The 72089-nt window shown below is 36.4% G+C and overlaps 1 protein-coding gene across 1 annotated transcript; it reads left to right on the top strand.

The window, feature by feature from the left end:
- The first annotated feature begins 48398 nt into the window (after positions 1 to 48398).
- Positions 48399 to 61793, top strand: LOC121591343 (hormone receptor 4). The gene is made up of 8 exons (XM_041911724.1): positions 48399 to 50355; positions 52611 to 55093; positions 55472 to 56560; positions 56624 to 56879; positions 57018 to 57838; positions 57978 to 58170; positions 58275 to 58390; positions 58472 to 61793. Exons 1-8 carry the CDS (start codon positions 50343 to 50345, stop codon positions 58550 to 58552), a joined length of 5052 nt encoding a protein of 1683 aa, XP_041767658.1. The 5' UTR covers positions 48399 to 50342; the 3' UTR covers positions 58553 to 61793.
- The last annotated feature ends 10296 nt before the right edge of the window (positions 61794 to 72089 follow it).

The following is a 72089-nucleotide window of genomic DNA, read 5'->3' as shown; positions in this document are numbered from 1 at the left end:
TTAGCTTCCCCTAGTACCAAGAGATATCGACAGCAAGATATAGCTAGAGCAGAGTGAACGAGTCAGATAGCTATCTGGAGGTCATTGAACTCGTTTTACAGATATTAAATCGGTTGTAGATGCGTTTGCGAGCGCGAATATGACAAAATAGGTATGCGTCGTGAGTATAAGTTGAGCTTCCGCGTTCACATCCATTCCATTATTTTTGTTCGAACTCACATTTTTTGCGTTTATTTTGATTGACAATCCGATCGTACTATAGCCCCTATCAAATAAGAAATCAATGACCATAGCAATGGAAATTTAATATAGTGGAATTCGGGACTCACTAAAAATTAATTATCTAAAGCCGATTTAAATCTCATAACCATTTTACATCTATTCCTCACTTATAAACGAGTTTCGCTTGCAATAAGTGCGAACAAAACTATAATTAACGTTTTACATAGGGCCGAGAAAGACGATAGTCTTTGGGCTATGGGGCAAGCGTAACACCCATATGCGGCAAGACGGCCACCTGGTTAAAATAAACGTATTTCCTATATAATTGGAGCTTTTTACGTGTGTGAAAATATTGTGTGCATTCCTACATGTCTTAAATCACCAATGAACCCTTGTTGATCACAAATTGTACCACTCAAAATAGAGATGGCTCTTTCGCCCCAAAAGGTGTAACTTTTTTGTAATTGAATTTGTCAGTGTCAAAAAGAAAGTTTTTTTCAACTAACCCCACAAAATATATCATATATATAAATATGTTCTAGGATGATTGTTCCTATGTTTTTTTCAGAGCTTATTTGGTATGGTAAAAAAACTATAATTTGATGCTCAATTTTGATACTCAACATAAAGAGGTTCATAACAATGGGTAAAATCGATTAATTTATATGAAATTTGGTAAAATATGGGTCCTAGATATGGACAAACCCGGTAAAATATTCTTTGTACGTTTTCTTTCTTTTTTTCAACGACAATGCAACTTGAATACACATGAACATACACCATCTACCGTAACTATATAGACAGTCATTTTTCGTGATTTGTATAAAATCTTGAAGAGATAGAAAAAAGGCAGTGAATGTATGAATTGAGCGAAATGCTATTTTAGATTTTATATATATATATATTTTTTATCAAATTATTAGGGCTATTAATACATGACTTTTTACGAAAAACGGAATTTAGGGTCTATTTTCTAGTATGAAAGTATGGCTAACTTCTATCGTATCGTTTCGTCGCTAAACGCGAGCGCTGCGAAAAAAATTTAGAACAAAGACCTCACAGATAATTTGTCGCGGTACAAAAGTTGGTCGTCTAGAAGCGTTGTAAAACACGATAAAACACGTTATTTATCTCGGCCTGTGCAAAGATTGCTTGCAATTATTTTTGATATCCATCCAGCGATGGATAGCTTGGATTTCTGAAAAATATTCGCCGAAGACTGCTACCCAATTGACATTTTCGTGCACAATGGGGGGAGGGGGGAGATCGGGATGGGTAATATCGTTTCTAATCCGTATTACTAGTCGAATAACCATTTTGACTATCCTGCAATGGGGTGGGGTGGGGGTTGGGGGATAATCCAAAAGTCACTGAAAGCCAATCTCACTAGTGGTACAGGCAGGCCTTGGCCGACAACGGTTGTTGAGCCAAAAGAAAAAAAAACATTTTGTAAAAACACCGATTTTTCATAAAATAACGCCGCACGAAATGTGATTTAGAACTTCTCAAGTGACATTTGCTCTAAATTTTTAACGATGATCTGCTCGAATTGCGCCTGGGATACCAAAAATTGTGGATTTGTGCGTGATAAAACGTGTTAAAAGTGTCAAATTTTCGTTTTCTTCTTTCATCTGTTTTTGTTTTCATATAACGACAGCATTATAGGCGGTGTCAACGGTTGGTATGGTACATATTACAAAAATATTTTTTTGTGATAAAAAAATCGTCACTATCCAATTGACATTTTCGAGGTCTAAAATCGAGGTTTCCCTTAAACTGGCTTCTTAAACATCCCTTAAACTGCCCCAGTTTTTCTACTACCAGTACTTCTAGAACAAGCCCTTTAAAATCGACTGTGAAATGTATTTTTTGATGCTTTCTTCTCTATCCTTTGGGAAATTACGTTTCCAATGTTATTACTGGTCGTATAGTCATTTTATACAAAAAAAAAAAACCATTGAATTTTCACCAATTCATCAATTTCACCTAACGCCGTACAAAAAGTACCTTCTTTTTTCACCAGATATTAAAGCAAATTAATCTAAAACGAATTGGACGCCACCATCATTCAATGAAATAAGGTCATTCGCACGCACAAACGAAATTTTGACACTTTTTACACGGTTTATCATACACAAATCCACATATTTTGGTATCTCGAGCAACATTCGAGCAGATTATGGTTAAAAATTTATAATAAATGTCACTTGGGTATGACATTGACCATGATTACCATATCGGTCTTATGTGGATAGGGATAAAGGAAACGGATAGAGGATAGAGACGAAAGCAATGAAAAAGCCCTCCCAAGTGACATTTGTTCTAAATTTTTAACCATGATCTGTTCGAATGGTGCTCGAAATATAAAAAAATGTGCATTTGTTTGTGATAAACCGTGTAGAAAGTGTCAAAATTTCGTTTGTGCGTTAGAATGACCTTATTCTATTGGATGAAGATGGCGTCCAATTCGTTTTAGATCAAGTTGCTTTAATATTTAACAAAAAAGAAGGCACATTTCGTGTTGCGTTATTATGTGAAAATTAGGTGTTTAAGGCGCCAGTTAAAGGAAAATAGCTCAAAGCCCCGATTTTCGTGCTCGAAAATGTCAATTGGAAAGTTTAAGGCGGTGCTTTAAGGGAAATAGCTCAAAACCTCGATTTTTACGTGTTTTTAGCTGAATAGGCTATTACAGAAAAAGCGCAATATAGATGATAATCAAATGTTAAAACCAGAGAAACAATAATATCATACTTGTTTATTTATAATTGGTTTATTATAATCTAAAAAAAATTGGGATCATGTTTTTAATCTAGACGTTTAAACGTTTGAACTGTAACATTCCTTTGCTTGTTTCAGACATAAAGCAGTATCCCGAGCGCGCGGGCGTTATCGTTTACATGTAGCCTGCATAACATGGGGAAAACGTGCAGCGGCAGTCCAAAGGCCATTGACATTTGTCCGCATTGTGGATGCTAGTGAATTGTGAGCTATAGGATGAGAAGGGGAATGAACTAAAATATTGCATGAATAGATAGCGACAGAACGGGATCCGCCTATTTGCACTATCACTTTCCTTTGCTTTCTTTACATCAGCATCTGTTATGAGTTCCTAGTTTGGATCCATCAGGAAATTTATTGCTGGTTTTCTGATAAATGCTTTTGTATCCGATTTAATATGTTATCGTGTTGAAAAAAACTGCGAATAAATACGACATGATCATCTAAAATCAGTCGAAATAACACGGGATGTGAATAAAATTATATGCTCGCCAAAATACAAACTCAAAATAGCAATGGGCGAGTTTGCGCAAACATTTCGTCATTACCTAAAGCAAATGTATATACGGTGTCATGTCATAGCAATATAGAGCAATGCAAGTGCTTATTGTGGAAAAGAGAATCAACCCTAGTGTTTGCAAGAATAAGACAAGGGGAGGACATTTGTTGACGTGCCCGTGAATGAAGGTCAATGACCGTCCCCTTGGAAAAGATAGTTGATTTTTTTTGTATTTTCTTTTAGTTATGCTCTTCCGTCTGCGGCATATAACTTCTTGAAACACTTATTTTTCGTTTGAACCCTAGTGTGCGCTCTTCGGAATTATGGTTGATTATGTAACTGCAGCTGCTCTTACAGGAGCAGGAATTCTCTCTTTTCAACAATGTATCCTGTTGCTCGTATAGCAGTATCCTTGTTATACAGCGAAGAGAGATCAGTAGTTTGTGAACATGGCTTCTGTGTGACTAGAAAGTGGTTTCGTGTTTTACCGTTTATCTCTCTTTATTGTCTTATCAGCCTTCGTTCTCATACATTTCAGATTTGCACCAACGTTGGTATTTCAGCCGATGTTACACATACGGCCGATATGTTAGTCATGGTCAATGTCATAGTGACGACATTTTTCTATCAGAAAAAATATTTTTGTATTATGTACTATACGAACCATTTACAGACCGCCTATAATGCCGTAGTTATCTGAGAAAAAAACACATGCAAAAGAAGATAAAGTCGAACATACAATATTGCTTTTTCATACACTTTATACCATTTAAAAAAGTAATTTTTTTTGCTTACAACACTATTGAACTAGAATTTTGTTGCATTCTTATTTCAATCGACGGGATTGAGTTGAATGAATTGTTATTAACACAAATTGCTGCGTATTTTTGGATAAGTATCGTGGCAATGTCAGGCTACGGCATGGTGTTTAAAACAATTTATGCGGATGATCCAATACAGAAGCAAACATTTACATGAAATATGTGCCATTGATTGCATAAACTGCGATGTTCAACATCGGTCATCGCTTCATCGCTCCAACAAAAGCTGAATAATACATGGTTTCTGGCATGTTTTGGAATAATTAATTCAGCTGTGCGTTTTGATGGCAATTTATTAGCCAGAGAAGAGTTGGTTCACTTTGTCGTTGTTGAACTTGAATGATATTAACAAATAATAATTCAACATATCAGCAAAAATACCATCAAGGGTTTATTTGATTTCTTACAACAAATATAGCACTGTATTGGGAAAACAGCTTATCATTATTTAAGCTCCATGTGATTTTATTAGACGTGCTGTCAAAATTATTTATGGTATTTTACAGATAAAATAAGATGTGCGATTTCGTCGTACGACGGAATCAAAGGTTTGTAATTTTGTCAGATGGTCGTATATGATTTTATTTGTTAAAACTATTTGTGTAGGCCTTGAAGCAACACTCCTAAATTATCGTTTAACTATAAAAATCCCCAAAGTAATCGCAATACGAATCGTAATAACGTTTGACAGCACGCCCGATAAAATCGCATGCGATGGAGTACATAAACCACCCTAACGGAGAAAGAAACCAGCGTGTACAATTGTAAATGTGGCGTCAAATTTTCCAGAATATGAGAGATAATGACATCGGAATAAGAGAGCGACAGCATAGACAACAAACTAATGCAGTGCTCCCCAACCTTTTTTGGCCCTATTACACTGGGTAGGTGGTAAGGAATTCGCCAAAACGTATTTTACAGCTTTTACCACAGCAGAAAAAGTGAAATTGTGCATGCACGTGGCTGTTTCCGTGCCGAGAGAAATTTAATTGCCCGAGCGCTCAATCAAAAGTAAACAAGAGCTTATTTTCGTTTAGATGTAAGGCAAAACAAACATAGAGAAGCTTTCAACGTGTTAGCAACTGAATTTATTGTTGAAGTATAATAATTACCCCAAAAACCAATTCTGATAGCTGTGTGTTATTAGACTAGCTAGTAGAATTTTCATATCAAATCGTTCGCTTGGATCGGTTTGGCAAAATAATTCCAATTCCATATAGCTAGTCAAATATAGCCATTTAGGTATCTATCTTATCTAGACATACCACTAGAAAATTTAATCTTGATCATTAGGATGACATATTTAAGTATATGTATTCAAATCATGATTTATTTACAAAATCAATTCATTCGCGAACCATATTTTATTTGTTAACCGTAGGAATTACATGTGGTCCGCCGACCATAGGTTGGAGACCACTGAACTAATGACGGCAGACATTTGTGTAATTTTGGCGCGTTGGCTAATGCTTTCGTTTTCTCTGACATCTTTTATTTTCCTCTCTCTACAATCTCTCATAAGAAAACGAAAATAAGTTACTCTTAGCGTACACTTTTTCTTCGAGAAAGACGCACAGAACAAGATTACAAAGTTGAGAGAGAAGACTTATACAGAGTAGGAGTATAAATAAGGAAATCGAGAGAGAAAACGAACGTAGGTAGGGCAACGACCTCCAAAAAAACCCATCATGACCGAACTCGGTTTGTCGCTCGCGCGTCGTGATGTCAATTTTATAACGGTAGATGTAACTCACACATTTTAGTTTGCTCTGATTGTATTGAAGCTATTGAACGATGATAATCAAAAATGTCGTGTTTAATGACTTTTACATAAAAAAAACAGATGGGTGATTTTGACAAATACTGTCTTATAGAGTTCTAGAGTTCTAGATTGTGTGATGGCGGTCACAGGTCAAAATGAGTTGCTGTGTGCTGTATCACGTAAGAACTCACACAACCATGAATCTAACTTCCCCTTAACTACAAGTGTATATGAAAAGATGGGGATATAAAGAAATAAAGAGTATGTATTGCGTATTAGTATCACTTTTTTTGGGATGTCAAATTTTCCTTTATTTTTGCTCCGCTACATTATTCGCTTAGGTCAATGAACTCTGAACGACCTAGCCAAAATCAGCTGTGTGTCATCAATGACAAACTGAAGAGCCTACTAGTATTGTGTCCAGTGTTGTAGTCTTGTTAGGTAAATACCTTTTTGCCAGGTATTATTTTGGTAAAAGTAAGGCTCAGCCCTCTACGTTACATTGGAGAAGCGTTACATTCCTTAAATATTCCCAAGCACCATTTTTATTACAGTTTTGTCAACCACGCGTCCGATCAGTGCACATAATTTATATAAAAAATATTTTAAAATGCGATGAAAAAAAGTTAATTGCTTTAAGATGAATTGATATCAACGAGATTAAATTCTTAAAAAAATAAAATTAAAAACAGGTTTAATATGTTTCATTGCTGCACTTTACTTTATGAAAAATAGTCTGAAAGTTGGAAGTTCTTAAACACCCTTAAAGCTTTTAATAGAAATAACATTTCACAGTACAAAATATCAAATATTGAAAATATCTGTAAATATAATAAATATATTAGATAAAATTATAACTTATTCAATCAATGTTTTAGAACATTTTGAACAAAAATTACCTTAGGTACGAGGGCTCTTTTTGAAAGCGATAAATGAAGATAATAAATATATTTAAAAATTTCTATATCTTTATATTATATATAAATATATATAAATTAAATATATAAATACATAAATCATATTTTTTATAATAAAATCCATTTTCTTGTTTAAAATTGTTATTATTGTAAAATTAAATTTTAAATTTAATTTTTTTATAATTCTGTTTGCTGTTTAAAATAATAATATTAACACTTTTTCATACTCATGAATTATCAATCAATTTTATCTTTAACAGCGATTGCTGTACTTTTTTATATTTGTTCATAAATTGTTGCTTTTCTCTTTATCATATAAAAATAATCAATATTAAGACATGATAATCTGTCAATTTGTTTATCCACGACGGTTAAAACAGGCGTTCAAAAAATGCTGCTTAGGTTTGAGATGAACAGGCGCTACGCGTAACGCTAGTGTAACGTAGAGGGCTGAGCCTTACTATTACCTTTTTTATTTTGTATTTCCTCAACTAGAGCACACCCGTTAAACATTGTGAGGGTTGCAAGCAGTATCATCAACTCAAAATCTTATGGTATTTTGATAATCTTTATGTTTTATTCATAAAATTTTACTTTTTTCTTTGTTATTTGTCGAAATGATTGTTTGTTTGGATTTTTTCAAATAAATTCGGTATGTTTAGTATTAGTATGCTACAAATCGCTCTGTTATAACTGCTCTCACGGTAATATACGGGGCGAGTACCGGCTTCGAACGACGAACACCGTTCGACGCTCATGAGAGAATGAGAATCATGAGATACAACTGTCAAGCATTTAAATGCGTTTATATCTATGATTCAAGGATAGCTAAATTTTGAATTTTGATTTTTTTTCCGTTGGTGTTGGATTTTTTTAAAAGAGTTTTAAACGTTATTTACAAGGTGTAAATGTTTTGTGATGTTTATACATGAAGTATAAAGCAGTGTAAAAAATGCAAATTTATATATATATATATATATATATATATATATATATATATATATATATATATATATATATATATATATATATATATATATATATATATATATATATATATATATATATATATATATATATATATATATATATATACATATTGTTGCGGCCGAGGGGCTCCGCCGGGCGAAGGTTCCGGCTCCTACGGCTACAACGGGGAATTCTCCAAGCCTTTCAGCTAGTGCTCCTCGCTGCCTCGGGAGTCTATGCAACAGAAAGGGGGATCGTTCCTTGAGATTCGGATTATTTCGGATGTTATGAAATGAAGCTCTTAACACTTTGGCTTATCGTTCGAATCTGATTTGGCTCCAGCTTGAGCCGCCTTTATATACCAAAATTTTCACAATTTTTCTGCACGATACTAACCCAAAATTCTACGCCTTTCCTCCCACTCCCATTCCCGTTTGTCCCCAACTCCCATCGCGCTCCCGGTTTCCATTGTCACTCCCGGCGACATCTGTTCGCACCGGCGATTCCAGAAATTCCGCATCGATCAATCCATCGAGCAATCCTTTGTGTAGACGGTACCGGTGCTGCGCGTGCTGGTAGCGACGTTCATCGTGGGGGGTACGGCTGGCGTTTCGTGGAAATTCACCGATCTTGTGTCTTTTCATTTTTTTATTTTTTATTCTGCATGCACTTCGCACGCAACATTCTCCCCCACGTAATTCACAGGTGGGGATTACGCTTCTTGCTTAGTTGGTCGAAGTGCTTGGTGGGTTATTTTCCAACAACTGTTTTGCCCAATGACATGGGGCGATCTTTGTCTTCTTGCGAGGAGGCTTCGTTTCATTGTTGTCATTGTTAGGCTGAAGCGGTCTGATTCGATGTGTGCCCTGGTGTTGCTGAGATGTTGTGTGGAGAAGCAAATGTTCTTTTTGCTCTATATTTAATACGGCAACTCGGACAGCTGGCCGTTTTAATATGTTTTCTCCCACTTTTACTTCCACTGATCGTACTTGCCCATCCGGGGCCATATTCGCTTTCATAATTCTTCCTTTGATCCACTTTCCCGGAGGTGCGTTGTCATCAAACAGCACGACTATGTCTCCCACCTTTATGGGTTCTACGTGGTTAGTCCACTTATTTCGGCGTATTAGTGTTGGAAGATATTCTTTTTTCCAACGGTCCCAGAATATCTTTGAGTAATGCTGTGTGAGTTTGTACTGTTGCCTGTTTGCTGCCGAGGTTTCGTTCACTACTGGTGGTATATGGCTGCCATTTCGTCCAATAAGAAAATGAAATGGTGTGAGTATTTCGTCTTCTTCATTTTCCAGGGGTATGTGTGTTAAGGGCGGGAATTAAGCATTGCCTCGATTTCAATTAAAGTGGCACGAAGTGTCTCTGGAGTCGGGTGTCGGTGACTCCATTCAGTAAACATGTGCCGCAATCCTTTCTTGATATTTTGTATTTGCCGCTCCCATGCTCCACCAAAATGGGGGGCGGAAGGGGGATTGAAGTGCCATTTTATTTCGTACTTGAGCGCCGATTCATGTCCCATGCGCTTGTCGATTTCTGTTACTAATTCTCTTAATTCGCGCTCCGCACCAACAAAATTTTTCCGTTATCGCTATACATGTTGCATATTTTTCCTCGGCGATTTTGGAAATTCTTCAGGCATACCATAAAACTGTCTGTGTCTAGCTTCTCGGCTAGTTCTATATGAACTGCTCTGGTATTCATGCACGAGAAGATAGCACCCCATCGTTTTTCCAACGATCTTTTTACTTGTACTTCGATAGGTCCAAAATAGTCGATCCCTGTATTATAAAACGGTGGTGTGTATGGGTGAGCTCTAAATTCTGGGAGAGGTGCCATAAAGGGGGCTACTGGTGCAGCGGTTTGTAGAATGCACTTTTGGCAACATTTCTTTATGTTCTTTAGGACTGCTCGCAAATTCACTATCCAATATTCTTGTCGAATTGCGCCGATAACTACGTTGTCGGCCTGATGCAAATAACGTTCATGGAAATTTCTCACTAACAATTTTACCAATCTTGGTTTCTGTGGCAGTATGATTGGCGTGCGTGTACCTTGGGGAAGCGCGCTGATGTTTTCCAATCTTCCACGGGAACGCATGATGCCATCGGAGTCTAAAAATGGTGATAGCTTGTTTAAAGGGCTTTGCTTTGGTACTGGTTGCCCTTTAGTGAGAGTCGCCATTTCTTCGGGAAATCCTTCCCATTGAGCACTGCGATACATTCCATTTCGGACTAATTGGACGTCATCAGGCTGAATGGAACGTGTAAATGCTGAGCGATTTCTAATAAAATCGGCAAACTTTTTCAGAATTGTTAGATGTTTTAACAATCTAGGCCACGAAGAATAATTCTCGACTGGTATAGCTGTTTCTGCGTGTTGGTGTACAGCTACTACGCGGCATTCTTCATTCGTTTCTACGATCTCTTTGTGTGGCCAATCTGATTCGTCGTTTCTTAAAAACGAAGGTCCATTTACCCAAATCCAATCATTTGGGTATGGTTTTGTTGCAATGTCTGCTGGATTTTCTCGAGATGGAACCCATCTCCATTGGTCGGCTCGAGATGATTCTAAAATTTCGCCCACACGATGAGCAACAAATTGTGCGTATTTACGTCGATTTTTGAGCCAACTCAATACTACTTCTGAATCACCCCAGTATGTTATGTGTTTTACGAATAGGCGAAGTTCTTTTCTTATACTTTCGGTTAGACGTACACCTAGAACCGCAGCCTGTAACTCCAGCCTAGGAATGGACAATGGATTAATTGGCGCCACGCGTGCCTTTCCGGCCACAAGATAAATAAATACTGTTCCTTCTCTTGATACAGTGCGGGCGTAAACGCAAGCAGCAAATGCGTTCTCAGAAGCGTCTACGAAAGTATGCAATTCTAGCGGATCATTCAAGGATTTCACCAATTGCCTCGGAATTCGTATGTTTTCGGCACTCTTTACTACGCGTAGACATTCTTCCCATTTCTCTTGTAATTCATCTGGAATGGTAGAGTCCCAATCCTTCGTTATAACATGAAGTTCTCTCATTAAAATTCTGCCAGCTATTGTTACGTGGCTTATTAAGCCCAGCGGATCGTAAACACTCATGACACAACTAAGAACTTCTCTCATTGTTGGCCTGTCTTTTGTTACTTTGTTCATTTTGACTTGAAACCCAAAATGATCGATCGTTGAGTTCCAATGAACACCAAGTATCTTCTCGTAGTCTTGGCCCTTTTCTTCGATTTGTACTGAAGTTGTTTTTTGTTGTACACGATCTTGAGGAATTGTTTTCAGTAACTCCCCCCGGTTTGAGGTAAAATTTCTTATGTGAAAATCAGCAGCTTTGTGTACCTCAATTACTTGTCTCACTGTTTCAATTGCATCTTCCATTGTGAAAAAACTATCGAGATAGTCGTCAACATAATGTTGCCGAACTATTGGGTCTACTGCCAGAGGGTGTGTTTCGGCGTGGGCAGCTGCGTTGGTATTCTTTACTACTTGTGCGCATGCAGGCGAACAAGTCGCGCCAAATGTCATGACTTGCATGACGTACACATCGGGACACCGGTTTTCACAATCTCGCCACAGAATACGCTGAGAGTCCTGATCTTCTTCCCGTATTCTTACTCGGTGGAACATCTCTTGGATGTCCCCTGTGACGCAGATGTTGCCTTCTCGAAAACGTAGCAAGACACCGAAAAGTGAAGCCATTTCGTCAGGGCCAGATAGTAATTGGGAGTTCAGCGAAATGTGATTGACTTCAGCAGCCGCGTCAAACACCAATCGTGGTTTCGGTATCGGTTTGTTTCGGTTGACTACAACGAAATGCGGTAGATAGAAAGTTTTTGGTGTTGCAATAGCAACCTGGCTTGGCGTCAACTTTCTCAGATAACCCTTCTGTATGTAATCTGCAAATGTGTTCTTTGCCCAAACTTGCAGCTCTCTATTCTTATTCAACTGCTTTTCCAAACTTACTAGGCGTTTCAGTGCGTTTGGATAGCTATTTGGGAAGTGTGCCACTTCTGGTTTCCACAACAGTCCCACTTGATAATATCCATCCTTTTTCTCTAGTGTCTTTTCTAGAATTTTATTCGCTTGCTCTATCTCTTTGGGCACAAGAGGTTTTGTCACTTTCACTCCAAAGTCTTCCGTACTGAAGTATTGTTGGATCATTCTATTCATTATTTCCTCGTTTTTGTGTACCATGAAATGATCCGATCTTGTTGCCGGTTGTGTGTACTCATTTCCGAATATTATCCATCCGAGTTTTGTTTTGATAGCCATCGGTTCTTCTGGACGGCCCATTCTGCGGTCTAATGGCATGATAAGGTGGCTGTGACTTAAGCCGATGAGGATGGTAGGGTAAGCGTTTGTAAACGATTCTATTTTAATGCCTTTCAGGTGTGGGTAAAGAGCAAGTAATCTATTGGTGTCTATTGTTTGTTGTGGTAGTTGTAGATTTTTAACGGTTCGCACCTCTTTCAATAGGAATTCTTTTCCTTGATCATTTACAATCGTAAGTTGCACTCGACGACTGGTGTCTTGTTCTACCGTTAGATTTTGGGTCCACGTCATTGTTAATGGATCTTGCCGGCCTTGTAAACCTAACTTGTTTGCCAAATCTTCCTCCATCAGTGTTAGTGACGATCCAGCGTCCAAGAAAGCAAACGTTTTCATAGCCACTGACCCATTGCGTACGGTTATCGGAACGATCTGGTAGTAAACACGTACGTCGTTATAGTGATAATATATTGGCTGGGGCACTTCATGTAACAGAGGATGATGCCGCCGAATACATCCCTGCACACTACATACTTTGGACAATGGGCAGTTTCTTTGGACATGCTCGCTGGAGAGGAGACATGTGAAACACAGATGGTGTTGTGTGGTGAATGCAATTCGGTCACTAATGTTTTTCTGTAAAAAGTTTTCACACTCTGGCAACGTATGTTGTCCTTTGCACAAGCGACAAACTGTGTGCAAGTTTTGAGCAATGTTCATTTGCTGGGAATTTCCTGGTGGTTTGCGATTGTGATATTTGTGAACATTTACCTTGTTCTGTGGTCGCTCTGTTCTTTTTGGCAGACTTCGCAATGCCTTCGATATTTGGTGCATCCAATCGTTGAACTGGTCAAGCGTTACTTCGGAATTAGCTGCCTCTAGACTGGCTTTGTGCTGTGCCCAATTCAGTTGTTTATCGATCGAAAGTTTTGCCAACAATTCATCGATGAGTCGAGGATCATTCAAATAAGATCTTTTTCCTAAAATCTTTATATTTGTAACTAGGTTATCAAGAGCGTCAGAAAGCTCCATTATTTTCATTTGTCCTTCGACCTTTATTTTCACCACATCTTTCAATAGCTCTTTGTATACTTGGTCCGCTCTTCCAAATTGTTCTTCTAAACGAGCCATGATGGCCGGAACGTTCTGCGGATCCAAGAGTAAGGCACGCACTGCTTTTTCGGCTTCTCCCTTAACAAATCGTTGCAAACGATTCAAGTTTTCTAGCTTGCTAAAACCTGCTTCAATTGTTGTGTCTTCAAATGTTTTTTTGAAATGTGGCCAGTCTTGTGGTTTCCCATCAAATTCTGGAAGGTTTACTAATGTGGTTTTCTTGATATGGCGGCTGGCTTCCAAACTATTGTTCTGTAATACCATGGCGAGTTCTAGTATGGCTTGATCTGGTGTGCTTTTCTTTTCTTCTTGTTGGTATTGGATTTTGATATCTTGGCATTTTATGCACAACCATTCTTCTTCTGCGGTTGGTACCGCCGATAATTTGGCGCAGGCCAGGTGAAAATATCGATCGCATTCTTCACACTTAACAAACGGACTATCACCGTTTGGTTCGGTACATAGGCGACATGCGCCGTTTTTGTTCTCAACAAAGTAATTGCTCTTCTTGTTAGCCATTTTTACGACAATTCTACGACTGACAGTCGTATGACAAAACAACATAAATTGATGCGGCTGGACACTCGGGACCACGGCGCACTTTAACGACGCGGATGGCTGGACACTCTGGCCAGAAGCACGGACTTAGCTCTTTTTTCCAATCCGGTCCAATGACAGAAGGACGTATGACAAATAACATAAATTGATGCGGCTGGACACTCGGGACCACGGCGCACTTCAATGACGCGGATGGCTGGACACTCTGGCCAGAAGCACGGACTTAGCTTTTTATTCCAATCCGGTCCAATGATGATGATGTGACGACGTCACAGATGGGCTGGACACTTCGGTTCCAGAAGCACACTCTGGGCTCGACCCTTCCGGTGCGGCTGGACACTCGGGACCACGGCGCACTTGGTAACACGGAGCACGGTAGCTACACGGCTCGTCCACTCCGGTCTAGCAACGACGCGACGACACTATCTTACGGTGAGGCTCTCCTCTCTGGAGCCACCAATGTTGCGGCCGAGGGGCTCCGCCGGGCGAAGGTTCCGGCTCCTACGGCTACAACGGGGAATTCTCCAAGCCTTTCAGCTAGTGCTCCTCGCTGCCTCGGGAGTCTATGCAACAGAAAGGGGGATCGTTCCTTGAGATTCGGATTATTTCGGATGTTATGAAATGAAGCTCTTAACACTTTGGCTTATCGTTCGAATCTGATTTGGCTCCAGCTTGAGCCGCCTTTATATACCAAAATTTTCACAATTTTTCTGCACGATACTAACCCAAAATTCTACGCCTTTCCTCCCACTCCCATTCCCGTTTGTCCCCAACTCCCATCGCGCTCCCGGTTTCCATTGTCACTCCCGGCGACATCTGTTCGCACCGGCGATTCCAGAAATTCCGCATCGATCAATCCATCGAGCAATCCTTTGTGTAGACGGTACCGGTGCTGCGCGTGCTGGTAGCGACGTTCATCGTGGGGGGTACGGCTGGCGTTTCGTGGAAATTCACCGATCTTGTGTCTTTTCATTTTTTTATTTTTTATTCTGCATGCACTTCGCACGCAACACATATATATATATATATATATATATATATATATATATTATATATATATATATATATATATATATATATATATATATATATATATATATATATATATATATATATATATATATATATATATATATATATATATATATATTGGCGAATATGAGCGCCAAGTGATCGCCTTCTGACAACCGCGGCGGACGGATTTCGTCGTTCGAAGCCCATACTCGCCCCGATAATTATAACGGCTAAAACTACAATTGACTTTGTTTAAAAATTTTAACCATAATCTGCTCGAATAGTTCGGGAAAAATGGTACCCAAAAATGGATCCCGTTCCCTTTTAGGTTAGTAGGCTGAAATTTCAGCCTGTCTGCTATTTTCAGCATTAAATAGCGGTTTTCGAGCTGCTATCTAAGTTGGTATAATATACAGGTGGGCTTATCACAAGGTGTATGTACGTGGAAGGCTGATTTTTATCGCTTTTGCTTCTTAATGAAGATTTTAAGAGTGTTTGGTGTATTCGTCAAGCTACCAGAAATCCTGTTTGAGCCAAACTTTTCACTCGTCCTGTGAAAAAATGACGTTGAAGTTAGGTTATATAAAACATGCTATGAGACCACCTGGTGTACATGTACGTTATATTATATTATATTATATTATATTATATTATATTATATTATATTATATTATATTATATTATATTATATTATATTATATATATTATATAATTATATTATATTATATTATATTATATTATATTATATTATATTATATTATATTATATTATATTATATTATATTATATTATATATATTTATATATATATTATATTATATTATATTATATTATATTATATTATATTATATTATATTATATTATATTATATTTATTTATATTATATTATATTATATTATATTATATTATATTATATTATATTATATTATATTATATATATTATATTATATTATATTATATTATATTATAGTATATTATATTATATTATGTTATATTTATATTGTATTGTATTGTATTGTATTGTTTTATATTATATTATATTATGTTATATTATATTATATTATATTATATTATGTTATATTATATTATATTATATTATATTATATTATATTATATTATATTATATTATAGTATATTATATTATATTATAATATATTATATTATTTTATATTATATTATATTATATTATATTATATTATATTACACAAAAAACAATAATCTGGATTTGTTGCAGTCAAAATTAAAATGCGCTGAAAAACCTGTGGAGAAGCAGTTACGAAATAGTGGTAGAATCTAAACTGGTTAATTTACTAAGTCTGTTAAAATGTCGTCTGCTAGTACGGACAATGAAGCCCATTCAGTTCCTGCATTGCCGTGAATCTCAGTATAGCCGGTCTCATATGCATCACACGAGTGGAAATGGCAAACAGACAAACACGTTCTTACAGGTCACAAATACGGAAGTATAAAGATCGTGGGTTAGACTACCAGACGAGACGTAGATGCATTTTGGTGCCGCGGTTACGTATATAATGTACAATGAAGTGGAGTATCTGCCGCTGATGCAATCAAGTGCATTGCTCCGTCGCTTTTGGTGGTATTGGTGGACGACACTACTGCCAAAGCTTAACAACGATTGCTAAGGGTTGAGCAATGAGGATTGGGAATAGTCTATGAACTCTGCTTGTATGCGCAATTTTGCTATATTAGTGGTGCGCTAAAAAATATGTGTGTCGGTGCGGTATGAAATTTGTTATGGTAGGTCGTTGACATGTATTAGAAAACTGTTCATGAACACGGATTTGAAACAGCACAGGAAAAAATAGCAGGGATAGAATTACGGATGCTTTTGATTCCGTTGCTACTAGCTTTGCGTTTCTTAGGCGTCAAAAGGGAAGTATAAACATAACAAATATGTATGTCGATTCACATGTATACTATCTTTTAGTGAAAATTGCGTAGAACACACTATTTTTCGTATTGTTGTATCCCGCATCGAATTATTCAAACGTTGCCTTACTTAGATGGTTTTGCGTAAACCCAAGATAAAATAACGAAGATAACTGCGCACCTTTTTTGAGTTTAAAATGTTTAACGAATAGAGGTTATAGTTATGTAGTCGTTGTAATGTCGTATGTAATGCTAGAATGACACAGACAGCAGTTATAAGCTGTTTAGATGCAAAGCAGCAGAACAACGAAAAATTATCGTCCTCATACTTGGAATTCACTACACCATAACCATGATAGTATACAAAATAATATGATAGTATGCTAGATTCTCGAAAACACACATATATATATATATACATATATATATATATATATATATATATATATATATATATATATATATATATATATATATATATATATATATATATGCGTATATATATATATATATATAATATATATATATATATATATATATATATATATATATATATATATATATATATATATATATATATATATATATATATATATATATATATATATATATATATATATATATATATATATATATATATATATATATGCGTATATATATATATATATATATATATATATATATATATATATATATATATATATATGTATATATTTATGTATATTTATATATATATATATATATATAAACAACAAAAGTCTAATGGTGTACCAAATGGGGTACCAAAGGAGTTTCCAAAAAATACTGATGTGCACAAAGGTTATACGTGTTAAACAAATTTCGGCCGCATGCCCTCGGCGCGGAACTGTGTGTTCGAGAAATGCGTCGCAAATTCAGCATTGCATCCGATGAACTCAGGTATCATCAACGTTTTCAAGCTTTCTTGTCATTGACTAAGTCAGATTCGGGAAGGGGTTCCGCGGTCTTGAGATAAAGTGTAAAACCCTGTATATAGATTGCAGCATTGCTTGTAGCTTTTTTTACTATATTTTTGTTATTCAGATGGAACGGATAGAACGGATAACAGATTTAATCTCATAAACCGATCACAAACTCATAAAACCCGATGTATCTATCAAATGTCTATATAAAATCTTTTTGTTTTAAGATTAGTGCAAGGCACATACGTATTGATAAAAAAACGGTTTAATTTTCTGTTCTGTATAATCCTTTCCTTAGAAATCACGTTTTATGATTCAATATCAAGAATAAAAATAAATTAAAACAATTGTTTAATACTTGTAACGATGGTGTTATTTACATTGTACTGTCGTTTGAGTGATCGTGACTTCCCCACCAATCGTGAGTTCCTTATGGGCACACATGAAAAGAATAGTGTTCTCTTTCTCACAATCTCCCCACCACAAATTGTATTCAGATCCAGCAAGCTTTTGAGTGCATAAACAAAAAAATAAGCTTTCTATCGTTTTGATCGTTTTTATGGGACAGGTAGAGAAAGTACAAAAGCTTCGATAGCACACAGTGCTACTCATTACGGTAGAGTGGTGGAAGTTTCCCTTTAAAAATTTGATGATAAAAAAAGGGAAAAGAAAATAGAAGGGAGTTGCAATTATGCGTTTGCGAATATAACTTCAGCTAGCCTTTCTTCTGACATAGGCCTGAGTGGCTATGAAATGATAACTGGCAAAGCGTAGGTTATATATTGACAATGTGGTAAATTTTCGGACCTGGGGTAATGTCGAGTATACTCACCATGTGGATGCGTGAAGTCTAAAAAACCATTTGCTTTTTAGCTTGTTGTCTTGAATACTTTTTTTAATGTTACTTCATATGTAATTTATTTATTTATCTATTTAAATATTTGTTGTAGCATAAAGCGTAAGATTTCAAAAGATTACAAAGATTTGATATTTTGCTTGTCGCGTACCAAATTTGTGGCATTTGATGAACAATGTTTAGTTGATTTGTATGATCATATTGACATTTTAATTGCTGGTTTATAGTAAATAAACTGCTAATTTATGTATAAATTCGTGTAGTTTATCTCGTATCGATATGTTTTTCTTTCGTAATCCTGACTTTACGCATGCGTGTATGAATTAAAAAGTGCACATTCTCTTTACTCAAGAATAACTTATATACGGTTCTAGATTTTTTTTACCAGTTATTTTTTCAAATTAAAAGGCATGAGCTATTTTATCGATAACAGAGTTATTTTTCCATGAAAACGCCGAAAATATTATAGTTCTTGGTTTTAATATACCATACCCATTGCAGGAACATAACAGTGCCTTCTTGAACAACAATCAGTTGCGTAAAACAAAATAAAATGACGTATAGTGAACGCAACAGCATTAAATGGCGCTCTTTAGTGCGTGTCGCACAGAAGTACAATCCACCAACCAAGAAATAGTAAACTAATTTGAAAATGATTTTAAAAAATATTACGGCCGCAAGTGAAAATACTATACAAACAACTTTCAATCTTATACCTCAACAGACATTTTGCTATTAACAAAAATTATTATCAATTTCATTATTTGTATTACAATTGAATTTTGCAATTTAAGAGCGTGTTTATGATATTCACTCAAGGTGTGAATTTGTGAATTCAAGACAATGAATTCGTACACACTCACCATGACCTACATACAGGTCAATATTACATATGGACGTATTTAAACATTAAAAAGTTAACCGTCTCTATGAAATCCATGGTATTGTTTGCAATAGATCGTGTTTATTTTCTTAATATTTATATGTCCGATATACTTTAGAATAATGTTGGTTAATCCGAAGAGGAACTGTAAACAAGTAACAAATGTAACTAACTGTAATTAAAGTAAAGTGATAACTACTTAACCTTTAAGTTGGCAACCGGATACCCGGGTATTTTTTTCAACTTTGAACTGCAATAACTTTTGATTCATTGCTTTTATTAACCGGAAATTTTCCATAGCCTCTCAACTTTTAATTTATGATTTTTTGGTGCATAAGTTGTAATTTTAAACAGCCTGTAAGTATTTTATTTTGAATTTTTTTAACTTTACCACGTAAGTTGGCAACCAGCATACCCGGGTATTCCATACATTTTGTATGGAGAATGACGTTTCGTTTCACCCTCTTTTCGTATTGTGCTTATTTTCGAGTCAAATTCAAGCGATTTCAAATTTTGATTTGACCGTTTTTTTTTATAATAAAATGAAAAAACTTAATGAATAAATGAAATGGAAGAGAATATATGGTCGGCATTACTTGCTTACAGCATTAAAATATAGAGAGCATTGTTTACCTATGAAAATCGTTAATTTTTTTGCAACAAAACGTGTGGAATACCCGGGTATGCCGGTTGCCAACTTACGTGTGTAAATCTGGTTGCCAACTCTACGGTTAAAGCTTATTGTAAGTTATTGTAAATTGAAATTTGAAAGATTATTAAAACATTATGTACTTTTACAGCTACATACTCTTACTCTCGATCAGTGCTTTGTAAAATGCAAAGATCCGAAGAGAGGATAGAAAAGAAACTATCATGTAGTTACGCAGCTTGTGTGTATTAAGGGTGCGTCACACGAGCAACGTGGCTTTGCAATCAACAACAGCAACTCGACTAAAAAAACGCGACGGCAATGACAGTGTCTTCTTAGTAGGTCAGCTTCGCAGCGGGCATTGCCCTTTTGCAACGTTCGTTCAACGAAACTTATACACATACATACACATTCTCTCCCTCCCTTATGTTTTGGACTCTCTCACTCTCGCTCTCTCGCTCTCTCTTTCACTATATTACTCTTTGTTTCTCTCTCTCTCTCTCTCTCTCTCGATCTCACAGTCGGTTTCCTTTTCTGCTCTATACGCCATCGTTTTTTCTTTTATAGTGAATAAGAGTGCGCTGTAAACCACTGAACAGAGTTTACGCCATGCAAGTGCTCGTGTTGTGTTTTCGTTTATGCATATGTATTAGGGCTGAATGTATGACAATTTTACACACTATATGCCTCACTATGCTACCAACGAAAAAAGTGTAAAATTGTTTTGCAGTTGTTTTAGCTCAGAGGTTCAGAGTCCAGAGGTTGAGAGGTATTCAAAATATATAAAAGGTGTTTAATTCCACATTAATTTTCGCAAATTTTCATTATTTTATTTGTGCTAAAAATGATTAAAAACATTAATATTATACCCAAATTACACAAGTTTTCTGAATGGCACACATGCACTGTTACTATTTTCATTGATTGAACAAAATCGTTTTGGTAAAAATCCTTTTTGTTCTGTATACATACAATATAAATATTGTGTTTCAAATGTATCTTTCATTTCATATTTGGATAAAATTCAACAGCTTGTGTAGAATGTGCTTGGGAAACACAAGCTAGTCAAATTTACTCCTGGTCTTTTCTTTTCCTAGAACAAGACTAGAATTCTACTAGAAGTCTTCAGATATATTACAAATTTATCGTTGTGATTTTTTAACTGTGATTCATATTGTTGGGCTATGTTTTTGTCAACGCATAAGCTCATTATGAGTATTTACTATCGCCATTTGTTAAGTATATGTGACATCTGCACTATAGTTCTTCTTGTCGATCTGTTTTTTTCAATCTGTTCTATCTGTTTTTTCACTCTTAAATCTGTACGTATATTTGGCGTATTAATTAGTTATATACTTAATCAAAAGAGACGGCATACATGTATGATCATTTATCGGTATAGTTCTGTACTGTCGATAACAATATACTTAAAATATTTTTTTATCTTTGGTCATACAACTTTAATAAAAGCCAAACACAAAAGCAGATAGTCGGCCAGAGCATGGACCCTGTTCGCCTTAATCCGTTCGCCGTGACACCCAATCTCCACTCATTTGCATTCATGAATGAGTGCGTCACTCACTTTTCAAAGAGAAATCCGTTCGTTCCCGTTTGTATGGGATGAAATCCGCGAGTTTTTGCGATCCGAATTCTTGTCCTGTACGACCATTTTGAAGTGAGCGGATTTCGGCGAACGAGAACTATGTTTTGGCCGAGTTTAATTTACTTTTAGGCACTGTGTATGAGTCTGTCGATCCAGACTTCATGCTTGCGCAACATAAGCGCCTTTCCTACCAGCTTTGATCCTTTGACAGTCCCACAATTTTTCGAAAATGCACAAACCATTAATGAAATAATGGCAAAAAGTTAAAAAAAAGGCTTTATCTGCAAACCTTGCTTTACACAAAAGATGATGTGCAACATGTGCCATTATCATTGTTATATCTCCCTCTGCCTCCCCCCACGCGACGATTGAATCGAAACTGCTTTCGGCCCTTCTTAATTAAACTAGTAATATTACTTATGTTGTAAAAAATACTATTGATAAATGTAATGAAAGACAGCCGGTCTGGTGGTACAGTCGTCAACTTGTACGACGTAACAACATGCCCGTCATGGGTTCAAGTCCCGAATAGACCGTGCTCCCATACGCAGAACTGACTATCCTGCTATGGTAACAATAAGTCACTGAAAGCCAAGCTCTCTTTACTAGTGGGTACTGGCAGGCCTTGACCGACAGCGGTTGTTGCGCCAAAGAAGAAGAATGAAAGACAACTAAGTCTAAGGGAAACCCAAACATGAACTACTTTAGATTTAAATAAAATAAGTTAGTATAAGTATTAGTTAGGGCATAGTTAACCTCAGAAACATAAAATAATAGCTTCTTCTTCTTTTGGCTCAACAACCGTTGCCGGTCAAGGCCTGCCTGTACCACACTACTTGTGGGTTTGGCTTTCAGTGACTTATTGATCCCCCCATAGCAGGATAGTCAGTCCTACGTATGGCGGCACGGTCCATTTGGGGCTTGAACCCATGACGGGCATGTTGTTAAGTCGTACGAGTTGACGACTGTACTACGAGACCGGCTATAATATAATATAATATAATAAAATAATAGCAACATAACATAAAAAATAAAATATAAAATAATAGCTCAAGTACAGCGGCTGAAGACGTGCAAGAACCTGAAGTCCGCCCAGAAAGCGCTCTGGCTCAATTGGCCCATCCTGTCGCTGCTCAGCCTCAGCACGTCCTTCAGCGGGCTGGCGATCTACTACTACTATCGCAGCTGTGACCTGCTGCGCCAGGGCCGGATAAAGGTGCGCGATCAACGTACGTAAGAAAGAAGATTAAAATTAATAGAAAAATAAAAAGGCATCAGGGTGTTTTTTTTTTCAATTTTTCTCAAAGTTAGGATTATCCTCCATAATCATCCCATATTAATTAGGGTAAGTGTGCCAATTGTGGTTATAGCACCAATTATAGCTATAACGAATACTATTTTCGCTCTAACGAATTTTTCATTTCAAATATGACTATTTTACAACATTCCGCTTGATTAGTTCCGTGCTGACAACTTCTGTTTGTTAAACATCACCCTTTTAAATTGTGTTGCCAAGATTTTTGGTATTTCTTACCATTTTGCTAATAGCGGCACTGTAGGATATTTGCGATGTTCAAGCACCTAACTTTATCTTAAAATCATCATTTTGGTGCAAACTATTAGTTGTTTAACGACTTGTTATCAAAATCTATCATTATTTCGTCGAAAATACAATCAAAATTCAATAGTTGAGCGCTTTTTAGTTGGCATGCTTTTTAGTTGAACGCTCGATAGTTGGCTGAAAGTTCAATTAAAAGCATGCGTTTGAATGGAAAAACCGGGTTTGGAAAATTTCACAAAAATCTCATGGCTTGCCGAGAAAATTTTCAGATTTTCAGGAAAAACGTGCCAACTTAAAAGCACATATTCAATAGTTGGCAGGGAATCGAAGTTCAACCAGTGAGTTCGAACTGTATGCCTTTTTTCCGTATGTCCATAATTGGTACCACTAATCTTCGGTGTACCTAATATCGCTGTATACTATGGATGCTTTGTTGACAACTGTCGTTTTGGTCGTATACAGTGAACAAATCGGGATTTTCGTTGTTATTTTCCCAATCTAAAGTGTTAATATGTGTTTTAAGCATCATTTTCTTGTAAAATTATGCAACATCGAATTAGTTTCATCGAAATAACACAGTCTTGAATGACTTTTATGCGAAAAAAGGTGTAATCTGAATGCCGCTCGTGTCGTACTATTGCCAAGTGCGCTCCTGTTCTTCTTTGATCGATAATTAGAGCATAATTGAATTGAAGTATCTTCAAGATAGCTGGGCAATGGCAACGATTCTTCATTTGAACCAATTCAAGCAGGCCACCATGATTTGCTCTCCTCTGTGTTTCGTGCTGAAACGGTAGCTAGCTTCGATATAGTTTCCAAATGAAGGAATATGAAGAATTGTCAGGAGATATAAAGTGTATTCAAATACGGTGTTATCAGTAGAATAAGTCTTTAACACTTTAGAAGAACTTGTTTCAGCCACAGATACAACAGTGGAGGAGGGTAAATTACTGTATCGCCCCAACAATTGTGCGATTAATTGAGTGTGAATATCAATACAAATAGTGATACCAAACGAAGATTTGAAATTTTTAATTTTACTTATTTATAGGATAGTCAGTCCTACGTATGGGGGCACGGTCTATTCGGGATTTGAACCCATGACGGGTATGTTGTATAGTCGTACGAGTTGACGACTGTACCACCAGACCTGTCCTTACTATGTTCTAGCTTTCAGAAATCCAATGGTAGCGTCACACGATTCGATCGTAGTGGTACACGATTCGACCGTAGTGGAACGTGATTAAACCGTACTGGCACGCGATTCTACCATGGATGCACGCATTCGATCGTAGTGGTATTTGAAGCAGGCGATTCGAACGTAGCTAGAAAGAGGTGTAAGTTCAAAATGGCATACACCAAGAAAGGAAATAGCAAGTATTGAGTAAATCGTCATGAAAACAATGCAATGGGTTTGTTTTATTACCGTTATATACGGTAATGTAAAATTAGAATAAAAATATACTAAAAATATAATGAAAATAACGGGGAGATAATGATGAAATCATTCATAGTACAAAGAGCATCAAAAATTGAAAGTGTCCGATTCTGAATACGCAGAACTGCAGTATTAAGTAGGGGAACACAGTAGGGGTAGTTTCAATACCTTAAGGTTTTCCCCTGATTGCAATACTTTTGCCAATGTAAACTTACTTGTAGATATCGAATAAGCTTTTTTGATTTATTATGTCCCATCTTACGAGTAACTATGGTTCCTGGATTGATTTTGATTATATTTTGATAAAAATAAAAAAAAGTGTGTTTTTTATTGGACGACTGCAGTGCGGGTAAGATCGACACCATGATGGGCTAAAATCGACACCCTTTAGGGTGATTTCATTGGACACATTGGTTTTAGCTTTTAAAATAACAAACTCTGATGGCCTGTAGTTTTTCATTGAAGTTCAACAATGTATTTCGTACCAATTTTATGAAAAATTACCACAAAACATTATTGAAATATGCGAAAGAAATGAAGTTACAAGCAAGAACAAAAATTGCATTACAAATAGCATCGGACCAGACTCCATATAGTAGAAGCTGCGGCGATAGTATTTGGTTTACGGAATGAATAGTTAAGATTTCTTTAAAAAATAACCTGGCAGCCAGTATCTTCCAGTAATCTTCTTCTATTTTTTCATAAAATCTAACGGCAGGACTCCACACAGCATAACACGGAGCGCAACATAACAACTGACAGCTGCCAAACGCTTCACAAAACGCTTGCCGAAGAAGGTGAAGTGTTTCATTACCTGTCGGTCATCGCAGTCCATCGCGCACTAAGGATATTCAAAACATAATACCAGCGAAGAAGCGTTTTCTGAAGCGTTCGGCAGCTGTCAGTTGTTATGTTGCGCTCCGTGTTATGCTGTGTGGAGTCCTGCGGTAAGGGTGTTCAATTTGGTTTTTCTCTGCCAACTCGAAAGCCAAAAGTCAATTTGATTCCAAACCATCGACTAGTTTTTTCTTCAGTTAAGCCTAGCCGGCCTAAAGTAAGCCTAAAATGTGGTCAAAGCCATAACAATATTGATTTTCATAAGCCTAAACCATATATTAAGTACATGTTTTGAATCCGATTTTGAAAAACGTTCTATGAGATAATAATAGCTAAACTCCATAATTATAACCTCCTTGGTTTGTTGACATCGCGAGTGTTAAAGCTTCTAAGGTATTTTTAATTGCGTGTTTGCTCAGCTTGATTATTACGTTTTCCGTACATAGTTACAAAACATCTGTAGAAAATAAAATCTCTTTTAAATTATGATATAAAAAAAGTTTACATGCTACAAATTAGCATTACACTACTACCGAGTGTTGTGTAGATTTTATCCCCATTGGCCACACAAGTTTTATTGACATTTTTGACTATATAGTTTAGTATAAAAAATACGCACTTTGATACAGAACTAATCAAAAGTTTTTATAAAACAATACTATTAACACGGAAACTATAATTTTGTTGAAATAAGGCCACAATTCCTTAAATCCTAGCAGTAAAAAAATACATCGGCTGTCAATCAGAACCATCATGTGTTTATTTTGTTGTTTTTTGACAATTGACAGGTTTCTGATCAGTGAAATGTAACTCAAATATTCGAAACAGATCATATAAATAATGTGTACTAATTTTTTTCTTCAAAAAGTTCTATAAATACAAAAACGGCAAGGTGTCGAACGTACCCGCAGTGTTGAACCAACCATGACTTTCCCTAGTAAAGTATAGTAAAATCTCTCTAAGGTGAATCTTGAAGGGACCGTCAGCTAAGAGAAATATTCATGTCGAGGGAAACTAATGATTGTGTTGCTATGAAGTATCTAGAACACCACGGGAATCGCATCAGCCAATTCGCACATACAGCCTATCCGCTTTAGAGTGACATTCATTGTGAAGAAACGAAAACTGCATGGAATATGGCGGAACCTAACATCAAGCTAGCCTCAGATTCTAGATCAGTCTAGATTATTTCAGCCTGAAAAATATGTAAAGAAATGACGATTTGTCGAAGACTCTATCAGGTGGATGGAGAATGATTGATATTTTAGCTAAAGCATAAATATTTTAGCAATACTTGTTAAAAATTTACAATTAATTAAAATTAGCACAACCAAAAATGGCCGGTCACGTTGATCGTCAAGTCGTACGACTTAACGACATGCCCGTCATGGGTTCAAGCTCCGATTGGACCGTGCGCCCCCTACGTAGGATTGACTATCATGCTATGGTATTAAATAAGTCACTGAAAGCCAAGCCCATTAGTGGTACAGGCAGGCCATGACCGACAACGGTTGTTTTACCAAAGAATAGATTATACAATATCGCACAGAAAAAAAGAAATCATAAAGGTTTTACAATGTATCTTTTTTATACACAACTGGATTAATCGCTTCTTTGTTCAACACATTTGATAAAAAGCTTATCTTTTTAAAAAAAGGTAGATAGTTGATGAAATATTGGTTGATACATTCATCAAGCAGCTAACCGTCACTCATACTGAGAATTGTTCGTTGAAGTTGTGTTATGTAGATCAAGAACGAGCATAAAAGTATAAATAAAGCAACCACGCTCCACGCGCTGCAGGCGGCAATGAAGTCCGGGTTCAATGCCTGACCTATTTTTTGACGAACGGGAATAGTTGTATAAGCATTCGTAGCGTACTCACTCTCCCTGTACGATTAACTATTCCCTCTTTATTTACTTCGCGAGAAGAGTTTCGAAACCATTTTCTGTTCGTTTACCACTCGGCTCTTGCTCTCTTTCATTATTATATGGCATGTTCTCATTTGCTAGCAGGTTTTGAGTTCTGTGTTAGCGACCAGATAATATTGTAAAAAAAACCTTTTTGAAATGTTTTATAGATATCTCCGGATAGTTTAACTTTAACCATCGGTTCCTTAAATCGATGTGTCTGCTCGTAGCGTAACATTCATTACAAGTAACAAATCTACACACATTTTGTTCTCTCGCGGTGCAGTATTGTAATGTTTGGGTAAAACGGACACCTGAAATGGGAAAGATGGACACTTGGAAGGGTAAGGTTGACACCTGTACAAAATGTTGAAAATTGAAGAGGTTTACAGTATTTTAACACATCCCATTGATTTCCATGTCCTTGAACGTACATGGACTGCAAGTCTTGGTCAATTGCAACTACGGTTCATTCAGCCGTTTATTTAGGAATTGTAAGTGCTACTTCTAACATACAGGGTTTCCCACGATTTATTGGTCGGTTCCCATCAATTTTTGGTGGGTTCCCATATTTTGTTGATGCGTTCCCACGATTTTTTGGTCGTTTCCCAGAATTTTTTGGTCCAATTGTATTGATATCCAATCGGAAAATACCAATAAATTATGGGAACGAACCAAAAATCTATGGGATACGACCAAAAAATCGTGGGAACGCACCAAAAAATCATGGGAACTGACCAATAAATCGTGGGAAACCCTGTAAGAGATAAAACAATGATAATGACACATTTTGCACGTCATCTTTCGTGTAATGCAACGGTTTGCAGAATGGACCAAACTTATTTTCATTTATAAACTTTTTGCTATTATTTCATTATGGGTTTGTGCGAAAAATTGTGGGACTGTCAAAGGGTTAACCAGTGTTTCATGTCTCGCTTTCTTTAGCATGCTTTCTCGAGTTGCTGGATGGTTTATGCTTTCCGAATATCCTAGTTTATGGCATTTGATGAAATGTATTGATATATTAAGGATTACCAAAAGATAGGAAGTAAAAAAAATCTGTGTCCATATTTCCCTACTATAAAGAGTCCGTCTTTCCTGCTTTAGTGTCAGAATGCATAAACCACCAGAAAACAATATTTTTTATTGTTTTCATTTTCGTCCTTTCGCCAGGTTTTTGCTTAATGTCTGTGGAAGTCAAATTAGATCCACAAGGGACACAATTGAAAGTTAGTTTTGTTTGTGAATTCAACCATTTTTAGCATGTAAAAACTGCTCTCATTATTCGATGATTACTTGTATCACGCATTTATGAGAAGTGTTTATCTTACCCGCAGTGTCCATCTTTACCTAGCTTCCCCTATATTATTTCTTTAGTTTCCGCTGACCGTTTATGAGCGCTTTTAAGTGTGTTACACAGACAGGGTTGGATACTCTGAAAAAATCTTGGAATTTAAAATTAATAGATCTATCGTTTTCATCTGTTCGAAAATATCTAGTTCATCAACATCAGCTAGTTATTATTAGTAGCGATGTGATGCTCAGATTCATTAGAGCCTACAAAGTGTGCAATAAAAATTATGATAATATCTATTAACAAGAAAGGTCCAACACAAAATATCTCGTACTCTTTTTGAATTTTGAATAATGAGCGTTTTTACGATGATAGATAGTTTTTTTTACATGCTGAAATAATATCAACACTACATACTAAACCACACGCCAACTAAGATATGATTTTCAGCCAAGATTATTGAATTCAGAAAAATATTAGCAAACTCGATTAGGTTAGCTCATGAATGATTGATGTTTTTTGTGGAAGCATAAATATTTTGTGAAGAAATGAATGAAACCAATTTGAAACGATGCTTTGAAATGTTATTAAAATATTCTAATTAGGGTAAGTGTACCAATTGTAGCTATATCACCAATTATGGCTATAACGAACACTATTTTTGCTCTAAAACAGTATAGGGTAAGTGTACCAATTATGGCTATAATATGTCATTAAGATACCGATTTTACCCTTGTAAAAATAAATACTGAGAGAAAGGAAAAAAGTCTTTATGTTTTCTTGTAGTCTACACTGTGTAGAACACGAGGGTATTTTTTATTACTTACTTACTTACTTATCCGGCGCTACAATCGCTTTGCGGTCTTGGCCTGCCTCAGGAGTGTCCGAAACCGCTCACGGTCTCGCGCCTTCGTCTGCCAGTCCGTTATCCCGGCCTTAATGGCAAACGCCTCCATGCCATCTTGCCACCTCAATTTGGGCCTACCACGCCTCCTCTGTCCTTGTGGACGGCCTAAAAAGACTTTACGGGCTGGGTCGTCCGTTTCCATGCGTATAACATGGCCAGCCCACCGGAGCCTGGCGAGCTTTATACGCTGTACGACAGTGAGGTCGCCGTACATTTCGTATAGCTCGTCATTATAGCGGCTCCTCCATTGTCCTTTCACACATACGGGGCCAAGTATCCTTCTAAGCATCTTCCTCTCGAACGCGGCTAAGAGGGTTTCGTCAGATTTGGACAGTGTCCATGTCTCAGAGGCGTATGTGAGTACCGGTACTATATAAGTACTATATAGTCCCAGCTTCGTCCGTCGCGACAGGTGTTTTGAGGTGAACTGATTTTTCAGGCTGTAGAATGACCGGATGGCAGCCAGCATCCTTGCGCGTATCTCAGCTACCATGCTATTGTCGTTGCTGACCTTTGACCCAAGATAGGTGAATGTTGGGACGACTTCAAAAGTGCGTTCACCTATCTGTACGTCACTTTTGCGTAGGTTCTGATTATTTATTGGTAGGTCCGCTGATGTTGCCATCATCAGTTTGGTCTTTGCCTCGTTTATCTGCAATCCGAGGCTCTTTTCCGCCTGCTCGATCCCTTGGTAGGCTTCTGCTACATAGGAGAGCCGCAGACCAATGATGTCTATATCATCAGCGTATGCCAGGATCTGGGTTGACTTATAGAAGATGGTTCCCGTAGTCTCCACCCTCGAGTCGCGGATGGCCTTCTCTAGCGCGAGGTTTAATAGGAGCCAGGCAAGCCCGTCCCCCTGGCGCAAGAGAGCAAAAGAGCTCATAGCGTCATACAGATATACCTTGGCTATGCTATCATTTGCGGCTTTGAAGTCAATGAAGAGATGGTATGTGTCGTGTCTGTATTCAGCCATCTTCTCCAAGATCTGCTGCATGGTGAAGATCTGATAAGTGATTGATTTTCCGTTTCGGAATCCTCTTTGATAGTTTCTGACTATCTGTTAAATCTATCTATATTTATAAAAATACTCGACAAATTCAATTCAAAATTGCATCTGAAGGTACCAATTATGGCTATAGTGTTCCTAGCAATTCGCCATAGCTGTAACAAATGTGGCTGTATGCTAAAACTCGTGGATATTTACACCAAAAATTACTTTGTGATATTGTTTTAACTCAAATCAAGCAATAGTAAGTTCACTGCAGCAATATAAGAATGCAACCACCATTAAATACGTCAATTTGACATTTTCAAATATCCGTTTTCTATCACTGGTTGTATTTATTCACGCTCAATTAATCGCACAATTGATGGGGCTAATCCTTCAAAAACTTTACTTTCTTACACCTTTCTGATTACACCGTGCTTGGACACACTTCATATCACCTTAAAATCCTTCAAATCATCTGCTCACGAAGCTATACCGAAGCCAGCTACCGTTTCAGCACGATACAAAGAGGAGCACAAATCAGGATGGTATGTTTAAATTGGTTCAAATAAAGAATCGTAGCCATAGATCAACTTTCTCCTGGCCAAGATATTTCGGACCAAGACTAGCCCTAACAATCGATCAAAGAAGAACAAGAGCGCATTTGGCAATAAGGCAACACGAGCGGCTTCAGATTTTGCTTTCTTTGTATGAAAATTATTGAAGGCTGCATTATTTTGGTGAAATTGATTCGATTATATTCCACTGATTATTCCACTGATTACTGATTCGAACACTTGACAATTAACTGATGCTTAAAAAACATATTAACACTTTAACACGATTGCGAAAATAACAACGAAAAACCCGATTTGTTCACTTGTAAACTAAGCACCACGACCTCTGTCGTTTTGTCAACAAATCATCAATAGTATATTGCGATATTTGGTACACTGATGATAAGTGGTACCAATTATGGACATACGAAAAAAAGGCATATTTTCGATGAAATTTTTGTAGATTTTATTTATTTATTTATTTTTACTAGTTAAGGCCCGGTAAAATCTACCGGATGTCCTCAAATTTCGAATTATTTTCAAACTCTACACGTTGCAACAACCATAACTCCTATTTGTTCTTATGCGTTAATGCATTTGTGGTGACAGATGTGTTAACCTTGTAACTTCCTGGACTGTTCTTACTATACTTTGCAGAACCGTTAAATATCGATGAGGTTACTTTTCAGCCAAGTCACGCATTTTTGTAATTTTCAAACTTTTCCATACCTCTGTTGACACAAATGTATAGTTTTTTGATTATTATTTTTTAGTAGTAGCCTCAACAACGTGTTCATTGAATAACGTATTGATGTGCAGTGGATTAAAAAATTAGGGTGCCACTAATACATATACAACATGTTTAGATCCAATCCCAATTACGTACTTAAAACATACGATTTTTGAAATGCTCACTTTTGCTTCAATCCATTTTGTGTTTTTTTTTGTGCCCATAAATGTAAGATTGAACTATAAAAATATGATATCGCACATGGTTCGAATTCCATTTCTACTCCTTTTTTCGACTTATGTTTCATACGTTAGGTAATAAATAATAGATGCTTAGAACATTTTCAATGTAATTTTTCCCGGTCTTAAATTTCAAAAAGGTTTCCAAAAACGCCGTCAAAATTTTATTTTGTTATCCTGAAACCGGTTTTGAAGTATTGAATGGAATTGGTATTTGTGTATGAGACAATAGTTATTGTTGCGCCAAATATCAAATATCAACAGTGAACATATACCCCCACATAACCATTCCAAATGTGTAGTTCTAATATTCCGATCTATACTGTTATAGAAAAGAATGGTTCAACACTGTTATAGCCTTTCTTGATCAATTAAGTAAATTTGCGTTTACTTGTAAACTACTTTATTTACTCTTGCCGCTCCACATTTTTCAGATTTGGCTTCTAATTTGACGTGTCCTTAATTATAACGTGGTTGTTCTTAATCAACGCCATAGTACGGTGATAGCATCACATATATATAGATATAGCCATCACTCTTGATAGATGCAGTCAGAATCTTTTCAGCCCTCTTGGGCACGTTACAGTAAGCATAGTTTCATTGTGGATCATTGTGCAGTTGATGCTGATCCGGCTGAATGCAGTGCGCACGGTTGTCTCACCTAACGCGCAGTATGTTGCAGTCATGTTGCGCAATGAACCATCTCTCCCTTTAGTGCTTTGTTCCGGAAGGACATCCTGAAATAAGTAATTCTTCCCGCACGCGAGCAAACCGTTACAAATTCAATTTTAACTTTCAAGCCATCAACATCCGCCGCTTTCTTGTTCCGAATTTCAGCAAGGCTTTTCAGCATATGGCCGCTTAGGGTATCTCGGCTATATCCGCCTCTTATTGTCATGCGTTTTCCTTGTCCCGACTCAGCCAATATTGCGGAGTAGTAGATTTGGGGCGGTCCCGTGGTACGTGGTCGTCAACTCGAACGACTCAATAACATGCCCGTCATGGGTTCAAGCCCGTGGACCGTCCCCCCGTAGCAACGATTGACTATCCGGCTACGTGGTAATGAATTAAGTCTCGAAAGCCTATACAGGCTGGCATGTCCGCATAGGACGTTACGCCAAATAGAAGAAGATTTGAGGGAGTGTACATGTTCGACGTCCTGGATATAGCAACCCGTTTTACAGGATATTCTGTACGACACTTATCTGCCGATGACGACGGTGTATGTAGTATTCGAGGTGCTTAAGCACCAATAATGAGTATGGTTGGCTTTATTAATGATTGAATGAATTAGAATATCAACCATTTCACAATTAAGCTATTATGCATAGTTTTCGAACATGTTTTTTTAAATATTGCCTTGAATATCTTGATTTATAATTCGAAGGGGTATGAGATGGGACACGTTATCATCAGTTTGCTAATTTGCATCTGCAATTATTAAAAAAATATATATCCAATACCATGTTATTTCAAATCGATGTTTGTAAACAAAAAATCTAAGTAACCATTGCCCTCATTTCCCGCGGGCTAGCAGTGGTGCATGGAGCAAGCCCTTTCGCAGCAACGCGCGTTGCTAAGAGAGCTCTGATCTCACCGCTTTCTTTCTCTCTCTCGCTGAATGTTTACTCTCACGTCATTGTGGCGATTTTCGATTTTATATATAGTGAGATTTATTTACATAACTGCTGTCTGAATTGAATTCTTAACAACATACCTATTAACTAAACTTATTAAATATTTGCTCGGTGGATGGATAGGAAAGATGGTAAGGAGAGGTGATGGTCAAACAGGTGTGCGCAGGAATTAAACAATCTCACAGCACGTAATAAACGAGGGTGTAAGGAACGAATTGGAACATAGAAATGCAGGGATGAAAGAATGATTTGTGAATCCACAGCATTAGATATGAGCGAAGCAACAAACACTATTTGGGAAATGTTACGGCGTTTCTCCAATGAGTCCAGACCCAACAGATGGCATCTTTACTCATAGTCCGGTAGGGTATCTGACGCGTAGCCGGGCATTTTGCTTACAATATACCGAGTAAATGATCTCTGCACTCTTTCTATGCGGTCTATCGATGTAAATGAGCTGGGACACCAAACAACAACACAGTATTCCAAAATCGGCCTGAGTAACGAAGAATATAACGCTTTTAAATATTTAAATATAAGACAGATGGTCGGTTATGCGGATTGAAAAACGTTTTATCATACCGATTGTTTTACGAGCCTTGTTAACGGTACCGTCAATATGATCGAGAAATGATAACCTGCTATCGAAAGTTACACCAAGATCTTTTACCGAGAGTACACGATTTATTGCTATACTCTCAAAGTTATAAGCAGTCGTAACGGGACAACGTGAACGACTGAAGGACATGACATGATATTTTTCGGGGCATAGAACTAGCTGGTTCGATGAGCACCATGATGCAAATCGGTTGAGGGTGTTTTGGAGCGATACGCAGTCATCAACAGACGATATAGATTTAGGTCATCTGCATAACAAAGAAAACAATCGTGTGGAATGACAGAGTTAACATCATTAATAAATAAAAAGAACAATAAAGGACTCAACATGCTACCTTGAGGCACTCCCGATTTGGATGAAAAGGATTTGGAAAAACAGGAGTTTAGTTTAACACGAAAAGAGCGAATGCTGAGAAACGAATCAAGCCAACGAATGTGTGAGTCAATGAAACCCAGTTTGGATAGCTTCGCAAGAAGGATAGGGTGAGGAATACGGTCAAAGGCTGCTTTAAAGTCAGTATAAATGATATCAACCTGAGAACCGCTGTCTAAACTAGAGGTGATAACAGAAGTCAAGGAAATAAGGTTTGTCAAGGTAGAACGTTTAGGAAAGAAACCGTGTTGCTGAGGTATAATGCAGTTTCTTGCAATAAAGAGGATATGTGAGTGAACTATAGATTCTTCTTCAAATATTTTGGAGCTTGCACAGAGGATGCTGATTCCACGATAATTGGTAGCGTTTGCACGATTACCTTTCTTAGGGATAGGAGTAATATGAGCTAATTTCCATGTGTCCGGGAATGAACATGAATTAATGGATATACGGTACAGTTTTAATAGGAGAGAACAAAGCACAGTATTGCATTTCTTATATACTGCTGCTGGAATGCCATCTGGACCGGGATTATATGACTGTTTCAGATTTTTTATTGCTTGTAAAACTGTGCTAAGGTATAAGTTTAGATTACTGTCGTTGATTACATCGGTGGGCGTGTTATGAGTGCTATTAGAGATTGATGCTTTGGTTTTGATTGATTCAGCATACACACTTGAAAAATGTTCAGCTAGAATGTTGCAGCAGCCGTCAGTACCGGATGCAGAGAGATTGCCAAGAGTCAGATGAGAAGGGATATCATTAGATTTACGACGTTTATCAGCATATCCCCAAAAGTCTTTAGGATGAATTTTAAACTGTGCTTGCACTCGGTGGATTTAAGATCTAAAGCAAGCCCTGTTATATATGCGATATGCATTAGAGGCGTATTTGAATATGCGCTTATGATGAGGATCTCGCATGCCTTGATAATTACGTAGTGTGCGATTGCGATCTCTTTTGAGGGAGCGGAGTGTAGAGTCAGACCAAGGAGGGGAGTTGTTAGGTTTATAGGTAGGACAGCAGGAGGGGAAAGCCAAGATAATATTAGCATTAAAAGTAGAAACCGCATCATTAATTGAAATATCTGTACCTAAGAACGACCAGTTAATATTCGAAAGCATAGGTGAAAGTTTAGAGTAATCCATTTTTTAAGTCATATCTACGTATATTTTACGATACTGAGCGCGGAGCCTTTTGAATATTTGCAGAGAGAAAGAATTCTAAAGCTGGATGATAATCATCTGGTCTAAGTAAAGGTGCTACAGCCGATAGCACCTGAGAGTTTATATCAACTGCGCTCTCATTAACAAAAATTAGATCTAATTGACGTCCCAGACTGTTTTTGATCCCTGAGATTTGACGGAGACTACACTCTGTTATTATGTCGCAAAATACATTATGTTGAGCGTTGCTTGATGAGTGTGTATTTCTTGAAACATAATAATTTTCATTGGGCGTCCAAACAATAGAAGGCATATTGAAATCACCTAACAATAACATTGAATCGTTTCTTTTTAGGTGGTGTTGAACCGCATCAATACTATCGCTAAAACTATTTAACAATACGTTATTTGCTATCATATCTGGCGGGATATAAATGCCGCCTATAAATAGAGATACTCTCTGCATCTTTACCCAAACCATCTCGATGTTGGCTGGAGATGAAATCAATTCGGTGATCAGATCCGTTGCACACGCAATTAGGGGGCGTCCATAAATTACGTAACGCTCAAGGGGGGGGGGGGAGAGGGGGGGTTCACATTCTGTTACAGAGCAGCCATACGATTTATATTGCCCTTCTGTCCAAAAGATTATACAAAACCGAATTTGTAAAAAATGTGAAATATATTTTGCATCACATGTTTTGCTAAACGAGCATTTGAGAATGCATGCTAGCCAAGGAGAAGGGAAAAAAAACCTTACTTCAGAACAAAAGAATGATGATAGGTTTAAAGAAGTAATACACATACATAATGAAGTCCATATGGCATCTTCATGACATGAAGAAGATGCCAATGTAATCGAAACAGATAGTGTTCCCATCATAAACATTACTGAACAATTGAAATTAATTTTAATTAAACATTAATTAAAACAACTCTGCATACTTTATAAAAGCAATCAAATAAAAAAATATAAACCCATATTAAGGGGGGATAACCCATGCAAAACCAAATTAAGGGGGGGGGGGGGGTGTTCGATCATGCGTTACGTAATTTTGGAAGGGGGGTCTCCTCCAACGTTACGTTTTGTTACGATAGGGGGGGAGGGGGTCGAAAAATCCCAATTTCAGCGTTACGTAATTTATGGACGGCCCCTTAGTACACCACCACCACGAGAGTATGCGCTGTTATTAGGAGTGCGATCGCAACGGTAAATGTTGTATTTGTTACCCGAGAAGAGCGAAGACGGTATTTGTTCGTTTAGCCACGTTTCGGTAAAAACAATGACGTCATAGATGTGATCGCTGAGCACGAGAAGTAACTCATCCAGTTTTGTACGAACGCCACGCACATTTTGATAGTAGATCGTGAGAGTGTTGCGTTTCGACGAGCGATTATTGCGATTGACATATCCTGTTGGAGTTCTCTCAGTTGTTGTAGTTATTGATGTCGAGGGATCGTATGTGTGGGTTATAAATTGGATGTGTGAGCAGTGGCCAGCGGTGATGCTATTAGTGTATGATTGTTGGTAGTGGTTATGACAGGTTTCACGCGTAAAACCGATATTGTTATTTGTTGTTTGCGATTATCAATAAATTCCCTGTAGGTTATAGTGCATGGCCAAGTGGACGGAGAGAATGCTTTGTCCCTTAGTGCTGACGACATCCCAACTTTGAAGGATACAAATGTTAGTGTGCCAGTATCACGATCTTTCGGTGTCAGCTTGATGATAATGACGTCATCAGTGCCTAGTTGTTCCTTAACGAATGTCTCAACCTCGGATTCGGATACCGAAGGAGCGATACGAGTAAGGTACAACCAAAATCTTGGTGGTGCTGGGGGTACCGTCAAAATAGGATGAGACGATGTTGGCGGTGCAGCTGTACCCGAAAGAAGTGCAGGGATCACATTCACATTTTGATGCGTAGTCGTTAAATAACTAATAGTTTGCACCAAATTGATGATTTTAAGATAAAATTATGGTTAGGTGCTTGGAAATCGCTAATATCCTACAGTGCTGCTGTTAGCAAAAAGGTAAGAAATACCAAAAATCTTGGCAACACAATTTAAAAGGGTGATGTTTAACAAACAGAAGTTGTCAGCACGGAACTAATGGAGCGCAAATGTGTTAAAATGTTCATATTTGAAATGAAAATCCTTCCGTAGTTTTAGAATGCAAATAGAGAGTTTTAGAGCAAAAATAGTGTTCGTTATGGCCATAATTGGTGCAATAGCCACAATTGGTACTCTTACCCTAAACGTATTTATTTTTTTAAAAGTTGGACTTCAAGAAATATTGAAACTAGAATTTGTGTTTTGTATTTTAAATAAATTAAGTGTGGTTGAAACAGACAACAACGATATTGAACTTACTTTTAAACATTCTGCAAAAATATCATATTCGGCAATCTTAATTTGTCGTGCTTCCAGTAAAAAGAGAAAGTATCCACACCATATATTAACCCAAAACGTTGCCAGAAAAAAAACTCACACAGGATTTCAGAAAGCAGTGTTAGTGAAGAGTTGAACATTAACATTAAGTGAAAGGGAAAAAAGGAAGGAAGCAAAAAAAGAAATAAAAATATCGTTTACAAGGTGGTTGTGGTGCAAGTGAAGAAGGGAGCGAATTTATGTTTCGAAGACATAGATTTGATGTTTTGTTGCACTTGGCCATGATCCTGGATTGTAGCTCAAAGGCAAAATGAAAAAAAGAGATGATCGACGACTTAGAAGTTGGTTGGGTTTATTTGAAGGTGTCTGTAAAATGATGTATAAATGTGTATTAGTGAAGGCATAAACCGTGGTTACGTAAAATGGCCGGATGCCGAAATTGGGCGTCTATAGTATTTCTTGGGGAGGATGTCTAAAAACCACCAAACTTAAACAGCAGGACATTGACCCTGTACTTGCGTGTGAATAGTATCTTGTTCATTTAAAAGTAACGGTCGTGGCTGAAAGCAAATGTTGGCTTGTAATCTGTTAAACGATGACAATTTCCAGCTTTATGGTTACTTTCACCAAACTTGTACACGGTTAAATGGTGAGCCAGTAGAATTAAAAGTATCTGTTTTTATTTATTTTTGCCAGTCAAACGGTAGCAAAATGTACGACTATTCGTCATGGTCGAGTTTAATTGTAAACATTCTTAATAATGGTCGTAGACACATTCACAACCCTTAGAGAAGTTTAATAGGATTGTACATGTATTTTAAATATTTTTCACAATGTTAAAAATATTCTATTCACAGTAATAACAATATTTACAATATGTGTACTGTATTGACAATCAATTTATACCCTAGGACATATAAACGATGAGGCTGTAATAGATAACTAAAAACCAGTACAAAAAAGTAAATTTTACATGTATGAAAAGTAAAAAAACATTTGTACTTTGCTTTACATGTAGAGTGAAGACAGGATGTGCGATCATAAGGTGTGTATGAATTTTGGGTGTCTATGAGCAAACTGTGTATCTAAGCTCCTGAGTACGTATTAACGGCAGAAGTTGCGAGAGATGTGACCTCATGGTAACCATGGAGTTAAACGTATTGCGCGGAGTAGTTCGTTGGAGGGATTGCTTCGATAGTAAAAGCGAAATAACCAGTTTTTAACGTTCAGGCGATTACACGAACTACTCTAGTAAATAGGAAGGGTCAAAAGTTTTCGATTTTCGATTTGTCAGTAATAATTGTATTGGTTGGAAGTAGTGTCGAATTAACACGAGAGGAGGCCCTAAGCAGTCGCACGAATGTAAGCTTTTCTGAAGTGTCGAGCGAGATGTTGTATAAGGAATACTAAAGTAGAAAATAATTGAGAAGCACATTTACTAGTGAGCGAGGTGGGTCCCTTTTTTTGGGGCCCGCTTAGTTTGCGTAGTGCTTAACATCAAAACATTGCTTAGAGGACGATTGCTCAGTGCTGATTTCACGGTCGGCAAAAAAGCACTTGACTTTTTCATTTATAGATACGTACTAACATACATAGTACATACGTACATACGTACTAACATACATTGTGTACATACGTACACAATATAATTTCACTAATTTAATTCTTTTATAGTTTTGCAAAAAATATAGCCTTTGTCGAAAAATGCTTTTGTAAATTATCATGATAATAGAAACAATTATAACATAGAGTATCAAAGGAACAAATGTTTTGCGTTCGTTAACACAAATAATAAATAATTAATCCTACAAGTATTATTCAATCGTTGTCGAATGTTAGCAGCATTGCGTGCAATTTATTTAAAACATTCAACATTTTATTTAAAAAAAAGTAGTATGTTTGGCTTATGTATATTTTGAGCCTCCCGACTATATTCATTTTAAATTGAAACAGTCAAATATTTTAAATCATTCAGTGGGTTGCTGATCACCGCTGGTAAAATGGCCCTGACTATTAAAAAAACTATCAGCTAAGAAATAGTGATGGGAAATCTATAGTGGTATCGTGGATCTACTCCGACTTCAGATCTGAAAAACTGAATCTATCTTTGAAGCAAAACTGGATATGACTCCACAACTCCGACAGAGTTTTGTCAAATCTGGTTGAATTCGATCAATTCAGACGTGTCTAGATCTGGATTCTGTCGTGATAATCTCCACCCCTTCAATTTAAACCTTTTTGAAATATTTCTCGTATTCTTTTGGACCGATCCAGCTTCGAAAAAAATGCAGCTTACCCATCGCTGCTCAGAAGCATCTAAAATAATAGAAACGTGTGGCAACTAACTGCAAGTTGGTATAACGATGGCGTGATGTGAAGGGAGAAAGAGAGTGATGTAACAGACCGTGGTCTAGACCTATGCTGTGCGCTCACGGTGTTTCGTTTCAATTCATTAAGGTGTTATTGAACCGACCTCAATTCTCAAATATACTCTCTAACTGCTGCTCTAAGCAATAGGCTAGTGTAATGTTAACGCTACTAATACCACTTACTATTTCTACACTAATATCACCACTACCAACACGCTATGTCTAGTGGGTGTATCCTCAACTAGCTGCTAAAGATACATAGCCCGAATAGGTGGAAGCGCGAGGTTGATAATCATAACATGAGTTTTGCTCGATGTTCCCTTGCCTATGAGAGCTATTGTAAATTGAAGTGGGAGGTGACGAGAGTTGCATAGATTTTTGTATGTGTATTGTACAGGGAATATATTGGTCGGTAATGGTGCGTTTCTAAAGTTTTCGATTACCAACATGCCAAAAAAAAAAAAAAATTCAGCATACTACGGTACAAAAGTGACTTACAGAGTTTTCTGATATTCGGGGCTTTCACGATACTAACCAGTTTTTTTATATGGAGTTTGAGAGTTTTCATGATCATCATGAAAAAATGTAAACAAACAACGATTTGTCGCATGTTTGGTCTGGTTAGCTCATGTAAGACATTTTCTTCTGGTGAAGCATAAACAGTTTGTCGAGAAATATATATGTTTGAAACACTATTATAATTTTAATTATAATTTAGTATTATAATTCATATCAGAAAGAAAAATGGAAAACAAACCCCAGAATAGAAAAGTGATAAAACCTCATTTGGAACGGACTTTTTTTTTATTCGAGGATATGTTTTGTGAAAATGTCAATGCACGGGACTTGACACGTTGGGTAGAAAGAATTTAGCTTCTATAATTATTTTACTGTTGTCTAGAAATTCTTCCAAAAATATGCAACAAGAAATAATGGAAAAGGTAATGCATGAAAATGCAATACAATTAAAACTTGGTGATCGTAAAAATGCGACAGGTATTCAATCCTTAACATTCCAAAAAACGTTTTGTGAACCCTGATTTTTAAATAATATAATACAATAGCATAAAAAACGAGTTCATTAAATGTGAAAAAACTCTGCCTAATTTCCTTCATTCGTACTAACGTTGTTAAAAGAGAAATAAATTAAGTTTAGCTTGACCTCAGATGTCAGCAAAAATTAAACATAAATACAGGCTTTGACAGATAGGTATGCTTAATTTTCCTTAACAAATAAAAAAATACATGAACATTAAATCTAACATCATTTAATTAGTGTTAAAGTTATCTATAACATATATGTTGGTAATTATTTAATTTTACATATTAAATCCATGACACAAGATATGATCAATCCATAAACAATGAATTAATCTCAACCCATTTATTTCAAGATCCATTGTTTCCAATTTGAGTATCGTAACTTATGGTACTCAAACAGTTTGATAGAGTATTCTTTAGTTAACGGTTTTATCATAACACATCCTCCTGTCGAACGGTTATTTTCAAGCAACATGGATGAACATACACAGCATTTTATTATATACCATACCAACACAGTTTAACTACATTTAAGAGGAAGGCTCTAAATAATAAGATTTCATTTCTACGGTGAAACAAGGAAGTGAAAGTGGAAATTGGTTATAATCTCGCCAGATTTTGTGGAAGTGAATGCAATGTACACATCAAATACAAGCATCCTCATTGGTATATTTACTCTTCTACTCTCACTGAGCGGACCAACATTACCTTCGGGTTTTCTTCCTGGTTAAACTTCTTTTCCATTATTAAAGTTAGTTTAAAATAGCTTTTTTTTAAGATAAAGTTACTAGTGAATGTTTGATGAGTTGTTTACGGTATTTTTATAACCAATTAAATAAAGAAAGAATGTCAAATATTAAATATTTCTCAATTTCAATGTTTGCTAATGCACTACCCCTTGAATTGGCTTTAGTTGTAGGTTCAATGACCGACCACGCAACTGCATTTCCTTTCTCGTATAACAGCTACCTACCACTGTTCAAGTATATACGTTACATAAATCGGCACGGTTAATGGTAACTAGGAAGTAGCATAAGAGTTAAGCAAGCTGGTGGGGGACATCGAAGTGTTGGTGCCCATCTCACTTTCTCTTTTAATGCCGTTGTTCACTGCCATGGTCCGGTAAAAGAAACTTGTGCTCAAGAGTGGGATTCCCCTTCCCATTCTTAAAAGGCTCGATTGGCATGGCCAAATGTTGTTGTGGATCACTGTATGTATCACAAGAAGTGGTACCAGATGAAAAACATTGCTGTACGCCTAGTTGGCTTTAGCCGTCGAAGTTCACGTCCGTGTTAAGTGAAAGTTAAAAGAAATTATTCATACACCTAAACCTATACATTTCACTAATGCAGACAAACCAAATAAGTAGTTAGACTGTAAGATGAACCTTAACATATATAAAAATACAAAATTAAGCAGATCAAGTTTAAATGGAGATGAAAGATAAATTGATTGTTATTATTATAAATTTCTTTCAATGAAATAAATTTTAGAAAAAGGGTAGAATTTTAATAACATCAACAAAACATGTATATTTTCATTTGTATTTTTATAATCATTTTTAACCATAACCATGTCATTCAACGGTTAATGGTTATTAGTGATACCGGTACGATCGACAGTACAACATTTCAAAAATTATCCGTAGGTTAATTTAATTGGCTTGTACATTTTATGATGAACAAATTATATTATCGTTTAGCTGGTCCTATGCTTTGCATGATGTGATCGAGAATTAGTAACATTATTGTAAAACTATTTCTCCAACACATCTTGCACACTATTGGTTTGTTAAACAGATGTATGTTTAAAAGAGCAATAACTATCACAGATCTCTTCCGTAGTTTTACAATGCATTTAGTTTTACAAGGGGTAATTTTTAAAACATTGGTAAAGCGCATGATCACGAAATGCCCTGAGAAAAACGTGACATTTCTCTTTAGCTGTGATCACGGGTAAAATGGCTGTGAGTGCTAGGGCGGCCAAAACCGGTCATTGAACTTGGTTGATTTCACTTTTTTGCGATTAAAGTCATTCAAAACTGTTCCTGCTGTTTTATGCTACTGTTTTGTATTCAAGCAAAAAATCTTTTAGAAATGCTAGTATGCGTTTTTGATTACCTCGCTTATAGATACTTTGGCATCAAAAGCAAATTATTTGTGAATGTCGTACAAAGAAAGTAAGAAGTCTCTCAACTAATTTTCATTATTAGTTTTACAAATTGAATAATATTCAAATGTATTTCATCTAAGATGTATTTACGTTTACTAAAGTATACGTTAAAATATATATAAAATATAAATAATACAAATACTTTACTACTATTACTAAAGCTACTACTACTCTAGCTAATACTGCTACCACAGCTGCTGCTTTAAATAATGCTACGGTCGTTTATATTATTTAAAGAGTATAAACAACACGCAGGGCCTGTTATTTTTGCAGGGTTTTTTTTATTAATTTTTCGCTCTAGAAAATTTAAAAGCAAATAATTATCTAAAATACAAATCGGCAAAGCCAATAGAAAAATTAGTAAAACCAATGAGGATAGTATGCATACGGACCCATTGTAAAATTGCACAATGTAATAACATTTTCATGTACAAACAAAACAATAAAGCTACTACTACTACTACTACTACCCGTATTGCCGGTTTGGCGGTACAGTCGTCAACTCGTACGACGTTACAACATGCCCGTCATGGGTTCAAGTCCCGAATAGACCGTGCCCCCATACGTAGGACTGACTATCCTGCTATGGTAACAATAAGTCACTGAAAGTCAAGCTCACTTCACTAGTGGGTACAGGCAGGCCTTGACCGACAGCGGTTGTGTAGTGCAAAAGAAGAAGAAGATAAACAAACACGTGGTCTTGTCTTAAAGAATTGACAACAAATTTTTGAAAATAAAAAAAAAATCCACTTTTGACATGACGAACTGCTATAGACATGGATCGCTTGGCTTAAAAACGTATACGCAGTTGACACCATTTACCAATTCGCTTATATTATTTTGTAAACAAATATGGCTTTACATGGGTTTTCTCGTTACTACTACTACTACTACTACTACTACTACTAAAAATGAATGTAAAAAATTAACAAACTACAATAAAACATTAAATCCACGAGTTTTACACAAGGTAACGGTCCAGGAACCAGAAACAGAATGTGTTAATATGTACCCTTTTGCATTCATTTAACTTTTGTTGATGTAGTTGGGTGAAATATAATACTACATAAGCATTCAGATTGCACTGTCGGTGATGATTCGCTTACAGACGGGGTCGGTTGTTTGTGTAATTTCAGTACATGCACATTACCACAGTAGCGACCTAATGCTAGATCTTTGAACCATAGCATAAAACTAGGTTAGTTAATTATTTGTGCTTATTTTATAGCTGTCTGAATAGGCCAACAACATAAAGTGTATGTCGTTAGAAAAAATATGGAGATGAGTTCTATTTACATTTCATTTAATCTAGAAGAAATGATTCGATGCCTTGTTCAATACATTACTACGTAATTCTTTAAAATGTATTTCATTCTTATTAATACAGGTAATATGATGTATTCGTAAAACTGAACAGCTAGAAATATAGAAATGCAGAATCATCTAATTTATCTTCTAATTATCGTCTATCTAATTTATATTTTTCTTCTTCTTGGGCACAAAGTTGTACGCGGTCTTGCCGGCTATAGGAATCGGTCCGAATGGGAATCGATTCCATCCAGCCTAGTAGGGACCAGCGTCTGTGTAGTAGAACAACGGACCGATATTATTATATATTATTTATGTCATATTAAGGTCACTAGACACTAGAAAGACAACAAAAGATAAACATTATGCATTACATAAAATAAAACGTGTGCATTAGATTTAAATCGATTACGTTTTTCAGGGGATATAGTGATCAGAAATCGTTGTAGCTAATAGTTGGCAACTCTCACACACATGAACGAACATAGACTCAAAAAAACACACACACCATGACGAACAGAGTAACGGGAAATAATAGTGGAAGATGTGAAAGTGGTTTTACTGACCCAGCCGTAGATGTTATGTAAAGCATGGTTTAAACTCTGCGCTTTTTAGCGGTCGGGTCATGGTCCTCATCATAGTCCTGTTTTCCTTCTACTCTGTTTTTCTAATATTTAAAAAAATGTAATCATTTATTTTACAATTTTTTTTACCATCTTAGAAATATATGTATATTGTACACATTGCACATGAATATATGTATATTGTACATATATATATATATATATATATATATATATATATATATATATATATATATATATATATATATATATATATATATATATATAGAATATTGTATGCTTAAAATACCATGAAATGCTTTTTGGTATGTATCAATATGCTTGATTCCTTTCAACTAGATTTGGTTAAACTAAAATCTCTAGTCAAGCACTTGTGTTACCGTTTACTTATTCGGCAGCGGCACTTTCTCTCGAAACAAATAATTAATTCACATTCACATTCAGCCACATTTACACGTTTGATGCTGTCGCGTCTGTGATTTTCTTTTATGAACACTCGGTTCACTTCCTCATTGCAATTTTCCTGATCATTCATGGTGGCACGCTACATTCCCTTTTCGTGGCTTGTCCGTATCGTGCGATCATTTCATAGATTATCTTCCGTGTTCAATGATGTTGCTTTTTCCCGTCTTACCACTACTGGTGTCTTGATTTGCTATGTTTGCTATGATTTATCCTCCATCCTCCTTCAATCAGTCGAGACATAGATGAAGATAGTTGCGACATCTGAACGGAAAGTTTCCAGTGTATTATGAATAAGACGTTTTCATTGCTGTTTTTTTATCTTTCTCATGGTTTCTCCTTTTCTCTTCTCTGTCTTATACGAGAAAGGTAAACGGCATGTAGCGACAGATGCAATTGCTGATCGTTATGTAAACCTTCCGTCATTTCCTTGATCGTTGCACAGAAAGAAGGTATCAGAGAATGTGCATTAGCACGAACCGATAATGGCCGGTAAGAAAAGTACTTTTGGAAATTATAAAAGTCGTAATATGCCATAAAAGTACGAGTTCTTGTATCAATCCCGTGAAGTGTAATATAGAAAACATGAAATTAACAAATGTTCAAAACTTGAACCTTCAAGGTTAATTTTAAAATTTAAGCTTCATGTATTAGATTTGATGTTTGCGTTGTTGTTTAGTATGCCAAATTTGTGTAAAACATATTTTTTTTACTTTACGTATACTCAGTTTAGTGGCCTAGTTTAATTGATAGAGTTCACTTAACAGATATCGATGTACAGAAATTCAATGTGATCGACGAATTTATTTTATTTTGTTGATCTATGTTTCAGTTGTCTTACTATTTGACGTACCGTTCTACGTGGACTTCTCGTCGGTCTCGTAAAGGATTCCTAGAATTAAATGTAACACATAATCCGACAGTCAATCTTTCCTACGGGGAGCAGGTCCCGGAGGGAATCGAACCCTTACGACCTAGTTTAAGTCTATTTTAAATCGTGTAAGTGGCTGATAGTGATTTATCCGTCATATAACTAACCTAGATATGTGTGTTTGTTTGTTATTTACATAAATAAATATTGCTACACTCGCGTGTTGTTTGTAGCAATATATAATTAAAACTGCACCTCTTTTGTTTTTTGGTTTTGCAAACATGGGGACTGTAACCTGTTTTGCTTTAAGGTTTCCCTTGATAAACTTTTTTCGTTATATTTTTTACAATCTATGAATGTGTGCCTTGAAAAATGATGTTGATTATTGTTTCGTCTTTTATAATATTAACTTTTAGATCAGATCATACCATCGAACAAAAGTCATTTTCATATAGTTGTTGTTGTAGCTTTTCCAGCATATCTAGCACAACTAGAACAATCAAAATGTCAAGGAAAACGTGTAGATGATTCAAACTGAAATTTGTTACTAGTTTAAAGAATATTATAAAAATCAGAAAAAAAACTTGTTGCAATGAATGGAAGTTTCGCGTATTTATTATTGAAACATTTGTTTAAATTTAAGTTTGGTTAAAAAGTGAATAAATAGTTTAGTAATTATAGACGGAAGCGTTGAAAATACTTCTTTGAATTTACTTTCTTCCGGTTTCCGTAACTGTGTGATGCTGTCGGTTGCTGCAATAGTGGGGCAGCTTTGCTTTGGAAATCCGGTTGATGGCCGAAAGTAAAAAAATAAGAAAATAAAATAATGCTTCGCACCATCAACCCCCATTAAAAATTCCCGTTCGCTCTCACTACTCTCACTTTTTCACTCTCTTTCATGGTGTTTCTTCACCAGTATTTTACCGTTGTATGCTCGTACACAACCAACCGATCGCGTCCGCGAAGAGCATTGGACTTGTGTGGTGTTTCTTGTTGGAATCGGTTGCCTCTACCGATGTTGTGCGGAATGGCTCCTCACAGTTAGCTTTTCCTGGTTGCAGTATGTTCAATGATGTGGGCTATAGAGTGAAAGAGCAGGCACGAGGGGGTGGGATGTATACACATAGCAGTGACGTTGCCGACGGGCGGAAGCATGTTTTTCGTTTTCATTTGCCACTCGCGCAGTTCGCGCCGAGAACCCGAGCCGAGTTGGTTTGGACGATTCATTCCGTAACCTACTTTGCTTCGATACATACACGCTTTTAGTTTAGCTCGGCACTACAATTACTTCGTGTAGATAGATGAATAGTTTTCATTCAGCCAGCACTCAAATAGCGGAGTTCTACTTTTATAGACGACGATGTTCAACGCTTTCATCGTGGTCTCCCTGCTAGTACAAATAGCCTGCCTATTATTGCCTTAAATTTTTACAGGTCGGCAGGAAACGGTGGTTAAATATTTGTCATTAATGTGTACTTTAAGGGGAAATGTCAAACTCAATTAACTTTTTCCGAAGTAAAATGCAAGTGTATCAAATGAAAATGAATACAAATAGTTGAATGGCAAGAAATGAAGTGAGAAATAATACCAAAATCAGTGACTAGAAAGTTTTTTGCTTGAATAAAATTAAATAGCGGATTGTTGTATACTGTTGTATATATATAATAGAGAAGTGTGTAAAATTCTCTTAGCGAAGTGAATTCTGTCATCAGTTCCTGAATCCTTCAGCATACGTCAATTTAAATCAAAGTGTTGCTACACTGGATCTGCGAATCATAAACACGGAAATCCTTGATGTAGTGCAACATTGAGCGAGTGCAGTGATCTAACACAACATCGTAAGCAGCTGCAATCTCTCCACTTGGAATGAAAAAAGTAAACAGATCCGCCAACACAAAGAAAAAGAAACAGCGCGATTGTGATCGTGTTCGTTGCACAATGTATGGTTGTACACTACTCTATTAAATAAGTGCAAATCTTCTAGTGTGTGCGTATGTCATTCCTATTATACCTTCCAACTGATCTTGGTGTGGTATGAATAAGAAACTAAAATGTGTTGATTGTTAACTCCTATATTCGGGAATATTGTGGAAATGAACGTCTATAGTTCAGTGTTGTACAGGCGTTGAATATTCTCAACCAGTGATGTGTACTTATTCTATCTTTTTCCGGTTCGTTCTGAGTTTATAAGTTAGTACTTATGCGCAGATGGTGTTAGTAGTTGACTATGAAAAGTGAGAGTGCATGTAATGCGAGAAAAAGACTTAAACTGTTTTCATGACGATTCAGTAAATGAGTGCAAGTTACTTTTGTGTGATGTGTGTGATGTGTAAAGGATTTGTTAGTGCGAATCAGATATTTGTATTTTTTATAATTACACCAACAGACTGACTATGTATGTGTATTTGCGAATATTTGTATGGAAAATACTTTAAACTCAAAATGCTGGAACAGTGCTACTCTCACTGCTGTTGGCAGTACAGAATGTTTAATTATCAGAAAAATGTGTCAACTTTCTTTTATTAACTGTTGGTAGTAAAGAAATGCATCAATAACAGTGTATAGCATAAGAAACGCATCCGTTTGATGTTATTTGTAGCTGCTGCTAAAGTGCGGTGAAAATGAGAAATACAGTACAATAGTATTTTAGCATATATATGAAGAAATTGCATGTACGTTGAAGTTAAGAAATGGTGTGTTCGTATTTGAATAAATAAATTCGCTGTGATAGTGCTATGGCACGAATAAAAATAAAACGTTTTTCAATTCGTGCCGTTGATAGCCTCTAAATCTATGCCAAAATGCATAAATCAAAGTTTTTTCTAGTTGTGAATAAATCATTCTTCACTTCACTTCATTATTTCATAAAAACAAGTTTAAAACACCACAACATCTTTTAGAGCAGGCAAACGTCTGAGACGATAACTTTGATATCGTGATGCTAGATAATAAATCTAAGCTACAATGTAAACGTATAGTGTTTATGCGAAAACTGACGTGCGATCGATTGTGATAAATAATTGAAATACTTCTTCCTGACAATGTGCGAAAAATACCGATTTTGCTAAAATCAAAATCGTATTTCAATTGAGGCAGTTTTCGGGGGAAAGCAGGAAGCATCAAAAATGACATCATTAGGTAATTTGAACATTGTACTAATTGACAAATGTCACCGATGTTTCTATCAAAGCAGATACATTGAATAAAATTGTGTAAAAGTAAAATACAAACTATTTCTGTATCCTTAATCATAATTGCTTGCCGTCAAAGAATTTATTATACCTGAAAAGAAATTATGGAAGAACGAAAATTAAACTCCATTTGATGATAGTGGTTTTAAGTTTCTGGAAGGTTGATTGTGGTAGCTCTCTTAGATTTATCTTGCATAATTCTTGCAGATAATATTAATAATTAGATAATATCAATAATTACTTAAGCAATACGGCCTTTTTGGACCGTTACTCCTGAATAAAAAAAAATATCAATAATTAGATAATATTAATAATTGATTGGTCGTACAGTTTCTTTGAAGTTGGTTGCTTTTATTTTGTTATATCCTCTTATATATTTGTTAAAGATTAAAACTCTACATTATCACACACTCTTTAAGGTAAAGTTGAAGTTTATAACATTATGAAAGGTGCAAAAGTAGTGACAATTTATCTTTAGGTAGTTTTTTCATTCACGATTACATGCGTTTAGAATCTCCGCACTGTGAAAAGTTAATCGAATCACCTCAAGCATGGTTAACCATTCCAAGGATTGTCTACGAACATTAGCAATGTGTGAACGTTTTTATGTTGATGGAATTGGTTGATAATTTATACGCATTTTGAAAACTTATTCAATTACATGTGTTTCTTTAAGTATATAATATTAATATCGAGGATAGTAGTTTGAAAATGTTCTTATAAAACAGTGATAATGTTTGCAATGTTGAAATTCACAAAAGGAAAACCATTGATTTATACAGTACATGAAAAATATTAAATTAAAAAAGAGTACTTTTAACGCAACCCCGTACAGAAAGCAAACGTAAAAAATCTTAATGAAATAAAATCTGAGGATAAAAACCTGATAAAAATGAATAAAACATTATATGTTTTGCAAGTTGTAAGCAATACTACTCGGCCATAAAATGGACTGAATAATTAACAAATAAATAAAGAAAAATATAAATAAGATATGCAATAAGACATATGCTATTCCCGTTTGTGTAAATCAGGAGTAAAAGATGACGTGACGGAACACGTTTTTAAAACAATGCTTGATTAGGAACGATAAAAAACACAGTTTAGTGGTTGAAGCTATTCAAAAACACTATATTTGAAAATGCAAAAAACTGCGTAAGCATTAAATCAAATATCATTATCTAAGAATACATGCAAACGTAATTTGTCGTCAAATTTAGTAATATTATAGTAACGTCAGTATCAGAAATGACGATAATGTTTCCGCACATTTGGAATGGTTTAGTAGAGGAATACACTCACACACATCAAATTTCCATAAATATATTCTTAGCTTTTTGAATGTAGGTCGGGAAACATGCCATTTTTCAACACATCGTTGTATGGCTAGTTGTCGGTAATTGGGTTAATTGTTAGGGCAGGTTAGTTCTATCGCAAATTGCCGGCTAGACTTTTAGCTGCAGCTGGTTGCTAGTACAATTTTCGACTGTAATGCCACATCTAAACAAGTAAATTTGAACACGTTCAATTCGCCTTCTCCGCCTTCGTATGAAGATGAAAGTTTAATGAATTGTGGATGAGATTATCTTCTGTAGCATATATGTTTAACTACTGAGTATGTAAATAATTTTTGAGTACCTTAAAATTTACATAAAACCGTCAAATTATGTGTTGGACATCTAAATTAAATGTTTAAAAGAAACATCAACGAAGAGTAAATTTAAATAAAACACCGAAAATTATAATCCAGTACAATGTTCAAAATAAAATTGTTGTCTATTCTTTATCAATAAGCATGTAGATCTTATTTTGTCTGCTAGAATAAAATCGAAACAGTTATCTTATCTCTGTTTTTTTAATCAGTAAATTAAAGAAGTAAAATGCCAGAGCAGTGCTAAAAAGAATAAATCATCGCCATAAATTAATTTTGCAGGTTCGTCCATAAAAAGCTTTCAAATAAAAATAGAATGATTTTTTTTTAATTATCTAATTTAAACAATCTCTCAACATTACATAGGTGTAGGCAACAAGTGTTGCATAATGAAATTATTTGCAGAAAATATATCAATTAAATATTTTTTTCTGTCTTGTACTTTATACTTGTTCTGTTTTAAAATTATGGTAAAAATACATAAAGCCTGCAGCCACAAAACGATGTCTAATCATGTTGTCTTTCTTGTTTCTTTTGTTACTATGTTCCAGGAATTATGACACTGAGCCGTGGACCATACAGCGAGCTCGATAAAATGAGCCTATTTCAAGATTTGAAACTAAAGAGACGAAAAGTTGACTCACGATGTAGCAGCGACGGCGAATCCATTGCGGAAACGAGCACATCGTCACCAGACCTTTTGCAGCCTGTGTCACCGAAGATGTGTGATCAGCAGCCTGCGCATCTAGGCCTGCCACAAAAGGGCCGTTTGATGGAAATCAGCGAAGATGGGCTGCAAAAGGTTCCACCTGACGCCTTAACTTCGTCACCAACTTCGCCATCAAGTGTAGATGAAGAACAAGAGCAAATGTGCTCCGCCGTCAGTGGTATACAAACATCTGCAGATGATGGCGGTAGCAATAGTGCTGGTACTTACGAAAATATTGATTTACAAATTACCAGCACTTACCATGCAAAAGGTTTGAATGGAAACGAATTAAAGGATAGAAGTGCATGCCGTGGTCAGGAAGAAGAGTATATTCCCACCAGCTATCAATCAGACGGTAGCAATCTAGCAGCAACAGACACTTTGCTTTCAAAACCGTCTACAAAACCAACAATAAACAGGTATGACAACGCTCCTGTACTAAATACCATTAATCTGAAGGACGATGCGTATGAGAGTAGTAATATAGTGTCCCCCGACTGTTCACCAGATGTGTTAACAGAGCAACACACAGACGGTATAAATGGTGGTCAGAGCAGTGCATCAAACCTATCCGCTGCTAGTGTTATACGTTCTGTAGCTGATGCACAACGACCTCGTTCGGTCAATCCTCAGACCAATTTTACAACTACATCGACAAGTACTAAGGAACAGAGAAATAGTAGCAGTATTTGTGACAACGTTCTTGATAATAGCAACTATGTACGATTAGATAGCGCTCCCAGTATCAAAATACATACCGGCCATAATACTAACAACATTCGGTGTGCTGTCCCTACCACTACAACAACATGCCACATAGATAGTGGCGCCAGTAGTAAAACCGCCAATGCAATACTAATAAAATCCATTGAGTCGCTACACCAGCAGTACGACGAGGAGAGTGTTGGTGTGGAAAATGATATAGATGGTACGAAAGCACAAAACGGAGTGGCTGCAAGCGGTACTGCAGTAAACCCAAGCACTGACAACGTCAGAACTTTGTTTAGTAGTGATCAAACTCAACATCATGCAACGGTCCTTGTTACTCCCCCGTTATCACGAATGAAAAACAATAACCTCTTAACCACGCAAGGTAACAGCACGGGAAACACAGCGACGGCTGCCGCTGCTGTAGCGGCAGCAGCTACGACTCTGGTAACACTAGGAATGCGGAAACAGCAATCGTTGCCACCTCTTTCCACAAATTTGACAGAATCACCGTGTTTATCCATACTATCGTCATCCACATCGGCATCTACATCATCGATATTTTCTTCGTGTTCATCGATGCCCAACTTCATCACCGTATCAAGTGACCAAAATTTTTTTTACAACGACTTTAATAAAAATACTGGAATTTCAAATCGCAATCATAGAAATGGAAACGAAATGAATGATGAGCATAAAAGAAGGCAGAACATCATATCACCATCGAAGATAGACTCTTCAACGTTCAGTGACACTACCACTACGATTAACACTGCCACTAACACTACCGCCTCAGAGGAATCCTCATTATCTTTATCCTTTCATCCTCAAAAACCATTCACTGAAGTTGGTGGATTACCTTCAAAGATTATTTCTAGTCAAGTTACAGCCTGTGCTGGAAACGTTAGTAGCCCAGTGCCTAATAACTCTAGCCAGCAGCAGCATGTAATTATAACGCAACAACAAATGTTGCAAGCAATGCACCAACAGATTCGCATAAAAAAGGAACGTCAACAAAAACATTTGATTGTGCAGAACAACCATCGCACTGTTCACACAAGTTTTTCGGAAGTTCATAATACCCAACAGCTAATTATTAAACGTGAACGTAGTGCAAGTAGCGGTTTAAAATCACCAAATTCATCCGGTTCCGTAGCTCTTTCTCATGCGACAATTATACGTCAGTCCGCCAGTCCAGGACCAATGGGTAATGTTAACCAAATGGGCCCAATGCAACCACCGATATCTCCGCATCAATCTATATCATACCGTCACCCAAACAGTCCTGTGTCCATTGGTTCATCGTGTAGTACACAAAAACCTCAGGTGATTGTCAAACGCGAACATGCATCATCATTGCATCAACAGCAATTCTCCCTTCAGCATCAACCACCATCGATAGAAAGAACCATTAACGTTGGTGCATTAAGTCCAGCTGGGTCCACAACAAACAATCTAACTACAACCACGTCTTCGTTTGCATCCACGGTTGGGTGTCTGTCGACGCGTAATTCGATTCGTGATACCGCTTTATTGTTTCGTGTGAAAAATGAAACAAGTGCTTTATCAAGTCAACAACCAAAACAACAACCAAAACAACAACAGCAGCAGCAGGAGCAGCAGCAGCAGCAGCAGCAGCAGCAGCAGCAGCAGCAGCAGCAGCAGCAGCAGCAGCAGCAGCAGCAGCAGCAGCAGCAGCAGCAGCAGCAGCAGCAGCAGCAGCAGCAGCAGCAGCAGCAGCAGCAGCAGCAGGAGCAGCAGCAGCAGGAGCAGCAGCAGCAGCAACAGCAGCAGCAGCAGGAGCAGCAGCAGCAGCAACAGCAGCAGCAGCAGCAGCATCAGCAGCAGCAGCAGCAGCAGCAGCAGCAGCAGCAGCAGCAGCAGCAGCAGCAGCAGCAGCAGCAGCAGCAGCAGCAGCAGCAGCAGCAGCAGCAGCAGCAGCAGCAGGAGCAGGAGCAGCAGCAGCAACATCAGCAGCAGCAGCAGCAGCAGCAGCAGCAGCAACATCAGCAGCAGCAACAACAGCAACAACATCAACACCAGCAACAACTTCAACAGCATCACCAAAAACAAAATCATCGAATGGTATGGCCAAGTCCTGCTGCATTATCTGGAACTGCAGTAGTATCTTCCGGAGTTATGGCACCTCACCGAATTAATGGCGTTAAACCAGAAGTTATAGGTGGTCCTTTGCCACCTATAAGAAGTCAGATATTATCTCCCCACCACACGCATCAACAACAAACGCATCAGCAGCAGCAGCAACAACAACATTCTCCTCGTAATCATCAACAGCAGCAATCGCCACAGCATCATCCTAGTAGCTCGGGGCCAAATGCATCACAAACCCCTGCACGTATGACACCGACTGTAATAATGGGTGAATCATGCGGCGTACGCACGATGGTATGGAGCTACGATACTACGTTGCAAAAAGTCCATAACACTAATTCAATAAATACAGTTGGAAGTGGAAGTACCCGCACCGATTCAGTGTCTGGTATAGCCACGGTAGGTAGCAACAATGCAGGAAACAATCTCGGAACCCAACTGCAGCATCATCATCAACAACAATTGACACATCATCAACATTCGCAGAATCAACAGAATGCGGCAAGCACAGTTAAGAATCATCAACAAGTACATCCTAATCAAACAAATGGTGGGATCACAAATACTAGCAATAGTAGTAGTTATGACATCATCGCCAATAGTAACAGCAACAATAGTTCTCACAACACTGTGTCGCAAAATAGTAACAACGAAGAGGCAGCACATCTTCTCTTAAGTTTGGGACAGTCAGTTGTACCGAATACGTCGCCAACTGCAGCTGCAGCTGCAGTAGCGGTTGCCGCAGCGGCTGTTGTTGCAGGCCATACTCAATCCTGGCAGGGAACGAACCATGTTCGCACTAACTTACCACTTAATATGGAGCGGCTGTGGGCCGGGGACTATGCTCAATTTTCATCGTTGGGATCTCAGCAACAACAGCAAGCTCTTAACCTTACATCTCAACAGCAGCAGCAACAACAACATATATCTTGGAGCTTGTCTGGTATAGGATCTGCGGGTGGGCCGAAAAAGGTAAATATTTTTTTATCGTAACCTGATATGAAATAAATGAGATTTTGTTACTTAAATTTGTAGGAAATATTAGACGACATGCCACCGGACGATGACGATCAACCGTTGGTGTGTATGATATGTGAAGATAAAGCAACAGGATTACATTATGGCATAATAACGTGTGAAGGGTGCAAAGGGTTCTTCAAGCGAACTGTGCAGAATCGTCGAGTATATACATGTGTAGCTGATGGAACTTGTGAGATAACAAAGGCTCAGCGCAACCGTTGCCAGTATTGTAGGTTTAAAAAGTGTATCGAGCAAGGCATGGTGCTTCAAGGTAAGCTTCCACGAAAATGGTGATGTTAAAAACGACAAATAAATAAAAAAATGGTTATGATAGTGTTTACTAGAGTTTACACATTGTTCCACTTTGGCTCCTTATTAACTTGGCAAATGTTCTAAAACCTAATTTCAGCGGTTCGAGAAGATCGTATGCCCGGTGGTAGAAATAGTGGAGCAGTTTATAACTTGTATAAAGTTAAATATAAGAAACATAAAAAGAGTAACCTGAAATCGACTACCACTAAGTTACAGCAAGGTTCTGGTGCCATTGGAGCCGCTATCACTAATCTTAGTGACATCGGAGTAGGAGCAGGAGGTTCCCTGCAACTAGGCAGCGGTATCGGTTCTGTTGGAATCGCGGAAAGTCCAAAGTCTTCAAATGCGTATCAGCACGCACATTTAACAACGCACCTTCAACACCATCATCTGCCTTCGACAACTTCCCCAGCGTTGGTTAAATCAGAGAGCATGAATTTGAATTTAATGAACGGTACCATCCTCAAAACCGCTCTCACCAATCCGAGTGAGATCGTGCATTTACGACATAGGCTTGATAATGCCGTAAGCTCTTCTAAGGATAGATCGATTTCGTACGAACAGGCCTTGAATATGATACACACCCTTATTGACTGTGATGCAATGGAAGATATAGCAACCCTGCCGCATTTTAGTGAATTCCTCGCAGATAAGTCAGAGATTGGTGACAAGCTGTGTAATATTGGTGACTCGATCGTACACAAGCTGGTCTCGTGGACACGCAAGCTTCCGTTTTATACGGAAATTCCTGTCGAAATACATACTAAATTGCTGACGGATAAGTGGCATGAGATACTGGTATTAACAACAGCTGCCTACCAAGCTATGCATGGTAAGAAGAATATCAGTGTTACCCAAACACAAAGTGCAGGACTAGTACTAACACCGGAGACAAATGATCCCGAGTTCACTGAAGAGGTGAGTGATACTTATCCAATACAAATATTGAGAATTTATTTTGAGTTTCTAATCACATGATCATAATTCTAATTTCTAATCACATGAACATAATTACTTTCAACCAACCAAAACATTTGCAATTCTTCTGTTGAATCAGATAACTGCCCATTTGAATACGTTACAATCCTGCCTTACGACCCTAATGGGACATCCAATATCTATAGAGCAACTTAAGATCGACGTTGGCCAAATGGTGGAGAAAATGACCCAAATTACGATAATGTTTCGTAGAATTAAATTAAAAATGGAAGAGTATGTTTGTCTGAAGGTGTACATTCTACTTAATACAGGTAATTGATGACAGATTAACACAAAATTTATTCCTGCTTTAATGAAAACGTTGTTTATACTTTTTTATCATTGCGCGTTTCTGTTGCATGACATGATCACGTAGAAGTTGAGCTGGAAAGCATACAAGAAAGATACGTACAAGTACTTAGAAGTTATCTGCAACACACTGTTCCACATAATCCCAATCGACTGAGTGATCTTCTGGCGCATATTCCAGAGGTAAATTATAATACTGTTATGTTAAAAAAGCAACATCACATATCTATAAATACTCACTTACTGATTTACGTATTATTGCAGATTCAAACGGCAGCTAGTTTGCTCCTGGAGAGCAAAATGTTTTATGTACCCTTCGTTCTAAATTCTGCCAATATTAGGTAGCGAATGATCGATCGAGCCGTAAAATTGCCATCGAACATTAATCGAAGTTCTTGTGATAAACGTCAAGAAAACCTGGAACAAAATTGCTCGTACTGCAGTAGAATTACTGATGAAGATCACTGCCTGAACGATCATGAGCCTTTGCGTAGCAAAAGAAATCATAACTACTCGATGGTAGGATGTTCCTTTTTGCATGAAATTACCCCGATGTCGTTATCGCCAACCAAGGAGCAAGAATTGGCGTCCGATTGTACTGCAGCCAGCATGCAGACCAGAATAAATTCATCACTGAAAATGACTTCCAAAAGGCTAATTAAGATGAACACACCCGACAGCAACAATGACATTGAAAATACCAAGATTAGCACGGACGTCCCAAGTTTCACTGCCGATATTCATACTTTTAACAAAAATTGTCGTATTAATCATAATAATAATTACGATGTACATAACAATTCTGATGATACCAATAGCACCAATGCCGTAACAATATTTGTTATTAAAACAGTGTTACCTGATGATTAATCACTTCGATACATTCGAGGCCATAATAAAGCACAGTCAATATGGGATACGTACCCATTTACAAAATTTTGACTACGATCGGATCCTAAACCTGTAAAATAGATAGGAAAACGCTACCACGTTTCGTCGCACGATGAGTTGTTTCTCTTGTCTCACTCTTACACATTTTCTGTTTTTAAACATGGAGTTCCGTCCTTGACGAGACGCATTTTTGCCATATTACAATGGATAGGTGGAATTGAAACTATTCTTTCAATTTCGATTCCAGTGAGCGATTTGACGTGAACATTCTTCTTGCTAGTGTTATAACGAGCATCAAATCAGAATTGGTTTTAGTTGTAATTATTCTGCTTGACCGATCAAAACGATTGATATCATAATGAAATCATCTCTGTTCTTGTGCTGGCTTTCATTTAAATGAAAATAAGATTTTGTTTACCTTTTATTTAGCATTATGACAGTTAATTTCCTCTCGGCACGGAATTGACCACGTACATGCCAATTTTCACTTTTTCTTATTCATTTTTAAAATGTCTTCGTGGAAAAGCTGTTACAAGCTTTATGGCGTATTTAATTCCTTCCCACCTTATCCAATGTAATATGGCCATTATGGCTTAAATTTCACAAGAAATTAATTCTTTAAACTATTGGTGCTGCGGATTTCGGGTCATCTTTGACGAGAGAGAGTAAAAATAATCTCATCGTAAAATCATCCTTGTCCCCTTTGTTTATAAAAAAAAAATATACACGTAAACGCATTTATTGAAACAAATATTGGCTAGCAGCAGCAATATATGTCTCATCGGTAAGTTTCTCTATTGAGTTGAGTGGTATGAATGGCACATAAATGATGCACGTTGTTAAAATTGCGATAATGTGACGGTGACGGTGCTGCTATCAACTGACTACATGGAGGTATATGAAAATTTACGTTTAATATAATAATGCCGTATACTAATGAGTAAACCTATCTTCTGAAACTCCATAAAATCATTACACTGCTGTTGGACGATGATGATTACGAAGAGGGTTAAAGTAGCATATATAATGAAATCAGAACAACTGGTCAGCAACGTCTAGTTTGATTAGTTTTTGTTTTATATGAATTTCGATCCCAGTAGGTAAAGATAATGTGCTTTATGCAATTACATTGCAAGAAGTGAAAACATTTATTTGTCGTGGTTCACATTCATAAAAGATTTCATAATTAAAATGAAGAAAATGCATTAGACAAGTATCATCAACTCACAGAAAAAATCACCTTACTCATAAAAACATTCGAGGAAATATTTTTTTTCCAATACTAGGAAGTCTGAAATGAATGCCTTCTATATTAAATTAGCAAATTACTGAGCATAAGAAAGCATAACACAAAACACGCTAGCGATTTACAATAAATAGACAAAATATTGGATAGAAAGTAATAGATTAACACAATACAGAGATCAACATGTTGGGCGGGCGCTAATATAGGGTGTTGAAGGAATCTAAATAAGTAAAATGTACCAAAATGTCAGCAAAAGTTCTGTTGATCAACGTAATATTTGCGTTGAAGCGTTATATGATACAATGACCTATCAGATATTATTTTTTAACGATACATAACAAGCCCATAGAGTTTCTTTTTTCCGTGCCTACTAAGACACTTAGTACAACATTACAAATCAGAAAAGCATAAGAATGTATTTGTCCATTGTTCATAACAAACTTCTTGACCCGCCGTTAGTTTGTTCTGCGTTTACAATACTGGCTACATAGGAATAGCGTATAATGAATGTGCTATATCCATGCAACTGCAGGGTCGAGTAAATAAAATAAAAAAATAGGCCATTGGAAATATCTTTACATAGTGGAATATCTCCAATCCAATAATGGGGCCTTTCACGATATTAGGCAGCTTTTTAATTTGAGTTGGACAGTTGGTGGAAGAAATCATGCCAACACTCCATACGAAACCACACACCCCAATTGACATTTTCGAGCACGGATCATAGAGAATTCAAGCAATTTCCCTGAAATTGAAGCTTTAAACTTCTCTTAAACTGCACACTTTTAAGAGAATTTAAAAACAGCCCTTCAAAATTAACTGTGATTTTTTTTATTTCTTTTTTCTGTTTTTGCCGGTAAATAACGTTTCCTATGTATTAAATTGGTGATGCAGCCTTTGAAAACAACAAATTTTAACAAAAATAACGTAGCACAAAGTTTGCTTGTGTTCTTGATAATCAAAGTTATGAATGTAAAATGAGCTAGACGCCATCGTGTTTCGATAAAGTCTAATTTACGAGTATAAAAAATCTTGGCGTATTCAGCACAGTTGATCACATAAAATTCACAATTTCAGGCGTATCCAGGAGATATGGAAAAACAATTCCGAGCAAATGTCACATACCAAAAAAAAAACAAAAACAAAAAAACTAGGCTGCGATGTTCATCTTAGATAATTTTAACCTCATAGCTAGAATTAGATTCGAATACCTGCTCAAAAAATGTCAAAAAGGTTGTTTCTTCATTTACCGCAAGTTGAATTAAAGAGATCAGGTGAAGGAATCTAGAATCAAAGTGTATGTAAGACCAAGTGGACGCATAGCCCGTTTTTTTATAACCAAATTTTAACGTCACTGTTTGACAGGATGGGAGAAAACTTTTGCTCTAACAAGCTTTCTGGAAGCTTGACGAATACACAAAACATTCTTCATTCAGAAGCAGAAGGGATAAAAATCAACCTTCCATAACATAAACCTTGGGATAAGCCCAGCTGTATACTATACCTTGATAGCTGCTCGAAAACTGCTTTACAATGCCCCGTCAAACACTCCCGCCATGCAATTGACAGCGATTTGCGAGGGCGCGCGAGGGCTCACACGCCATACAAGTTCATAGCCCCAAAGGCCTCGCATTAAAGAGCCTGCGAGCCTAGGCAGTTTTTTCGTCCCTAGTTTTAGCAGTTATAATTATAGCACCCCGAGAGCAGGTATAACAGTGAGATTTGTAGCATACTAAACACCGGAATTTCGACATCATATTTTGAAAAAAAAATCCACAAAATTTAAATAGTGATCTTTTTGACGAATAACACCGCAATGAAGTAAATGAGTAAAAAGAATAACAAACAAAGTTTATTTTAAATACCATAAGATTTCGAGCAAATGATACCACTCGCAACCCTCGCAATGTTTGACGGGTAGGCTAGTAAGCTCTTTAAAGCGAGGGCTCTGGGTTTGTGAACTTGTATGGCGTGCGAGCCCTCGCGCGCCCTCGCAAATCGCTGTCAATTGCATGGCGAGTTGCGAGGGTTGCGAGTAGTATCATCTGTTTAAAATCTTATGTTACTTTAAACAATCTTTATTTTTTATTCATAAATATATTGTTTTTGCAGTGTTATACGACGAAAAGATTACTATTTCAATATTTGTGGATTTTTTCTAAATAAAATCTCAAAACTCAAGTGTTTAGCATGCTACAACTTGCACTGTTATACCTGCTCTCCGGGTGCTATAGTTATAACTACTAAAACTAGGGGCGTAAAAACTGCCTAGGCTTGCAAGCTCTTTAAAGCGAGGGCTCTGGGTCTGTGAACTTGTATGGCGTGTGAGTTTTCGAGCGCCCTCGCAAATCACTGTCAATTGCATGGCAGGTGCAAACAACTGTCATTCTGAATTTTTTGCCTACGATCTTAAAAGTGAAAATGACCCAATATTTTCTATTAGAATTAATACTTGAGAAGTATCAACAGCTTCGCAAAGCAAATTCGTGCAGTCGGCGAGTTCGCATGCGGATTCGCAATCACTGTTTTTGCTCATAGTTTTTGCAGTTATAATTATAGCACCCAGAGAACTTTTATAACCAGGTGAATTATAGCAAACTAAACATCAGAATATTTTCATTTTTTTAAATCCCCAAAACATAGTGAATGATTATTTCCACGAAGGAAAGCGAAGAAAAAAAAAAATGAAAAAAACATAAAGACTAACAAAATTCACGAAACCTTCGCATTGTTTTGGGAGAGTTGGTTTTTCTGGTTACGATTTTTTTACGACGAGACTACTTTCTAAGCTATTGTATATTCAACCCATTGATTATTCCATAGCAAAGTGTAGACGAAGAGGTTCAAATAGTAGTTGAAACAGAGCCATAATACTTAAAAGTAAACGACGATAATTCGTAAAAAGCTTTGCACATAACATGAAATATGCTTGTGTAAACTGTTTAATTTTTCAAATACTTTCTAATACTTCATTTTTATTGACACAGTACTTGGATTTTAATACACATTTTTATGGAGAATACCAAAGGTTTTACCCTAATTCGACAGGGACAAAGCATTGCACTTGTTTTTTCCATTTTGCATAAGGTACGGTATAAATTCTACGATTCATTCGTGATGTGTACAGTTAAGAAATTTTTGTATAATAACGGGCAGATAACATAACAAACTTTTTATCAGACCTGTATTCTTTGCACTTAGTAAATTAATCGTCATCGTCATCATTAATCGAAGTACTACATAGACAAAGAAAGAGAATACGGAACATTTGAACCGTTCCTCCTCAATAAAAAAGAATAGGAGAGTGAGAGAGGGGTCTCGACAGAGAGAGAGAGAAAGAGAGAGAGAGATAGAGAGAGAGAGAGAGATAGAGAGAGAGAGAGAGATAGAGAGAGAGAGAGAGAGAGAGAGAGAGAGAGAGAGAGAGAGATGGAGTAACAAGCAAAAACCAAATAATTACATGATAGAGAAACTGTTTGTTTGTTAATTTAGTTGCTTTTTATGTTTCAGTATCGAATGTATGTGTGTTTCTTCGTTTTACGGTTTCCTGACTGTATACTGCTTAGAGGAAAATGTATGCTAATATGTTTTGTGGTTTGTTAATGAGTTCAAGGGAAAATGTAGAATCATATATATAAAGGCTACATTTCAACTCCTTTTTTATATCATGCATTTGTCGTTTTCGTTGATACCGATCTATTTCTAGTAACTATTGTTTTTCTTTTTGACTATATAAATCATTATGGTATTTTATTATACCTCTATACACGAGTATAAAACTCCAGCAAATTAAACCATTGTTACCAGTGACACCATTATGTTATATTATTACAAGTTTTCACACTGCATCAGGCAATTTTATTATTTGCACAAACAAAGCAGAACAGAAAAGACTGGCCAAAGCCTACTATTGTGTCGTCTGTTGGCACAAAAACTGCATAGGAGCAAGCAAAATAAAAGGTATACGTCAGTATACACATTTTAATTTCAACATCATTAGATTGAAGGATGATTTAAAGGCAATAACTGGCGCTAACAATTTGTGTACCATTGCAAACTAAAACAATTCACCATTTTCGAGCCTGTATAAACAATGTTAAGCTGCTTCTGAACATTGTTCTACTGTAAATGAACATTTGACGTCCTACTAAAATACTAATGCATGTCTGAATTTCGTTTAACTGAAACTAAACAAGTGAAACTTTTGTGTGTGGCTTTATTTACAAAAATTGTTTGAATTTATTTGCCAATAATTTATCCTACTACTTTTTAAATCAATAATTAACTGTTAAATTAGTACAAAATCAATTAAAATGAACCTTAAAAAAATTATTTTTAATAAAATTTACTACAGAGAAACGAAAACCGGTACTATAAACCTACGTGAATATTGGGGAAAGCAAGAATTTAGCAGCGATTGAACAGTGTTCAGAAATGCATCAGAATTTGTTGTTGGTCAAATGTTTACTTATTGTTGAAGAGTGTTCAAAAGCACCTTAACATTGTTTACTTGGGGTCGTCTTCGAAATTTTGAATCAACAATACACCTACAGTTGGAGCAAATATACATAACTCATTTTCGTAGATGGAAAGCGGAAAGCAAATATAACCGTATTAATACACGGTGCGCCATCTCAGATTGCGCATATATTCGTTTTGTAAAAAAATATCATTTTGCGTACCCAACCCTGAGCTTTAAACGTCATTTCCATACAATTTCAGATTGCGCCAAGACTGCGCATAAATTTTCTAGATTACATATCCGAGATATATAATTTTTTTACAGATAAATATTTCAAACCGACTCGTTTGACAAAAAAATATATGCGCAATCTGAGATTGCGCATCGTTTATTAATACTCTAACATCAGTTTTCATTTATTGTTTGCATTCAATCGTAGTTTTTTTATGAACAGTTTTGTAATTCATAAAAAATACGAACCTTGTTTGGAAAAGAAAAACGTTACAGTCCTTGAGTGTTCTAACACACGTGTTATTTTGAAGAAATGAGAGGACATAGGGGAGCTGAAAGTAGATTCAAACTTAAATTTCGTCATCATTCCTTTCAGTTTTAAGATAATGAATAGTTGCAACAATTGGTGGTTGTTTCGTTAAAAGTGTTAACAATTCGCTGTACGGCTCTGTAACCGTCCTGCGCACATACGTTTATCTATTCCACAACTCGGGGAATGTGGAATGAAACAATTGTGTGTGTACAATGGAACCTCTAATAACGAGTTTAATCCGTTCCAATGATTCATTCGTTATTCGGGAGGCTCTTTTAATACAATTTGTATGTATTTGATGTTTGTGCGGTCCAGTGGTACTGTGGTCAAATCGAATGACTCAACAACTTGACCATCATGGGTTCAAGCCCCCCTTAACAAGGATAAAATAAACTCTCGAAAGCCTGTATAAGCTAGTAGTGTATTATTATATTACTAAGAATATATACGTATATTTAAGACAACGAAGACAAAGGAGCATGTAAACGGAGGTGGTTCAAAGTTACCAAAAGCAGAGCTAGTAGAAAAAAAAAACAAATACAGGCATGTATTTAATAATCGTTATTGGTCGACATGGTTAACAGCACAATTAATCATACAGTATTTTGCCGAGATACGCAAATAATGCTTTCTAAGGACTTTCGCGTAACTCAGATTTCCGCGTAAGTCGAATATCACGTTTTTCATCCAAAACATGTATCATAAATAACTTTTTATCTTTCAACTTGAAAATTTAATTTTCGTTTTTACTTATTTCATACAGTTTGTAGTGAAATTTTGGGGTTTTCTGTGTACTAAGTGATTTCAAACTACAGTAGAACGTCGATTTTCCGGGGACGGATTAACCGGCGGGGGGCTTAACCGTGCGCATGAATTTGACAGTTGGCCAATCGTGGTGAACATTTTCTGTGATGGTCAGGTTAGCTAAATTTGCTGTGCGGCTATGTAGTGTCTAGTAAAATTTTTAAACTTCATTTTTGATAAGGAATAATTGTTAAATCAATCGTTATTGATTCAAAAAATATTCCAGAAGTGATTAATTGATTGGTTTAAGGTGAATACTAAGTAAAACCAGTGAATTTTGTAATTTTTATATGTATTTGACATTTTTTGGACCATTATCCGCGGAAATCGATTAACCCGCATCCACCCACTCCCGAGCTGCCCGGATAATCGACGTTCTACTGTATTAGCAAAACTGCATTTTTTTTCTAATATGGCAATTGTTGGATGAACTTGTACCAATTTGACTTATAAACTGTCAAAACAAACAAATCGCGTAACTCGAGTGTCTCATATCTTGGAGAAAGCTGTAAATGAAAGTAAGTTATTTTTTTATTAGAAGATTCTTCTTCAACAAATTTTTTACATGCAATGTTAAGGGAATAGCCATCGAATTTCTTATGTTTGAAATGGATAAAATTACAATATTCACAATATGTTATGTGTGTCTAATATACATCATTATTATTTTGAAAATTTTACGTATAATAAGTTTCAAACATAAAACTGATGGATTATGAATACAGGCGGTCCCCGAGATACACGGTACCTCTTATACGCGGATTCGGAGATACGCTGTTTTCCAAATTTGACAGTTCTTTGAGCAAATTGTACTGATTTGACACATCCACTGTGAAATACCAAATAATTACCGTATTGATCGATTGTGAAATACCATTTCATAAGGTTTAAAACTGTTCAATTCAGTAGAAACATATCAAATAATTAATTTGGTGGCTTAAACGACCCCCTACTTGCAAAATTGCACGAAAATTAGTGATATTTTGGCGGGAAATCACGAGATTCGACTTACGCGGTAATTCGAGATACGCGGTATTTTGCGGCGTTTTTCGGTCCCCATCAACCGTGTATCTCGGGGACCGCCTGTACTACTGATTTTTAAACCTATTTATAAATCCAATTAATTTACACTAACCAACACTCCGCATTCTATTACAGCATACTTTATACTCATCTATTGCGTACTTTCGTATACACTGAAATCGACGAAAAAAGTCCTGGATGTTTTTTGTATAGAATAGTTTTAAGGACAGTTCAAAACGGTATTATATTACTCGTGTGTATTTAGTATATGCTGAAATTTCTGAAATAGTCTTAATTCCACAGAACGATTGCTGCATGAAAACTCCTGTCAAAACCACCGTTTTCTATGGCAACATGGTCGTGCAATTTATGGCATCCGCTTTGACAGGTGCAAAGAAAAATGTGAATTTTGGTTATTAAACCTATTTTTGGGATCCCTAAATATGGCAGAACTTTCATTAACCGTAGAGTTGGCAACCAGATTTACACACGTAAGTTGGCAACCGGCATACCCGGGTATTCCACACGTTTTGATGCAAAAAATTAACGATTTTCATAGGTAAACATGCTTTCTATATTTCAATGCTGTAAGCAAGTAATGCCGACCATATATTCTCTTCTATTTCATTTATTCCTTAAGTTTTTTCATTTTATTATAAAAAAAACGGTCAAATCAAAATTTGAAATCGCTTGAATTTGACTCGAAAATAAGCACAATACGAAAAGAGGAAGAAGAGAAATGTCATTCTCCATACAAAATGTATGGAATACCCGGGTATGCTGGTTGCCAACTTACGTGGTAAAGTTAAAAAAATTCAAAATAAAATACTTACAGGATGTTTAAACTTACAACTTATGCACCAAAAAATCATAAATTAAAAGTTGGGAGGATACGGAAAATTTCAGGTCAATAAAAGCAATTAATCAAAAGTTATTGCAGTTCGAATTTGAAAAAAAATACCCGGGTATCCGGTTGCCAACTTAAGGGTTAAAGGATTTTAGTGATTTCGGATCTGTTTGATGGCGAATCCTCCCCCTTTCATCGTCCAGAAATCGTTCCGTGGAAACTTATCTAAGGCCGAGGGGTCGCAGGGTTTTCTCAAGCAGCCAACCCGTCAAACATTGCGAGGGTTGGGAATGGTATCATCTGCTCGAAATCTTAGGCCGCAAATACACGACGCGCGTTTCCGCGCCCGCGGAAACGCGTATAACAATCCAGCCATAGAAATGAAATGTCATTCGAACGCGCTACCGCGGAAACGCAGAGATGCTCATGCTGGATATCTCTGCGGAACTGTTATACACGTTTGAACGCGCCCGCGTTTATGTTATTTTAAATAATCTTAGATTTGTATCAATGGATTATTTTTTTTTGCGGTATTATTTGTCGAAAAGATCACTATTTAAATTTTTGTGGATTTTTCAAAATAAAATGTCGAAATTCAGGTATTTAGTATGCTACAATTTGCACAGTTATACCTGCTCTCAGGGTGCTATAATTACCCGCCATGCAATTGACAGCGATTTGCGAGGGCGCGCGAAGACTCACACGCCATACAAGTTCACAGACCCAGAGCCCTCGCATTAAAGAACTTGCGAGCCTAGGCAGTTTTTTCGCCCCTAGTTTTAGCAGTTATAATTATAGCACCCCGAGAGCAGGTATAACAGTTCAAATTGTAGCATGCTAAACACCTGAATTTTGAGATTTTATTTAGGAAAAATCCACAAAAATTGAAAGTGTGATCTTTACGACAAATAACACAGAAAAAAATAATAATTTGTGCATAAATATTAAATATTTTTTAAAACATCTTAAGATTTCGAGCAGAACAAACCTTGGATTTGCATGAATATTCTTTTGAACTCGATCAGTGTACTACAATGCGTGTGTCGATATATACTACGAAATTTCTTCTTTCAAATGTAAAAAATTTCACGAAAAAATATGCAATAACTTAAGAGAAAAATAATTAATAGTACAACCGTCAAATTTTCACTTTTCTTCAATTGCTGCTTTGATTGTAACTCACATAAAACTGGAAAACCACGTTCACCGAAATAAGCCACACGAAATTATTATTTTAATTGCTTTTTAAAACCAATCCTAGAAAAGTAAGAGCGTAAAACTGATGTAAACTTGTTTTGTCTACTTATTTCAATTGATTAAAACATTTTCTGGTCTGTATTCTCGTGGCCGAAAATACGAACACAGCCTGCCGGAAATAGGAGAATAGAAGCAAAAAATTTATGATCAATATTTGAAGACAAATATTAACATCGATGTTTCATACAAATTTAGAAAAAAAAACATCATTTAATATGCAGTATCCAATAATTGGTGATGTGAAACAATTGGAAAATTAATCGTATTCCACTCTAGTTATGCAAGTACTTCTAATATAAATGAATGATGACGAAATTTTATTTCCCATCTCGTGGGCTAATAATTGTGGTAGCATGCTGAAGGGCGCGATGTTATGTTTAATAATTGCTATTTCTTTCTCATACGATTTTGTCCATGGAATAATACTAGACATGTAGCAAAAAATACTTAATAATGATTTGGAAATAGTTTGCGGTTCGTTTTTTATAGTAAATGTGAGACACATTGTTATCGTTTGAACTGTTTCATTTCTCTTACAATCTGTAAGTTGTAGACAGTACATTTGAAGTCACATATAAGATTCGCATCTTATATAGGAATGGGTGAATAGAGGTCATTTAAATACATCATTCATAAAACCGAATAATTTTATTGCGTTGTGACCGGTTGGTGGAACAGCATAGTGAAAAAAAATCCTCCAAACCAATACTGCCATTTATCTCTATATTCAACTAGCACCATCGACACAACCAAACCAAACATACTTACGTAATTGTTAAGTAGACAAATAACATCCTTAATTACATGGTAAAGTGTTTCCAAACTTTTGTTTTTTAGTGATACCACACTCATCGAAGAAAAAACATGTACAGTGGAGCGCCCTTTATCCGGGCTTCTCAGGACTTGACCTCGCCCGGATAAGCGAATTACACGGATAATGAGTCAAAAGATATATTTTATCATCAATTCATGATTAGGTATTGGAAAATTTTCATATTTTCTGATAAAAATACCCCGTGTTTTTTTAACTTCTTGTTTTTTCAATGAGAATTTTTGAAATTTACCATGAATTATAGTGTTTTTTGTTATGACAATGTGCTCTTATAACCGCTTTTTCAAATATCCTCCTCATATCGCCATGTCACATTTGTATTGAACTGTCATTGACAGCACGGATAAACGGAAAGCCGGATAAAAGGTACCCGGATAAACGGCGCTCCACTGTACAACTGAATGTATCATAAAGTAAAATATCATATTTTAATACAAAAATGCAGCTTAGTACAGCAACGTATATTTATCAGAATACTAAATCTGTATTTTTTAGTTTATATTTTGTATTTGTTCAATTCCCCATATATTTCATTTTTGTCTGGTGATAGAGCACAAACAGTAAGTACTGTACTGCTCAGTGCTAATAATAAGTCTTTCGAATTAGAAAAAAATGTAAGTATTGCTAATTTTACAAAGCGATAATCTTTTGTAAAATACTACCGGTAAATAAAAGTTATGTTTAGTCATCACGCAAAGTGAATAATAATTATGAATTATTTGGATTTAGATTTATTGTACAGCTCTGAGAAAAAATAAATATTAATCTTCAAGTTGTAACTGCTCCTTATTTAATTATTCTTCTGTATCTTCTGAGCAATTTAAGCCAGCAAAAATAAGGTCTTTCACAGAAACATGTTGTCCACAGTCACTTAGAAAATGTCCTCTGTAAAAATTGATCTTGATATCAAAAGAAGATATAAGATAACTGTACCAGCTTTCGGCAGTGTAACTCAATACGTGAAATTATGTAAAAGTGTGATATAAAATAACTCAAACCACAATTATGATACAAAAATAACATCGTTTGTTATTCATATACAAGGTTTCACGTCATTTCATTAAGTATTTTTCAAATTATCGAATAAAATGTGAAGAGGTCTACATTTTTCGGCCGATTTGCTGTCAGCCAATAAATCGGCAGGTTTTTTTATGAAGAGAACTGGAATAATAAACCAATGAACCAATTTTTTTAAAGGTTTTCTGGTTGTAAAATTTATTATAACCTGTTTGGAATTTGATAATACTAGTGAAAATGGCCCGGTTACTGGGCTACGCAACGTTTATTGGGGGCATATAAAAATTGCGCCTCAATCAATTTTTGGATCCTTTGTAAAATATTTTTGTGGGTGCTTATATTATCAATAACATACGTTGAAGTATATATAATAATGATTTCCTAATAGACGATTACAAACTGTACTCTACAATTATAAATTTACTCTCCAATTTTAACCAATGGCGCGTCCGTAATCATCTAAAACTATGCACTACTATGAACTAGTGATGGGAATAGTTCCGAAAATTGAGGAACGGAACGATCCTGCCAATCTGGAGAAAACGAACGGAACACGGAACGCAGGTTCAAGATGACCTGCCATTGTTAGGCCGCAAATACACGACGCGCGTTTTCCGCACCCGTGTTCAAACGCGTATAAAAGTACAACAGTTCCGCAGAGATGTCCACCATGAACATTTCTGCGTTTCCGCGGTAGCGCGTTCGAATGACATTTCATCATTGTTTACAATTTGGCCGGTAAAGCGTTGTTTGTTGTATTTGCGTTAAATTTACGATAAAAACACAAAAATGGGTAATAAAGGAGTGATAGTATGTATATTTGGAGAAATATAACCCCAGTTTTGTATATTTAGATTATATGCCAGACAAAAAAAGAGGAAGAAGGTATGTATACAAAAACGGTATGAATTTTTCGATGACGAAAACCTACCGCTTGATTACGCTGGCAACATACTGCA

Source organism: Anopheles merus, chromosome 2L (assembly GCF_017562075.2).
Source record: "Anopheles merus strain MAF chromosome 2L, AmerM5.1, whole genome shotgun sequence".
NCBI lineage: Eukaryota > Metazoa > Arthropoda > Insecta > Diptera > Culicidae > Anopheles > Anopheles merus.
This window is presented reverse-complemented; position numbering and strand designations above follow the sequence as displayed.

What these genes read in the sequence shown, in the direction of transcription:
- LOC121591343 (XM_041911724.1), top strand. An exon ending in AACAACAGCAGCAGCAGGAG is followed by an intron (nt 55,094 to 55,471) that starts CAGCAGCAGCAG and finishes CAGCAGCAGCAG; the next exon opens with CAGCAGCAACATCAGCAGCA. An exon ending in GTACATTCTACTTAATACAG is followed by an intron (nt 58,171 to 58,274) that starts GTAATTGATGAC and finishes ATGATCACGTAG; the next exon opens with AAGTTGAGCTGGAAAGCATA.